The sequence below is a fragment of the Barbus barbus genome, assembly GCF_936440315.1.
Source record: "Barbus barbus genome assembly, chromosome: 5".
Lineage (NCBI taxonomy): Eukaryota > Metazoa > Chordata > Actinopteri > Cypriniformes > Cyprinidae > Barbus > Barbus barbus.
Genome location: NC_136733.1, coordinates 42016338 through 42088426, shown reverse-complemented (window position 1 = coordinate 42088426; position 72089 = coordinate 42016338). Strand labels below are relative to the sequence as shown.

General features: G+C 41.2%; 3 protein-coding genes across 4 annotated transcripts; 1 reads left to right on the top strand and 2 right to left on the bottom strand.

Annotated features, from left to right (window-relative positions):
• Nucleotides 1–21205: 21205 nt before the first annotated feature.
• Nucleotides 21206–24773, bottom strand: LOC306870439 (uncharacterized protein). The gene is made up of 2 exons (XM_079417714.1): nt 23543–24773; nt 21206–23179 (listed from the first exon to the last, which is right to left on the bottom strand). The coding sequence occupies exons 1-2, from the start codon at nt 23742–23744 to the stop codon at nt 21840–21842; spliced, it is 1542 nt and encodes a 513-aa protein (XP_079273840.1). The 5' UTR covers nt 23745–24773; the 3' UTR covers nt 21206–21839.
• Nucleotides 24774–24958: 185 nt separating this feature from the next.
• Nucleotides 24959–41483, top strand: LOC306870438 (PH and SEC7 domain-containing protein 3-like). Of its 2 annotated transcripts, none has more exons than XM_079417712.1 (14): nt 24959–25239; nt 25808–26312; nt 27598–27682; nt 28020–28968; nt 29052–29132; nt 29238–29409; nt 29506–29595; nt 29684–29727; nt 29799–29971; nt 30959–31029; nt 31193–31338; nt 37231–37375; nt 37658–37804; nt 40885–41483. In XM_079417712.1, exons 2-14 carry the CDS (start codon nt 25956–25958, stop codon nt 41167–41169), a joined length of 2745 nt encoding a protein of 914 aa, XP_079273838.1. In that variant the 5' UTR covers nt 24959–25239; nt 25808–25955; the 3' UTR covers nt 41170–41483. The 2 variants fall into 2 exon arrangements, with proteins under 2 accessions (XP_079273838.1, XP_079273839.1); XM_079417713.1 differs by having other exon boundaries at nt 25110–25239; nt 37658–37797; nt 40885–41040.
• Nucleotides 41484–48509: 7026 nt separating this feature from the next.
• On the bottom strand, nt 48510–56957 carry LOC306870065 (paired box protein Pax-8-like; the record flags this gene model as incomplete). Its single annotated transcript, XM_079417107.1, has 11 exons — nt 48510–48580; nt 49368–49454; nt 50986–51087; nt 51188–51403; nt 51689–51794; nt 51861–52030; nt 52337–52462; nt 52549–52625; nt 52754–52951; nt 53906–54071; nt 56936–56957. 11 exons carry the CDS (start codon nt 56955–56957, stop codon nt 48510–48512), a joined length of 1341 nt encoding a protein of 446 aa, XP_079273233.1.
• Between the last annotated feature and the right edge of the window lie 15132 nt (nt 56958–72089).

Below are 72089 nucleotides of genomic sequence, written 5' to 3'. Positions count from 1 at the left end.
GCCTGTCCTTTTTCCATTTTCGTTCTGCCTTTCTACAATTTAGTTTTAGGAGACGGGTGTCAGAGTTAAGCCACGGTTCAGATTTTGGTTTGTGCTTGTGAGGTTTAAGGGGAGCAGTTGCATTTGCTACCTTAAGCCAGGCAGAATTCATGAGGCTAAAATGTTGATCAGCATCCAAGTCAGATAATGATTGATCCAAGTGCAACTGTGAGCAGCATTCAGCAATGCACAAGTTGAAATTTGTGCTAAACTGGGGAGAGTAGAACCGAGACAGAATTACAGGTGTAGTAGAAAAATGAGAGAGATCTGGAAGAGTCAGTGAAAATAGTATGGGCTTATGGTCTGAGATCATAAAATCTGAGAACACAATATCAGTCACATCAAGCCCATATGACAGTACAAGATCCAACGTATGGCCCTGAATATGAGTAGAGTCACTGATCCACTGAGATAGATTAAAAGCGTCAATAAGATTAAGAAAGTCATGTGATGGGGGTTTGACGGACAGCAAACATGGATAATAAAATCGCCCACCAATAGAAAGCGATCGTAGTTAGTGGCAATATTGCCGACCAGTTCAGTGAAATGCTGTATAAAGTCCTTAGAAGAGTGCGGTGGACGGTAGATCACCCCTAAACATACAGGACCATTCCAGTCTAACTGAAGAAACTGAGCTTCAAAACTGGAAAAAGCCGTTACAGGGACCAATCGGCAGCGTGCAGAGAGAGAGTTCTTTAAAATTGTTACTATCCCACTCCCGCGTCCACTCAGACGAGGAGAGTTAAAAAATGTACTGTCAGAGGGGATCAGATCAGCAAAAGGAGTTAGATCACCTACCTTTATCCAGGATTCCGTGATGAACATAAAATCCAAGTTGTGAGATGAATAAAAGTCGTTTAATAAAAAGGTCTTATTCATCAAGGAGCGGGCATTTAATAATGCCATCTTCGGTGGAGAAATAATAACAGGAGATGAGGGCGCTCGTTTCAGTGAGCGCAGATTTCCGTGAGTTACTCCCCATCTTCGAGAGCCGAGGCCGATTCGGTGGAGACCGGCACGAGAAACAGGACTGGGGTACAGGGGGAGAACAGGATGAAGCCACCGGTAGATCAAGTACAGTGGGCACCAGGTAGCAGAGCCGCCGTAAAACGATTCATAGGTAGGATCCGAGAGAAAGCCAGCCCGCAGATGAGCTTTCAGCTTCACGAGGTGTCCTCCGCGGTTGCCTTGTTTCCTCCAACGCTTTCTCCGCGGGATGTTGAGGGGCCACCGGCGAATACAGTCTGGGATAACCATTTGGAACGACTCATTCGAATTGTCACAGGAGCAGTCCACATCCGAAGTATAAAAGTTTATGAGTGTGTCCGCAACAGAGTCGCGGATGTCCAAGAGTGTTCGGCGGTCGTAGATTAAAAGCGAGCAGCAGTTTAGAGACAGAGCAGACAACCAGACAAACAAACAGGAGAGCAGTAGACGGCATGCCAGATACACAGGTGCCATCTTGGATTCTTGTATATTAAAGAAAAAAACCTTCAATACATATGTAAAGTGTGTAATACCTTAAAAACAGGATATTACGAGGATGTGCTGTTTCTGGTTAGAGAAATAAATGCAAATCTGCCTCCTAGAGTGAGCCTCGGTTACGATCATGTCAAAAATAGGATATTTCTAAAAGCACCAACAAGCACATCTTTGATATTTTATGGAAAGTTGGCTATTATTTTAGGTTTAAAACCTGGCACGTCTCTAGGTTCTGTAAATCAACCTCGCAAAGATCATTCTAATGACGCACCTATAAGAGGTGGCTTTTATAGCATGTATATATACAGAGACATGATCGAATATCAATCAGTCGGTGATTCGTATGTACCGCTACTGAGAACTGTACATATAGAGGGTGCGGCTAACGAGATCATTAGTGTTAGATTCGATAAGCTGCATTACGCACCTGTGAATAAGTCTAATATTACAGACATTTGCATCGAAGTCAAAGACGATCAGAACAAATACGTCCGTTTCACTTACGGTAAAGTTGTGGCTAAACTCCACTTTAGACCTGTGAAATAGTTTTTGTTTTTAACGAAACTATACAACTATGGACCCCGAACGATATATCACTTACTACCGAAACCAAGCGGGTAACGGATTACCCGGCTATGCTGGCGGATCTGTTATGTACGGGGGCGGTATAGGTGGAATTTTCAAAGCACTTTTCAGAACCGCGCTACCTCGGTTGAAAAGAGGTTTTAGTATAGCAAAACCTCATCTAAAAGCCGCTTTGAGAAATATAGCTAGCGACGTAGTAACCACAGCTCTATCGAGATCGTATAATGATAATAACAACGACGTCCAAAACGGTAACGGATTAATGGTTATGTCACACGGATCTTTTAAACCGCCCGGAGTGCGAATGCGTAGGGAGAGTGGCCGCGTGAAGAAAGCTAAACCCACTAGTAAGAAACGCACGGTCGCAAAATGCTCACGATGTTCCCATGCGAAACGTGTAAAGAAAACTGTCTGGCGCAAAAGACCGCTCAATACTATTTTCTAAACATGTCTCTATTCCACAACATGTCGGAGGAGTGTATTAAATCAGAGTTAGATTTATTTACTGTGCCTATGACTCAGATGTCTATTGAAAAAAATACATACGTCGAAATACCACCTATATCTGCGATAACGGATTCAGCTCTTCATTTTTATTGCGGGGACAGGCGAAGATTACATCGATCTAAATAACACTGTTATATACACGGATCAAAATAACCAGGCCGGATATAGCGATATTGCAGACGGTGCACCCGTCGGATTAATAAATTACCCCGGTGCGTGTATATTCTTGCAGGTGGATGTTTCTCTAGGCGATCGTCTGATAACGCAGAGTTCTAGCACTTATCCTTACAGGTGTTTGATCGAAGCGTTGATAAATTTCGGAAAAGATATCCTTGAAAGCGTCTTTTCAGCAGGATTGTTTTACAGAGACACTTCGGGTCACATGGACGCTACCGACCCTGCTGGAGAAAATACGGGTTTAATGAAACGTGCAGTGTTTACCAACACTAGCAACGTTGTAGAATTACTAGCCCCAATTCATAGCGACATTTTCTTTCAAGAAAAATTAATGTTGAATGGAGTAGATATAAAAATACGGATGACGAGAGGTAAAGACGAGTTCTGTCTGATGTGAGATGACCTTGTCGCTTATAAACTCAATATTGTATCCACATCTCTTTTTGTGAAAAAAGTTTCGGTTTCGCCGGGTGTACGGCTAGGACACGCGCAGGCTCTTTTATCGACCACCACTAAATATCCTATAGAACGCGTGTGTCTGAAGAATTTCTCTATCCCTGTAGGGTCTCGTGTGTCTAATCAAGAAAATCTTTTTCATCGGAATGCTGCCAAAATCTATAATTTTAGCGATGATGGAAAATTCAGCTTTTTCAGGAATGTACAATAAAAACCCGTTTGATTTTAACCCTATAAAACCGACGGGAGCGCCCGTTTGCGTGTCCCGTTTAAAAGCCAGTAGAAAATTAAACTAAATGCGTAGCACAATAATTATTTTTGCATACAAAATCAAAGATTTTATCTTTGGCGACATCTGCTGGCTGTGTGTGAACGATATTCTTTTAAGGACCTCGACCACACATTTAACTTGCGGATTGCTTATAGTTTAAAACGGTATATTTAAAACGGCAAAGGCGTCCAGAAATTCGCTCCAACCACGAGGTCTTTATTCATCACGGATCGTATGAGGAGCTGTTATACTTTTAACCAAATCCAATATGTGCGATCCTGCGATTACACCACCTTTAATAACAAACTCTCCAGATTCTGTCCATGAAGACAACTGTTTAGCATTAGACATTTTATTCAAAATGAATTTGATGTTTTTTAAACTCCTTTGTGGTACGTTGTTTAAGATCTCGTTGACGATTTGATACTCTCCATCGTCGTTATTAGACGGCAAGACATGCGCGTTAGCAGGTGCACCAGCAGGTGTGTCAGCAGGTGCATCGGTATGTACGGTATTCTGTTTCGGGGCCGTAAGAGTTAAAGTCGCGCTCTCCAAATCACCCTGTTTTACTATAGTTAAATATCTCTGCAAGACATTGGAATGAAGTTTAGCTTTCCCGTGTGGATCTAAATCAGTCCTTTGTAATATATTTCTTATAGCGTCGTCCAAATCGTTCTCCACAACTTGTTGGATTGTCTCGCGAACATTCCCAGACCTTAATTTATCCAACTGGTTCTGAGGAATTACGTAATGCTTTTCAGCATATTCCATTCCTAATGTTGTCTGGATGATATTAGACTTGTGATAAACGGTATGGCCAAACCTACCAGAGAAAACTACCTCTTTGATTAATCAGTAATTTTTTTTCTTATGACACCGATCTTTTTACTCGCTGTGTATTTGATCTCCTCTTTTATCTTTTTTAATCTTCGGAACTGCGCAGTGTTTAGAGGTATGGTACCGCAGAGCACGTTAAGAGCTATCTCACATAAGGATAAAATCAGTTGATCTGATGCCGACTGTAAAATGACGCACCGTTGCTTCGGTGAAGCCTTATATAATAGTTTTAAAAGAGGTAGATTTTTACAAAGTCTGTCGCTCATTTTCTTTTCTTTTTTTTCACCAAAGTTTACCCTGTTCTTTTCTGCACGTACACCACCTGGTGATCTGAAAACAATCCTGATCTGAGACGAAAGCGCTCCGGTGTTTTAGCTTTAAAGTCGATCAAAATGAAACCAAAGGGTTGATTGGTCGCATCCTGATAACATTCCATAAAATATTTGGTATTCCCTGGAAAAATCTGACGACCTAAAATCATTATTTGCATTGAGTCTCTCGGGCTCTTGAACAAAATAATATAGTGTGTGTTCAGCGTAATAGTTCTGCTGGTTTTACCTTGAAAAAACAGATTCTGAGTTATCAATATAATGGAAAATGATTTATGATGAACATATTTTGTGAAGGCACATGAGAGTTCATCGTTCGAATATGCTAATTCCATTAAATCATCACAAAATAAAATAGATTTCTTATTAGGATGTAATAAATTTTCATCCGTTAAAGATTTGTGCGGCCGCCAAAAAGCGATTCCCTGGGGTTCAGGCGTTCAGAGGCTGTGTAATTACTCATAAAAGCCCTAACATCAGGATCGTTTTGTTTGGCTTTCTCCCACTGACATTCCCAAATAGTACGGACTTTGAGATTGTAAACCTTATGCAAAACCTCAATCTTATTATCAGACTGTCTTCTGAGCACACCAAAAGGTATTTTTGATACAGAATTCGCCAGGCTTAAAACGACAACAATGTCCATGCCAGAAGCATCCTAGGTATTCCAAAGCTATTCTATCCCCGTTAAACTCAAAATACCCATCCACAAAATAAGATCCAAATTTGACTTTGCTCCGATTTATTGCGTGATGAACATCGACATTTTCGCTTGCTTTAATGTATTCCAACCACTGAATGGAAGGGGTAGAATAAGCTTTGTGCTGATTTAGATTTTTTGTGTTTTTGTGGGTCAGGGCTATTGTGTCTTTGGATAAAAAAAGCGTTTTAAACACCTTCATAGCGCAGCCGGCAAGCGTTACACATCCAAAAGGGTCTACGTTTGTACATTCGATAAACTCGTTTCTGTATTTCATACAACAACATCGTTCTTGCAATAAATTCCAAGTTGTTTTTTGAAGTCAAACACCTGTCCTGCCACACTCTCGTACCAGCTGGTAAATTTTGTCTGATCAGAGTCAGATATCGTACGGTATCCATAATCTTCTTTAGATGGATAAGGACCTACATAATTAGCATTTTGCAAACGATTAAAATGATGGGGAAAGAAACCTTTTTCGCCGGTGTTTAGGTTTAGAGCGGAGGTCATTTTTGACAATTTCATAGGCAAAAAGCTGTAGGTGTCAATGTATCTCTGTTTAAAGGCATGATTGTACATATATACAAGTCTGCATCCTTGGAGTATGATTTTCAGCGCCAATCCCTGATTTGTAAAATACTCGAGCAGTACGTATATAAGAATCGAAACCTGATGCATAGTGTGCTATAAATGTAAAGTCTGCAAATTTTGGCCGTCTGAAATGTTTAACCAATTTGTCTACGCAATCAATACCTTCGGGTGTAAACTCCTCGCCGTCTTGCGAAATGGCACACACATAATTTGCTACATGCTTTCCATTTTCGTGCATCGTCTCAAAGTCAAAGTCATCGTTGCATTCGCCTGTCAAATTTAGCAGATACTCTATATGAGATCCTGGAACTTTTTAACGTGTTAAGAAAAAAAAAAAAAAAAAAAAAACGTCTGTATAACTCACCGTTAAGTCCAATGTCTTCACCGCCAACGATTAGTTGTGCTTCATCAACTGTATAAATGATAACGATTGTTATTATTATCATTGTTATTAAACTGTTCAACAGGAAAAAGTGTAAAGACTTACATATCTCTTCGAGTATCTGCTCTAATCCCTCGTCAAATTCGATATTCTCAAAAGTGTCTGGAGATAATAACAACGTAGCGTTAAACAAATTCGTATTAAAATATTTAAATATTGTCTGTGAACAAAACACTTACTGTCGTAATTGTCCGCCATTTGTCCGCCATTGTTCCGCCGATCGTTGAGGTATATCGTTGTCGTACGAGAAGCAGAGTTTACAGATAATGAAGATGTAAAAGCTCATGCTTTTTAACGTTTCAGAGAGTGGGCGTTTTCTGGAATTGTATCTTAAACCCTGCAGGGGGTGCCCTAATACCACAAATCTTTAATAATGTGTAACGTTAATTTGTGAAATAGTACAATCAAATATTACGAAATCCGTGTTTAAACATAATGAAATATATTCTATAAATAATACGTTCATTCGTTCATGATTACACAAAACGAACACTTTGATTATTTTACATTTAAATATCAGTTTCGCATCTGTTTACATAGTTTACCTGAGGGTACGATATAGATTTACATCGCATTTGTTAAAACAAAAACTCTGAATACATATAGTACTTTTTATCATTCGCGGCCATCGTATGTTTTTTTAGATTCTGACTTTTGTTATAAATCTCATCAAAACCTCCCGCGTATCACATGTCGATTTTCCTTTCACTTCTGTTATGCCCTTATTTGGAAATTCCTGTCCCAGTTTAGTTAATCATTCATCCTCATCACCTGTGTTTAATTAATTATCTCGTTTGCTCCTTCGTTCCCTGTTCTTTATAAGTCCTCAGTTCTCCCTCTGTCCTTTGTCTGAGATTATGGTTCATCTACGTTAATAGACGGTAATGTTGTGTTTAAAGCTTAATAAAGATACTCCTTGTTTCTACTCCTTGTCGTGCGCTCTCTGCTCAACCACAATACGTAACAGAATCTCAGACCCAACCGAATGATGGACTGCACCTACCTGTCTCCCGAAGAGGAACTGCTCCAGGTATCGCAGGACGCCCACTCCATTGAGGACTATGTGGATGATTTCCTCCGGCTCGCCAACTGCGTGCCGTGGAATGAGGGCACTTTGAAGATCGTCTTCTGGAGCACTCCTTGTTTCTACTCCTTGTCGTGCGCTCTCTGCTCAACCACATTACGTAACAGAATCTCAGACCCAACCGAATGATGGACTGCACCTACCTGTCTCCCGAAGAGGAACTGCTCCAGGTATCGCAGGACGCACACTCCATTGAGGACTATGTGGATGATTTCCTCCGGCTCGCCAACTGCGTGCCGTGGAATGAGGGCACTTTGAAGATCGTCTTCTGGAGCGGTCTGGATGACCACCTGTTCCTCCGGGCACTACCTGCCACTACCCCGGGCTCCCTGCAACAATACTTGGAGTGCGTGCTGGACCTCGCGGGTGCATCTTATATCATGGAGAGGGTTCATGCAGTCCAGCCACCGCCTGCGGCGAAGATGTTTCCGCCGTCCGAGGCGAAGATGATTCCGCCCGCGGTGAAGAGGTTTCCGCCTGTGGTGAAGATAATACCGCCGTCTAAGGCGACGAATGTTCCGCCCGCGGCGAAGAGGATGCCGTCGTTCGCGGCCAACCCTAGCCCGCCACCTGGGAATGTGGTGGGTCCATCGGCACATACTCCAGCGCTGCTGGACCTGGCAATACCCCCGGAGTTCTCAGCTCCTGTCCTCTCCCTAGAACCCGCTCTCCTACAGCGCCCTCCTTTGCCCGCTCCACGCCAGCGCTTCCCTGTGCACGCTCTAAGTAAACATTCCCCAGAGCTCAATTCTCCTGAGCCAGTCCCTCCAGTGCTCGATTCTCCAGAGCCAGTCCTTCCAGTGCCCGTTTCTCCAGGGCCAGAGTTCTCCGAGCCCGATTCTCCAGGGCCAGTCCCTCCAGTGCCTAGGTTTACGGAGCACCCCCAGGAAATAGCGCTGTCCAAGTTCCCTCAGGTGCCTGCTCCTCGCAAGTGCCCTCTAGTGCCTGTTCCTCGCAAGTGCCCTCCAGTGCCTGCTCCTCGCAAGTGCCCTCTAGTGCCTGTTCCTCGCAAGTGCCCTCCAGTGCCTGCTCCTCGCAAGTGCTCTCCTGCGTCTCCGCTGGTTCTGTCCAGCTCCGCGCCTCCCGTGCGCCCCCAAGAGTCCGCGCTGCAAGAGCGCCCCCAAGAGTCCGCTCCTCCAGAGCGCCCCCAAGTGTCCGCTCCTCCAGAGCGCCCCACTGAGCCCGCTCCTCCTGAGCTTCCCACAGAGCCCGCTCCTCCTGTGTGGCCCCTAGAGGGGAACATCCCAAATAAAATTTTTGTGGGGGGCCATATAGTCTCTGCCTGTGTGGGAGCTAAGCTCCCTGATCCGCCATGGCCGTCCAAGCTCCCTGATCCGCCATGGCCGTCCAAGCTCCCTGATCCGCCATGGCTTTCCAGGTTCCCTGATCCGCCATGGCATCCCGTGTCGCCGGATCCGCCATGGCCTCCCGAGTCTCCAGGTCCACCATGGAGGCTTCCCTTGTCTCCTCCCTGTCCTGGTCCAGCTCCAGGGCGCCCGCCCCCCCCCCCCCCCCCCCCCCCCCCCCCCCCCCCCCCACGATGTTACTGTTCCGGTGCGGGACGCACTTTCCGGGAGGGGGGCGATATCTGTCACATGTCGATTTTCCTTTCACTTCTGTTATGCCCTTATTTGGAAATTCCTGTCCCAGTTTAGTTAATCATTCATCCTCATCACCTTTGTTTAATTAATTATCTCATTTGCTCCTTTGTTCCCTGTTCTTTACAAGTCCTCAGTTCTCCCTCTGTCCTTTGTCTGAGATTATGGTTCATCTACGTTAATAGATGGTAATGTTGTGTTTAAAGCTTAATAAAGTCCTTGTTTCTACTCCTCGTCGTGCGCTCTCTGCTCAACCACATTACGTAACTCCGCGCAAATTCATCAGACGCAGTTACCCGCCGCGTCTTCATCAGTTTACTTAACGCTGCTGGAGATGTTTCACCGATCGGGATGAAACGGATTTTAGATCTTTCTTTTTTCTTTTACAAGTTAATTGGTTCAATGTTATCGTAGACCCTCTTGTGTGTAGACGCCGTTTTTCCCTTATCTTGCGTGTTTGAACTCAACGGGAGGTTTTAACCACCAAAATAAAATCTCAGAATACCTGTTTATTGATCTCGTATGATGTAAACCATCCGTTCAAATGTACGTTTGAAGTAGGTCTGATTGAATTCTTACGTTGGAAAGAAATGTGTTTTAAGCGATGTAAGAATCAAAGATTGGATAAAGAAATAAAGTAAAATGAAGTAAATTAAACAACGTTTTCCTACAGCATAGACCGTCTTATTAAAACCATCATCTTTGGGGCCTCTATTTATTTAAGTTTGTTGTTATCGGCTTCTTCATCTATCTCATCTCATCCTGAACATCAGTTTGAAACCACATTCGAATAGATTATAAATACATTATAAATACTCAATTCTCAACTTTACCTAACTTCACCAGATGTGTCATAAAAGGTTCAATAGGGCACACATCCTTTGACCAGTTAGTGAACTTCTTCCTAAACCTTTGACAGTGCACACGCACAGGTGCACGTCATAAAATGGTTAACACAGATGTGCTTTGATCGTTGAACATCTTAGAAAGATGATCTGTTTTGATCAATGAACTTTTTACCTCACGTTCTAACAAAGTTTAACGACGCCAGATCCACTCAAAAACTCATTAGATTGCAAATGAGTCGAATCCCAGAAACTTTATATATTTTACAACAGTCCTCTTGATCAGATAAGAGTGTTTCACTGGTCATAGGGCCAGACGCACAGCGATCTTTCTCATTTCGTCGCTCTGCGTGAGACAAAATATTTACATTTCGTAAAAAAAAAAGTTTACCCGTCTAATTACGACGTGTATTTTAACTGACATAGCACACTAGAAATTTTAAGATTGACAAAATCAATGAGTAAATAAAAGGTATTAAGCGGGAATAACTAAAATAAAATAAAACAACATTTTTGTCATGAGTTCGGCCCTGCAGTTCTGCCTTTCTCCACCAGAGGTCACCATCTCCCTTCCTCCCGGACTTCATTCCCCTAACTCCACTCAGCTGCCACATTACACACACCTGTCACATCATTACAGTCATTACACCTGCACCTGTTCCCCATTGCCACAGACTATATAGTCTCCCTTCTCTCACCACTCGGCCTGGTTGCATTATTTGTTAATTGTTTGGTAAATGTGTCAAAGTGATTTTGTTTCTAGTGTTTGCTCTGGTCTGGGATACATGCACTGTGCTGCCGTTTTGTATCCCAGTCCTTTTCTGTTTTGTTTTTTTGTGCCGTGTTGGCCTTTTTGTTTGTATTAAAAGCACCTTACCTGCACCTGGACCCTGACCTCGTCTTTTCGCGGCGCTTCCTTCGCCGTTGCGTGACAATTTTCCTGTGGGTTAGAGTTGAATATTTAAAAGAATACTTGTGTAACCTAATTTTTAAAGCGAAAAAAGTCTGGGGTATATAGCACTGCAGAAGTCTTAAGCTTGACAAAAATCAAAGGGTAAATAAAGGACTTATGACACTTAAATAAAATAAGACAAAACAAACAACATTTGTTTTGCCTGCGGGCGTTTGTTTAGAAGAAAACTTGTGTAACCTTTAAAGTGAAAAGCTTTAGGTTGAATACTGAATGGCTTCATTAATTAAGAAACGCTAAAGATTTATTAAAAATAACTTAAAAACGTTACTTTGTTTAATTCTTTTAACTTTTAAATGTCTGTGTCGGTCTCTCCTTACAGCGTTAGGGGTGGTGAGGTGTGGCCTGACAGCGCTCGTAAACTCATTCTGAGTTTGACACAGAAGTGAGAGTTTATCTGACGGACGGTTCGTAAAATAGTCTGCTCTTTTAATTTTATAACTTGTGACAAAAGCTATCTTTTAAATGATAATCTCACAAGATTTTTTTTTTTTTTTCGCATCACGGTAAGATAAAACAATTCTATATTATTTAACTTTGTATCTGTTATAAACTCAAACTTTTTAAAAAACGTACGACATAGATTTTGATAAATATATCTTATTGTTTTAACAAACGCGTCCGATTCATTTTTGTTATAGATAAACGAACACGCTCACCTCTTCTTCTTTTTTAACTTTGTCAAACTAACTAGTTTTAAATTCTAATGATCGAAAAACTAGCATATCTAATGCTTTTTTGTTTTAGTTTTGTTTTTCCTAAAACTGTTTTAACAGCACTAGCACGTCTTGACTTGTAGGGGAAAAAACAGACGTTGTACGTTTTACGTACGTTTGATCTTTTTTCTTGATATGTATGTGAAAACACTTTAATAAAAATCCCCCTTTATACCATTTAACACAATTTCACCGTTTAAAGTTTAAACCACATAACATTGGCCCCACACACACATTGTCATAAATTCCTTAAGATCACTGGGGTGGATAACCAGATGGCCACTTAGACAGTTGGGGGGTGTACAAAATAGGTGTCCAAACAGGTGTCCAGTTATGGGTGGGGGGTGGAATTTTTATGAGGGTAATAAATCAATTTTTTTCCTAGTTTTTCCTAGTCAAGACTTTAAGGTTTGACTGAGAAATATACATTTTTGAAATGAGTGTAAATGAATATTCTTCAAAAGATTAAATTCAGAAAGCCCGTTATTGCATTATGAAAGTGTATGAAGTGATGTCCATGTAAATGAAGTAGAGCTTCAGTAATTAAATCCCAGCCGTACTGAACAGACTTCGATCAGCAGAAGCAGTGAAATACCCTCATGATTGTTATCTTCAGGACTGAGGTGAAAGCTGGAGCAGGTGTTTGAGACAGTGATGTGACTCTGGATGAAGCACAAAGCAAGAGTTCGGTTGTATTTGATCTCTGTTTGTGTGTTTCAGCCGTTGAGAGGACGATGGCAATCCTACAGCTCTTCAGATTCATCAACTCGTCTCTGCTCCTCAGTCAGCGGCCTCTAAACGCCTCGGCCGAGCAGACGGTCTACAGCAGCTGCGCAGACATGCCCGCTGTGCTCATCTTCTACCTGGTGCTGCAGTTCATCAACATGTTCCTGGGCATTCTGGCCAACATCATGGTTCTGTGGCTCATTTATAAGAACAAGGGCGACTCGTCCAGCTCAGACATCTTCATCATCCATCTGGCCGTGCTGGATGCGTTCTTCTGCCTCATTCCTCCACTGGAGCTGGCCAACATCATCTACCTGAGCACCAGCAGCACCTGGTACGTCCTGCGCTTCTTCTATGGTGTCAAAGACTCGTCTCCGCTCTTTCTGTCCTGCATCTGTCTGGACAGATATATGGCCGTGCTGCATCCCATCACCTTCACCAAGCTCAAGCACAAGTGGCATCGCTCCGTCTGCGCTGCTGGCGTCTGGTTCCTCACTTTGGTCTACGCCGCAGCCAAGTGTGTGGGAAACATCCCCAACTTCAACAAGGTGTTCACCGTTATGATCCTGGTGACGTTTGCGTTCATGCTCTTCTGTAATGTCTCCATTCTCTGGGCTCTGAGGCAGTCGGCTCCAGGTCGAGCCGAGAGACACGCTGTCAAGAAGGCGGCCTTCAAGATGGTCCTCATCATCTTGGCCATCATTGTGTTTAACTACTTCCTGCCGGTGGCTCTCTTTCCCTTTCGAGAGTATTTCTCTCCGGATGTCTTCCTCTGTTATATTCACTACATCGCCTTTGGCTTCATGAACATCAGCAGCAGCATCCAGCCAGTTCTGTATCTGTCACGGGAGAAGCTGCTCAAAACCCTGTGCTGCTGCTCGAAAAACACCGAACAAAGCACCGATCCCGTTTACACCGTCAGTCGTGAGCAGTGGCTATCAGAGGATTTCACTTGATTAGAACTGACCACTGCATGTGCACAAACCTACATTATTATGTGCATCTATTAACACTTTTAAAGCTGGTGTTAAGAACTATCTTTTGTCATTAGTCTGGGCTAGATTGTGTGTATTTTAATTGATCCATTTTTGGGTTTTCTTGGTTTACGTTTTTATGTATTTGTATGTTGACCGTACAGCACTTTGGTCTGCATGTGCAGTTGTAAAGTGCTTTATAAATAAATAAACAAATGCTTATCCTAAACTGTGTGTAATGTAACTATATTAGAACCGATAGACCGACCTTAGAGAGCGGGTTGGATTGTAGCGTGGTAGAAGACAAGTTAGGTACGCAGGAGCTAAACCATTTAGGGCCTTGGCAAGTAGTAATATTTTGTAAATGATACGGAACTGAATAGGTAGCCAGTGCAGAGACTGTACAATTGGGGTAATATGATCATATTTTCTTGACCTGGTAAGAACTCTAGCCGCTGCATTTTGGACTATCTGTAGCTTGTTTATTGAAGATGCAGGACAACCAGCTAGCAGTGCATTACAATAGTCCAGTCTAGAGGTCATGAATGCATGAACTAGCTTTTCTGCATCAGAAACAGGGAGCATGCTTCGAAGCTTGGCAATGTTTCTAAGATGGAAGAATGCTGTTTTTGTAACATGGGAAATATGATTTTCAAAGGATAAGCTGCTGTCTAATATAACACCCAGATTTTTTACTTTAGAGGATGTGACAGTGCATCCGTCTAGTTGCAAATTATAATCCAAGAGATTCTGTGTACTGTTTTTTGGTCCAATAAGTAAAAAGACTGAAGCATGAGAAGATGGATTAATGTTCGACTAAGTATCGATACGGTAAGCTTGTCTTTTTTTCATTCACATTTCTACATTGTTTCCACGCATGGTTTGATTTTGGGAACGTTAAACTTAACTTAAATCCCGAGTTAGCAATTCACTTGGGTAAAATTGGTTTTATATTCGCACATTCACAACATTCACATATTTCCGCGTTCAATAACTTTCTAATTATTTGTGCAATAAAGTTATTTTGGCGGACTAAGCCAGAGCGCGCACACACACGTCACACACCGGATGCGTGCGCGCACTCAGATCACTTGGACATGGTTGTGTACAAGAGGTAAAAAACTGTATAAATACTGTTCATTTTCTCACACAAACCGCTCGTTTCGTGTCTTAGGCCATCAATGTGTAGTTACGATGGGGAATTGTTTAATTTGGATTTCTCTGTGCATGTTCTTTTTCCCTCTTATAGAGACAGTGACCTATACCTGCCATTATATGACTGACAAGCTAGAACGATTTGACCTAAACATATCAAAATTGGATCTACTAAAGAAAAAAAGACACCTACATCTTGGATGCCCTTGGGGTAAGCTGATAGATACCAAATTTTAATTTCAAAGTGAACTATCCCTTTTAAGATGTTTATGCACACCTTCCTTTAATCCAACAATCAAAAACAACTTAAATAGCAAATAAGACACACATTCACATGACCTGCTTCTGATTATTATTTTTTTATTATTATTATTTTTCAGGCTGAACAATCTGATGAAGATCCGGTGCTAATGTAAGTGCTTCCCATTTGTAGTCCATGTTAAAAAATGTCAGTTCTATGATCGTGCTTTTTAATGTGTTATAATTTTGCCAGCACATGAAAATCCATAGTCATGTTCCTAATGCTTATTTCAAAAGTAGTATTCCTGATTGCTTCCATGTCTTCCATGGTCCTACAGCTGCTCCCACACTTGCAGAAATTAGATGGCCTTACCCTTCAAGCAGATGTAAGTAGAGATTACTTAAAGCATGTTGCAAATAAATGTGATTTGTTATGTCTTGGTTCTGTTAGTGATGGTTGTGCTGTCTTCTTAAAAATTGTTTCAGGTATTCACCACTCAATCTGATGTCCAGCAGTGTCTACATTTGCCAGAGAACACAACCTATAATTCTTGGTAAGTAAACAGTAAAGGTTTAGTACCTAAAATGAACATCAAGTCATCATTAACGCTATGGAAGCATATGGGTAGCAAAATTCAGTTTGAAATAATTTCAAATTCAGTTAGTAATATGCAAAATGGCAATGCATTTCTGTATTTTAATTGACATTTTACCCTAAATGTGCAAAGTTTAGTGCAAAATGAAAATGGAAATTCAGTTATATAATTTACATATGATATTTTCTACAATTGTGCATCCTGTTGCCAAGCCCTGCCTTGATGTAGCCTAAAGATTGACAGGTCGGGGGGGTGTTGCATTTTCAAATACATTTCGAATGCATTTTCAAATCCACATTGACTTTATATTCATCATGGGGTATTAAATGAAAATGCAATTGAAACGTCTTATATATGAGTGTCAATGCATTTAAGAAAAATAAAAGATATTTTAAATTACAATTTTTCTACCTTTTTACTGCACCTTTGGATCAGAATGCATTCTGAAATTACAATTATCATGTGGTATTATGATGTAAAAACAGTTTTTGCTTGGACATGTTAAACATCTAATCAATTTGGGTAATACATTTTAATTTCCATTTTGCAACTTATAAAGCATTAAAATATGTTTTTAATTTGTGTATTAAAACTGGTGTAGGAAATGGCAAATGTAAATTTTATAATTTAAATAAAATTTATGTGATATACAATAAAATACATATGTGCACTAAATATTGCACATGTATAAGAAAATGTAAATTGAAATATATCACCATTTTACGTATTGCATTTCAATTGAATTTTGCTACCCATATGCTTCCATGCACCCTGGTGTTGTTCTAATGCCCTATGACCTTCTTTGTTTTTTGGACCACTAAAGGAGAATAATACAAAATAAATAAAAAAAAGCCTGCTCACGCTTGTCCATATAATGGCAGCGATAGTGACCAGCATCAAGATACAATAGTATCTCAGAATGTTCACATGCAACATGTCATGTATTCTAAGTGTTCTGAGGGAATGCAATATTGTTTAATGAAAATCCTGACACTGACATTGGTCTTTTGTGCTCGACTGTGCATTCATGAGATACTATTATTATGCAGTTCACAGCTATAGTTGTGAACCCTGTAAATGGGATTTCCCTGCACATATTTCAGATTTAGTTTAATAGTTATGTTGAGTTGAACTATGTATAGACAACTAAACAGAACTGCAATGGAACCCACAATAGTTTATTTGAAGTATTTTCTTTCTTTTTTTATTTTCAGGTCAATCTCTAAGCAACCAGCGGTAAATGTTGAGCAGCCCAACTTTGTCTCTGGCCTTGCAGTGCTGTTTGTATTATTGAACGATTTCAACCTCCAGTATCAGGAAGAGGTGGCATGCACCCTTGCGACTGAGGTTAGCATATTTGCCATTGATATATATATGATAGAGTGAATTGTCACTAACTTGTTTTGACAGTATTTGTAAAGTACTTAAGTATATTTTAACAAATATTTTATACAGTTGATTAAAGAGCTGAATGACATATTGCATATTTAACATTATCATGTAGTCATGTAATCACATCGTAAGTGTTGCAATTCTCTGTGCTGTCTCACAGAACTCACTTCTGTGAGATGCTGTGTGTGTGTGTGTGTGTATTAGATATATATATTAGACATATACATAATGTTCACTTTTTTTCTTTTCTGTCTTTTAGATGCTTTCTCAACATCAACCCTGAATGTGCATCAAAAACCAAGAAAGGAAAAGTGACTTACAAGAAGACTGGACATGTTGTGTAAAAAAAGAACAGTACTGTAAACCCACAGGTTTCCTCTCTTCTGAAAGACTTATAAAAAATATATTTCTGAAAAACCTTTCCATTCTTTAAAAGTAAATAAGATTACTGTATTTTGAATTACTTGCTAATTGTTAATTGCATTTTACATGTTTTATATTTAAAAGAAAAAGGAAAAAAAAAACTACAGCTGGCATTTCAGCCAGTAAATTCATATAAGGCAATTGCCTGGTCTTTTCTTCAAAATAAATAACATGTTTTAAAACTCAGAAAATATTATTTTCTCTATTTTTTTGGGAATACTGTTATGAAAAAGTATATTTTTAATTTTGTAAATCCAAGAGTACTGAAATAAAAGCAGGATTTACAGTATTCCCTGTAAAGAGCACAGTGTAATACTGTAAAAAAAAGTTATATAACAGTATAATACTGTATTTCGTAAATACAGTACAGAACTGTAAATGTTGTGTACAGTAGTAGTACTGTAAAAATACAGTATGTGGCTGGCAACCCAGCTGCCAGTATTATACTGTAAATTTACAACGAAAAGTTTTACAGTGTACCTTTTTGCTTAATATGCTTTATGATTATATTGTTATATATGATTATAAAACAGAAGGAAAGAAAGATAGAAAAAAGAAAAAGGAAGAAAGAAATACAACAGCTTGTCACTGGGACAGTATCCTTAAAAGCACATCTTTGTACCTTATTTTCCCCAAAAAGTTTCATAGTTGTACATTACGGTACATATTGGTACTCTAATGTACTAATATGCACCTTTTTGAGTATAAGTTACAAAGATGTCCTTATAAGGGTACTATTGTTTATATATTTCAGATTGTATTTTGTGAGTGTTGTATGTACAGTAATTAATACTTGCACATTCACATACTTCTTTATTCTGTTCTGTTCTATTATACATTAGTCTGATTAGTCTATGTTAAAATAAATATCTTATCATAGACAATGCTGTAAATAATCTTTACCTCTTGCCTCATTCACTCTCAACTCTGAATTCACTTCTGCCTCTGTCTACAGCAAATAAAGCAGTGTTTGAAACATCTACATACAGGGAATAGTGACATAGAGAAGAAAATAACACATTAAGTGCACTGCTGGACAATCATTTGTATCCTAAATTAATTTTTAACACTTTAGAATGATAAACACATTCACTATTAACTATGACTTTTTCCTCAATAAACTCTTAATTTACTGCTTATTAATAGCTTGTAAGGTAGTCGTTGTAGTTGTTAAGTTTAGGATTATGGGATGCAGAATATGGTCATGAAGAATTAATTACAGAATTAATATGTGCTTAAGTACTAATAAACAACCAATATGCAAGCTAATAATCACCTACTGTAGTTAAAAATGATAGCTGAGAAGTTGTTCATCATACTAATGTTATTTTTTATTTTTCTATATTTGACTAATTATGTGTTTTTTATGATTGGTCCATATATAATCCTACAAACGCTTGTGTATTATAGACGTTATACAATGTAAAAACAGCCAGGTGTTAAAAGCCATTCTTCTCACCTGTCACTGTGTGTCGTCCTAATTCTGCTAACAAACCTAGGCTGACTGTTTCTTGTTCATTCTTGACAACACATAAACACGTCAAATTAGTGCACTAATGACAGAGCAGCCCTAAATGAAGATCGATCCTGTATCAGATCAGTGCTTGCATACTTGATTGAAATACATCATGTAGAATTGAGTTAAACATGTCACAATGCTGCAAACGCTGTAAAATCTCAGTTCAACATGATCTTTATTCTTATTTGAAGGGTTCTGATAACATACATACGTGTTAAAATAAAAGACGTCACAAAAGAGTTACGGAAAAATACACTGAAAATAAATAAGTGCATGTTTGTCCAGGCAGCTTTTTTTTCTCCATATAATGAACATCAAAACTTGCTAATTATTCAACAAGAGCAATAGGCAGAGTCACTCAACATTGTGCAACACTATTCGGATCCCACATGCCAACTTACGCTGCTTGACTTCGTAAAAAAGGAGTGAAGAGTTTCTTGCCGCTTTGAACTCATCTCGACCTCTAATGAATGATAGATACAGCGCGGGACCGCGGGCGCGAGCCTGGGCATGTCGTGACGTCACAAACTGAGTGACTGATTGCCATGGAAACGTAAACGTCATGTATAAATTATCTTGTTTCTTTGAATTTTAAATCATTCTGCATTTATATACATTGCTCCATTAAAACCTCAACATGTCAAGAACACAACTGTCCAATGAAACAGTGCAGGGGACGAATTTACTTTTTATAAAAAGTGGGGGGGGCACGTCCCCCGCGTAATCTACGCCCCTGCTTAGATAGTTGAGAAGTTTCATCTGGTCTTGTTGAGATATATAGTTGAGTATCATCAGCATAACAATGAAAACTAATCCCGTATTTTCTAATAATATTACCAACTGGCAACATGTATATTGAAAATAGCAGAGGACCTAGGACAGATCCTTGTGGTACTCCATACTTTACTGGTGATAATTGAGATGACTCCCCATTTAAATGAACAAAGTAGTAGCGATCGGACAGGTAGGATCTAAACCATCTTAAAGCCTGCCCTTGAATATCAGTATAGTTTTAGAGGGAAGTCGTGGCCTAATGGTTAGAGAGTCGGACTCGTAATCCAAAGGTTGCGGGTTCGAGTCTCCGGCCTACAGGAATTGTAGGTGGGGGGAGTGAATGTCCAGCGCTCTCTCCACCCTCAATACCACGACTGAGGTGCCCTTGAGCAAGGCACCGAACCCCCAACTGCTCCCCGGGCGCCGCAGCATAAATGGCTGCCCACTGCTCCGGGTGTGTGTTCACGGTGTGTGTGTGTTCACTGCTGTGTGTGTGTGTGTTCACTGCTGTGTGTGTGTGTTCACTGCTGTGTGTGTGTGCACGTTGGATGGGTTAAATGCAGAGCACGAATTCCGAGTATGGGTCACCATACTTGGCTGAATGTCACTTCACGTAATGTTTTATAATCGATCTATGAGTATATCATGGTCTATAGTGTTGAACGCAGCACTAAGATCAAGTAATACTAGCAATGAGATGCAGTCTTGGTCTGAAGCAAGAAGCAAGTCATTTGTAATTTTAACAAGTGCAGTTTCTGTGCTATGGTGAGGCCTGAAACCTGACTGAAATTCTTCATAGAGATCTTTTTTTTTGCAAGAAGGAGCACAATTGAGCAGACACAACTTTTTCTAAAATTTTAGACATTAACGGAAGATTTGAAATGGGTCTGTAATTTGCCAGTTCACTAGGATCTAGTTGTGGTTTCTTAATAAGAGGCTTAATAACCGCCAGCTTGGTTTCGGGACGTGATCTAAAGATAACGATGAGTTAATAATATTGAGAAGCGGTTCTTCTTCTGCTTACTATGTATTAGTAAAATGAGATTGAAATTATCCAAACATATAATGCAATTCAATCCAGTGCTGATTGAGAGATGAAGAAATAAACGCTCCTCAGAAGATGTGAGATGAAGATCATGGACCTGTTTCATAAAACAGGTTTACCAAATAAGCCAGGTTTATTTCAGTTAGTCTAACTTATGGTCAATTGATGTGATTCAAAATAAGTCAGACTAACTGAATTAAGTCGGGCTTGTTTGGTAAACTTGTTTTATGAAACAGCCCCCAGGTGTAAGTAAAGCTTCTGGAAACAAACGCTCCTCAAAAGATCCTGATGATCAGATTTGAGACGCACTGATTTTTCTAAAACAATTATTGATGGAGAATCAAGTAAAGCTGAGCTGCTTCAGTCCAGTAAGTGTTCATCTGGAAATATTACTGCAGTTATTCTGACCTTTACTTGATCAAAATCAGTCAAGATTTAACACGAGAAGCAGCAGCTGAAGCTGGACGTCTGTACAATTACACTAAAAGAGCGTTTATTGGATTAAAAACTATCGATCAGATGACAGAAGACATGAGGAGATTGTGTGCGAAACAGGTTTAACAGCAAAGTTTGATCATATTTGATCATTACTTAGACACTCATGCTCAAATATGATACAGCAGCTTTATGGGGTTAATATGACTGAGATTATTAACAGTGACAGATCTTACGGTCTTAAGTAACGGTCACTGGAGCTCAAATTTATAAATATATAAGATTCAAACACACTGACCAACTTAAAATGCTTTATTCTGTCAGTAAAGCTTTGAGATGACATTCAAGAGGAGCTGAAATTATTAACATTAAATTCACAATACAATAGAGAAGATCTTATACAAGATTCTTAAGTTAAACTGCATTTTTATCTAAGATGTGCTCGCATCATGACTGACATCTAACAAACCAGATCATACAGGACGACAGCATTCATTTCTAATTAACGTATACATACATTCACAGACAGGAGACACGCTGTCTACAGGAATGAAGACTCATCTACATCAGTACAGTATGTGTGTGCAAAACTACCATGATAATACCACAGTATTCCTTCAACATGAATATGACAACCATTCAGATCTCAGGATCCTTTAACCCAGAGGTCTCAAACGCAATTCCTGGAGGGCCACAGCTCCAGCTCACACCTGCTCGGAAGTTTACAGTAATCCTGCAGACCTTGCTTCTCTGTATCCGGTATGTTTAATTAGGGATGGAGCTAAACTGTGCAGAGTCCAGGAATTGAGTTTCAGACCAATGCTTTAGCTATTTGATGTCAGTGCAAGTCAAAATGATATTTCAGTCATTAGCTCAGCGGATTGCACATGTTTAAGTGATGCTGAGGAACATAAAGAGGAATGCAGAGGTGTTACTGGCCTTCGCTCTCGGCCGCGGCGTGCAGCTTCTGGTGCTTCTTCAGAGATGATTGGTCGCTGTACCTGCGGTCACAGAGCGGGCAGCAGTGCAGCTTCTCTCTAGTGTGCACTAGCTCGTGTCTCTTCAGGTGTCCGGCGCGGCTGAAGCTCTTGCTGCACTGACCGCAGGTGTGCCGCTTCTCTCCGCTGTGGGTCAGCTGGTGCAGCTTCAGGCTGCTGGCCACCGTGAAGCGCTTGCCGCAGTCTGCGCAGCCATAGGGCCGCTCTCCGGTGTGCATGCGGCGGTGGATGCTCAGGTGCCCGGCCTGACTGAAGCTCTTGGTGCAGAGCTGGCAGCGGTAGGGCTTCTCTCCGGTGTGAATGCGGAGGTGCGTCTTCAGGTCGCCGGCGCCGCTGAAGCTCTTCCCGCACTGACCGCAGGCGTAGGGCTTCTCGCCACTGTGCACTCGGCTGTGGCTGCGCAGGTTGCCGGCATTGGTGAAGGTTTTAGCGCAGACGGCGCAGGCATACGGCCGCTCTCCGGTGTGTACGCGCAGGTGCACTTTGAGCTGGTTGTGTTCGTTGAAGCGCTTGCCGCAGACGCTGCAGCCATAGGGCCGTTCGCCCGTGTGTGTGCGCAGGTGTATGCGCAGCTGGCCCTGGTGACCGTAGCTCTTCCCGCACTGACCGCAGGCGAAGGGTCGCTCTCCGGTGTGCGTGCGCTGGTGGTTCCTCAGCAGATCGGCGCGGTCGAAGCCCTTCCCGCACTGACCGCAGACGTGCGTCTTCTCCGTGGCGTGAGACCTGACCTCGCGCTCGAAGCTCCTGTCGCACTGACCGCAGGAGTCGCTCGGTCTCGAGTCTGGAGACAGCATCGTGTGAAACGAGCCGGAGAACCCCTCGTCAGACACACCGTCTGGACTGGACTCTTCATCGGAGACGGTATCGGGTTTGTCTGTCACTACCGTTACTTTAACGTCACACTCGTTTGAGCTGATCTCCGGCTCTGAAGGACGTTTAAATACAGCGTGACGTTCAGAGTCAGAGTTCTCCTCGCTATCCTCTGTCTTGATTTCTTTACTGGTGTGTTTAGGAGAAGCGTGAGGCTTTGACAGGTCGACAGCACATCCATCCTCTGTGTCTGGGTCAGCCTTCACAAATAAATATGCAGTTGTTACACAATTCTTGTTTAAGTGGAGAGACGTGGCGTCTGTGGCTTGTGATTTTACGCGGCTGCTCAGTAAATCTTCAGCCGTCTTGGTCTGATCGCTGTATTCGCTCGTCTCAGCAGATAAAGTCTGGCTAAAAGTGTTTCTTGAAAAGTCAAGCTGAGCCACAACACGGTCTTCATCTTCTGCAAAAAACACAAAATCATCTCGTTACTGGCCACCGTATCTCCAAAAACAGACTGAGAGTTAAACTCTTGCAGAGGAATAAAGCAGTTTAGATAAATCCATACCCGGCTGAGATACATAACAGATGATAACAGACACGGATCTGAATTATGACAACTTTACATTAAGAAACTGATATTTCACCCCTCATCTCGCGTGGTGTTGGTTATATTTATTTGTCTAATGCCTTTATCAGAAGATAATCACAGCAGGAATAAATCAGAGGCACATCTCTTATGGGCAACACTATCATTTGCACATATTAACCAAAAAAGCAGCGTAGTTTATACTTCCTATGACATCATTTTACAAATTGCACGCACCTGTTTTGATATAATTTGTCTTTTTTTCTTTTGCAGAAAGTCGTTTTCTCAGATCTTCATTTTCTGACTCAATTCGCTGAATTTTACGCTGATATTGGCCGACAGTTTGCTCCACTGAATCCAGAATGTCACTGACAGTCGCACGGAAGATTTCATTTAATGAAGATTCAAGAAAGGTTTTTAAATCGCCAAACTTCGCCATTTCCACAAACACTCGGAGCCGCAGAGACACCGCGGAAGAGCCGCGAGCGCCGCCGGACTCAGCGCTGCCCCCCGCGGCCTGGAGGAGGACCGCAGCCGCTGCTCAAGAGAACCGTTTTACCTCAGATAATAACCATTAATATCCCTTTATTAGTCTCTGGATCAGTGACATGACGACACAGTTTACACAGTGATTAATTTCTGTGCTTAACATGTTAGTGAGTTACACGCTGCTGATATTCGGGATGATGTGTTGCTGATGATGAGACGGACTGGCCATCAGGGATGAACTCAGAGGACAGGTGTGTGTGTGTGTGTGAGACACATGAAGCTGAATCTCTTACGCGTGCGTGTGTGTGTGCGTGTGTGTGTGTGGACGGATGATTGATGGATGATGGACAGGGACCAGTTTTACCTGCTGTCTGAGGAATGTCCGTCAGGTGGGCGGGGCGCTCAGGTGTGTTTCCGCTTTTGCCATCAGCCAATCATTCACCTGTAGACGAGCATCGGTTTTAATTCGTAATATTTGACAGATGTCGTGCAGAAATGAGCCGGTGAGTGAAATTAATTGTGCTGTTGTGAATGACTGTCATTTGAACCGAAGCTGTAGCTGCAAAATGTGAAAAATGCTGTCGGACTTGTTTGCGAAGGGTTTTCTGAGAACGAGCGTCACATCAAGCACGCATTTAATTCAATCATTTAATAAAGATGACGCTGACAGAGACTCGGCGATTTAGTGTGATGTATTTGTTTTTTATTCATTCGCTCAGCTATTGTATGTAGACTCATAACAAACGCTTTTCAAATAATGTACAATTTCTTTCAGTTCGTAGACTCTCCATCTAACTAAATATTAATATCCTGCTTTTTGTTATATTCTCAGTCCCCTTTAACTTTTGAACTTCAGTACGAATGACATGAATAGTGTTTAAAGCGTTTTGTAGTTGTTTAAACGCAGGTGAAGATTAAACTGTTGTAATATCGTCTGAGGAGGTATTTTCATCTGTGCTCATGTTCTCTTCAGCACAGGAAGTGTGAGGTGATGAGATGAGCAGCAGGAAGTGATGTGCTGATCTGTGATCTGTGATCTGTGAGAGGGTCAGTGCTTGCTTCATCAGTGTCTGTGTGTCAGACTGTGTTTATCTGCTCTAACAGTGATGATTATAGTGATTCTGACTGAGTTTCTCAGTCTAACAGTGTCTTAATTTGGCCCAGCTCTCTCTCTCTCTCTCTCTTTCTCTCTCTCTCTCTCTCTCTCTCTCCTCTTTCTCTCTCTCTCTCTCTCTCTCTCTCTCTCTCTCTCTCTCTCTCTCTCTCTCTCTCTCTCTCTCTCTCTCTCTCTCTCTCTCTCTCTCTCTCTCTGTCAGTGGAGGTTGTTTGTGGTCAGGAAGTGTGAATGTGCCTCAGTGCTGCTTGAGCAAAAGTCATTGCAGAGCACATCCGGCCTGTGTGTCTTTAAAAGAGTGCAGAAGTCTTCACTGAAGGATACGGCTGAGGTGAGCTTCATTCTCTACATTTGTTTGAAAAACCATCACATTAGATATCATAAATCACATCATTGATCATGTGCTGCTTGTTAGGAGAATGTGAACTTGTAAACCATGCATGTGGCTTAAGGAGGGCTCCGTTACCTTATGAATGACACGTAAAGATGAATTCAATGCTCATTTCTGTGGGTGGTTTCAAATCTGCAAACACGGATGTATATATCATGAGAAATGTATAACTAGCATATAAACCTGACACTACTGATGCTCTATGCAGTGTTTCATGTCAACACGATGGTTTATATTGTCTCTATTTATATTGCCGTTGTTGTGTAAATGCTGAACACAAGCAGCTGTTCCACGGATCGTCTATTAAAACGACAGAAATGAATGTTTCGGCTGTCTCATGCACATGGCTGTAAACTCTCGTGGTTTTGTGGTGTCACAGTGGCGTAGATATGATGGCTAGTGAAAGGGTTTTTTCTCTACCGATGCACTTTTACATACTCAAAATGTTTGATCATATGCTGTGTTGAATGATCATGTTATAGATGTAGTTTGTTTTCTGAAATCTCAGGTTTTGGAGCTTGTTGGTCGGCGTGGGAGGAAACAGCGTTTCTGAACATCAGTCTCAAAATGGATGCCCTGCTCATTACGGAGGACCAGGCCTGAACATGAGCTCTTCTTCCTAAACTCTTCATGATGACTGTCTGAAAGAGAAGACTATGGAGGATATTGTAGATTATCAGGAGTCTGAGCCGTATCTGGAGGCCATGCAGTACATAGAGAGGATGAAGCAGGAGAAGGAGAGCGAGAGCGTCCCGATGAAGAGCTGCGAGGATCACGGGATGTCTCTGTACCCCGTCACCGTTCCTTGCGCTCCTCTCTCATACGCTACTGTGCAATGGGACACCCCAGAAACGCCTGCAGAGCCTCCCGGATCCTCTGAGGCCGAGTTGGACTCCATCGCCAGCCCAAGGTTCGGCTGGACGCTGGATCTTCCGTCCGCAGACCAGGACGCCGCTGTTGATTTCGTACCAGAAGCCGACTCACAAGCGGACGTCACGCTTGCATCTTCCCAGGTATGTCAGTGAAAGCGGAAGGGCCTTGTGGTTTTTCTGGTAGACATGTTCTTGTATCAGTAACCGGTGACCTGCTTTCTTAGTGCTGTATGTGTGCGCTTTATAATCTGCTTTATATATTGTTACAGTTTAGAGGAACAGCTTTTCACAGAGAGTTAGTTTAAAGGGGTCATATGTTGCGATTTCAAGTCTTGCTTTCTCGTTGGAGTGTTACAAGCTGATTGTGCATAGATAAGATCCCTGAAGTTACAAAGACTAAAGTCTCAAAACCAAAGAGATATTCTTTATCAAAGTTAAGACTCTGCCACGCCCCCCTAAAACGGCTCATTCAAACACACCCCACATATCTACGTCACGATGTGGAAATATTTGCTGCCCAAATGTTCACACAAAGAAAGAAGGCGTGGTTTCAGTAACCGCAGAAGTGTTGATGCAGCCGTGTCAGGGAGATGTTGTGTTTCTAGGCGAAAGCAAAAGCACTTTATTTGGCCTTCCGAAAGTAGATGCATTTAAGAATCATTAAGATTACTTACAACAGAACAGCAACGCATTGGACGACCATTTCGTGAACCTAGGAGAGGAGGTAATTCTGACTTTGCTATGACAATCTGGCGCTTCTGAATCAGCAACTGTTTGTTTTGTTATTAGTTTAAGTATTTGCTATTGACTTCTCAAATGCGGAGTTTTGCGCGTCGTGTGTGTGTGTGTGTGTGCTCGCGTGTGTGAGAGAGGGAGACATGGTCACACAACCGTACTGCAAACACATACAAGCATCATCACTGTGTCTGTCACACGACTCTATTCCCCTCTCGGGCTTGAACTGATGGTAAAACTAAGGACATTATTAACTGTCTTTAATTTTGAAAGCTGAAGCTCACGATTATGGAAAGGGGCGTTACATTTCCGACTAGTGCTTGTGGTGTTCGGCCAATCACAATGCACTGGGTCAGTTGGCCAATCAGAGCAGACTGCGCTTGTCAGAAGGAGGGTCTTTGTAGAAAATGAAACGTTTGAGAGAGGCGGGGCATAGAGGACCTACAATAATGTACAGTATTTAAAAAATAATGTGTTTTTTGAACATTAAAGCATGTCAACATATTCTGTTACACCAAATACACAAAATAATGATCCTTAAAAAAGCATCATATGACCCCTTTAGTAACTTTCAAAACGTACAGTATAGTTTACTTGAATGAAATCAAATATAATTTTGACCAGAAGAGAAAGATGTCAAATGTTTGTTTGAGTGAAATGAATGTATACTGATGGGTTTTTTCTCCAATAGACATGTGATGCTCAGAAGTCAGATATGCAAACACAGCTGGCGCTTTCACATGAAGAGCCCCTCGTATCATTTGCAGATGTCAACGGTAACATTTTAAGTCTTAATTATTAGATCATGTTTTTTGTAATGTGATGTGATTTAAATAATGGAAGTGCATTAAATCATATTGGCGTGTGGTTGTAATTGTGTGACAATTGTGAAATGGCCATGTGTTTGTCAGCTGTGAATGTGGAACTGTTTGCTGACTCAGTCGACTTAGCTTCCTCTTCATGAGTTTCATTGCATAACCTTTCAAATGTGGCCGCATGCACATCAGTTTCCATTCAGCCATTACATTCCTAGAGGTTTGAACTTGGTGTTGTTTTGTTTTTCTCAGAAGTCAGTATAGCGACAAAGTATTTATCTGTGCCTTTTTCCATCAGACTCCAGAGCAGATGTGACTGAAGAGCATTTTGAAGCTTCTGATGGCATTCAGATCTTTATGGACACACGAGACTCAGAGATTCAACCGAGTCCTGAGAGCTCACAGTCGCAGGAAGAGAAGGAACCCGACATGTTAGACTTTCCCGAAACGACTTTTGCCCATGAGGAAAGCACAGATTCAGGCAGTGAAGAGCAAACTAAAGAGTGGACTGAGACCGAGGCAAACGGAGAATCGTCAGACGCAAGAGCCGATATTCAGGATCAGATTCAAAGACCTGATGAATGTCTGGAAAAAGAAAAGACAAGTTCCCAAGAGATCCAGTCTGATCGGTCACAGGACGCCATCATTACAGGCCCGACAGAACCCCCAGCCCACACGGAAGATTCGGTGCAGCTCGAGGAACTTATACTGACACAAGAGCCAGAAAACATAAGTACATCTGTTACAGTGGCAGAGATGAACCAGAATAATGTCACTTTACAACATGCAGAAGAGATTCAGGGCGTGAACCTCTCGGAGCAATTCAACGCACAAGACCAAGAACATGTAGAAAGACCTGTAAGCTCTGAGCAAAGGTCTGACCCTGAAAATGAACCGCCAGAGCAAGCAGAGCAGAGCGAGCGCTTCAGATGTCCAGATGAGAAGGGATCCTCAGAGCAGATCCAGAGTTCAGATGAGGAGAAACCCAGCGATCAGACGCCACAACCTGAGTGTTCAGATGCGTCCAGTGACACAAAGCAGCCTACAGCGCCGACAGATGCAGAAGAGCATGTACAAGATGAGACAGCAGAGCGCTGTATGTCGGTTATAGACACGGAACCTGCTGGTCCCTGCATCAACGGCAGCGCTGAGCTCGTAAACAGAGCTGAGGCTCAACGGTTGGCTGAGAAGCTCTATAGACTGGACGGTTTTCAGCGTACAGATGTGGTCAGACATCTGGACAAAGAGTAAGTCTCTACATAGCATTGATTAAGTGTCATGCAACTTTGTTTTTCCACCAAATCTTCCCATTTGCTGTTTCTTTTGACAGCAACGAGTTCAGTCGTGCCGCCGGGGAAGAGTACCTCAAGTTCTTTGACTTCACCGACCAAAGTCTGGAGCAAGCGGTCCGGTAGGCTCCTCATTTCCAAACTCTGAGCACACACTGAGGAGATCTGTCAAGAGTCGCTTTTCAAACCAGGTGCTCTTCAAACCAGGTGCTCTTCCTGATTCTTAGGTCATTTCTGAAGGAGGTGGTTTTGATCGGTGAGACTCAGGAGCGCGAGAGAGTCCTGCAGCACTTCTCTGCTCGTTTCCAGAAGTGTAATCCTGACCTGTTCTCCTCCGCCGGATCCGTGCTCACGCTCACGTGTGCCGTGATGCTGCTTAACTCTGACCTGCATGGACAAGTGAGTCTCTTACAACCACAGAAAAATATGTTGTTAAGACCCCAAACTCGTGCATCATCTACCGTCTTTGTGAGAGTAACCCTTTTGTGTCATCAGAATGTCGGGAAGCCCATGTCCTCGGCTGAATTCGTGTCAAATCTGGATGGCATGAATGGAGGCGAGAACTTCAGCAAGGACTATCTGAAGGTGTGAGAGCCAAATCGTCTCGGTCCAGAAGTGTTTTCGTGTCATGTTATTAACTCAGTAGTAACTCTGTTTCTTCTGCCTCTTTCAGAGTCTCTACAGCTCCATCAAGAGCGATCCGCTGCAGTGGGCCATGTGAGTAAACTGACCTGCAGCGATGATCTGAGTTTGATCTGGTCTTTCATCATGTTTATCTCTGTTCCTAGAGAGGAGGGCGTTCTGGCTAAATCCATGATGCCGGAGCAGGATTCGGACCAGGACGGATTTATGCGCTCAAAGAGTAACCCATTCCAGGATCTCCCTCACGACACGAAGGCCACCGTGTTCCAGAGAGGCTTTTTAAAACGCAAAGCGCACGCAGACATCGATGGCAAACGCAGTGAGTCACAGTGTGGATAAAGAGAAGTGTGCTGTACAGTTAGGGATGCTCAGTAGCCAGTCGTTTAGATGCATTTCTGTGCGCGGCCCTTCAGTAGCGTAACTGATCGATATTCAGCAAATATAGCAGCAGAGAGTTTGCATACTAACGGCATTACTGCTCGCAGCAGGCGATTTGAAGTATGATGTTAGTTGAGGGTGATGCTTTTAGAGACGGTGTTCACTGTGCTGCTGACAGTCTAGTCACTCTAAGGCCTGTTAAGACACACATATTAATCCATTATTTTGATTTCAAATCCAAACAGTGATACTGAAAATGCTTCTTCAGCATTGAATATTGTAATTCAATCTTTCATAGACGTACTCACAATTAAACAATAAATAGAAACAACGTCTTATTCATTTTACTCCTATAAAGATTCATATAGTAGTAGTAGTAGTAGTAGTAGTAGTAGCCCTTTATTGTCACTAGTCACAAGTACCAGCGGAATTAGCCATCAACCTGTCCATACATACACAAACATACATACAATACAATATGACAAGGGGGTGGACAGGACAGGAAGACAGGGAATTGAGGAAGAAATACAGCTTAAACATGAGGAAGGATATACTGTATTAAGTTGCAAAACATTTAAACCACCTACTTTTCTTATATTAAAAGGTAGTAGGCTATCACAGACATTTAAAATAAAACTTACCACTGACAGAAACAGTCGACTCGTGACTTTTGCATTTAAATCTTGATTACAAGCAATCCTGCGGGTCATAAAGAACTTAGTTTTTCTACCTCCACGAGTGCCATCTGTTATTGCCTTGTTCATCTAAAAGTGTACTTTTCCTTGTTTTGTAAAAATCTAGAAGAGCTCCCAAATGAACTAAGTCATTATTGAGTTATTATTTACATGTCTAGTCAATGTCTTGATCCCTCGAGCACTGGACAGGCAATATTTGACACACACTGATAACCAACTGAACTGATTTGCAGCTCCGTGGGGAAAAAGAAGCTGGAAGACATTTTATGCCATGCTGAAGGGAATGGTGCTTTACCTGCAGAAGGTTTGTTATCAGATACTGATGCTGGATATTAGTGAGATGTAACTAAGAGCATATGGACAGCCAGAGTGTTTTACAGTGTCTACTTTTTATAGAACCCTGCCAAAGCATCAATACCAGTATCAGTAAAAACGGTTGTTAGTCATCCGTGTCTCTCTCTGTCCAGGATGATTACGTGAAGGACTGCCAGAGTTCAGAGGAGGTGGTCAGTGTTCATCACGCTCTGGCAGAGCAAGCTCTGAATTACACCAAACGGCCGCACGTTTTTCGCCTGCAGACGGCCGACTGGAGAGTCTTCCTCTTCGAGGCTGCGTGAGTTTGTGTGCAGATTCACCTTAAACCCAAATCATTCAAAGGGGTCATAAACTGAGAAATCAACATTCCCTTGATCTTCTGACATACAAGAGGTCATTGTGCTATAAACACATTCTTTAAGTTTCAGAACTCAAAACTTTCTTGTTAGTCTAAAAACAGCTTGTTTAGCCCCCGCCCACAGATTTTACATCGCTGCCTGTTTAGCCCCCCCACCTATTCTACATCGCTGCCTGTTTAGCCCCTCCCACAGAGTTGACAGCACTGCCTGTTAGGGTTGGGTACCGAAACCTGGTACCAATATAGCACCGGTACCTATGTAACCGGTATGTACTAGAACCGAATCAGAACGCAGATTTCGGTGCCTCATTTCGGTGCCATGCCTGAGCAATCAATTGAAATATTTGTCCTTTGTTTCTTCAAAACGAACGTAAGAAGCATCATCACCGGCACCGCACGTGAAAAATAATTTCCCGACTAAGAAAATGCACGTGAACTCAATTCGGAAAGCTCTAATAATACAAGTCTAACAAATCTTTGTAGTAACGCGAGTGTGCTGTTTTCACATTCCGACTTAAAAGCATAACTCGGGACATGAGAGCATCCGAGGAGCGTGTGAATGCAGACATTACACTTGCTCTGACGGCAGCAGGTAGCCTTCCATTAACTAGATAAGCTACTACTACTCCTTAAGCTACTAATACATCGATTAGCAATGGATTATAAATATACTTAATTATTATGAAAATACCAGAGATGGCTTGAATAACACAGATAAACTATACATTGTCGTAGTCGAGTGTTTATTGTATTTATTTTAACATGCAAAACATTTATATCTTCTGTTTACTTAGTTACAGCAATGCCTTTGTCCATATCCTTGGAGCTTCATGAGTTCCTCTACTTCTGTGACTGGATATGTGGATTTTCTCGTAATCACTTAAGTTGGTCCACGTCCACCAATTGCGCGAATACTCCGTTACCTCTCTCTCCTCTGATCATTTGATCAGTCACCACACTTTGTTCCAGGACCTCACAATTTACAAATTAAGCACTGCCTCCAAGAAGCCGAAATGCGTTGATTTTAACCATTTGATGCAGACGATCACCGGTGTATTTAGAACATTCACAAATTCAAACGTGCTTTCGTGCTTTGTCTGGTGCTGAGCCAGAAATAAATGCGCTCAGTGCTTTTAGCCTTATCACAATGATTCAGTTTTCAACCACATGAAATTTGGTTTCAGAGATTTAAATTAATTACTAGCAAAAAAGACTCTTGTTAAATAGTACACAATGTTTGTAAGTTTGTTAAATGTGGTGTGTAAGGAAAGCTGCAATAATAATCCATTCAATTAAAATCTGACGACATGTTTAATATAGATTCCACCCCACCCCCCCATCGCTGCCTGTTTAGCCCCGCCCACCAATTCGACATCACTGCCTGTTTAGCACCGCCCACAGATTTGACATCGCTACCTGTTTAGCCCCGCCCGCCAATTCTACTTTGTTACCTGTTTAGCTCCACCCACAGATTTTACATTGCTGCCTGTTTAGCCCCGCCCACAGATTGTACATCGTAGCCTGTTTAGCTCCACCCACAAATTTTACATCGCTGCCTGTTTAGCCCCGCCCACCGATTCTACATCGCTGCCTGTTTAGCACCTCCCACAGATTTCACATCACTGCCTGTTTTAAGGTTCAAAGTTTATTATAAGCCCAGATGGCCATTTTTGGTGCAGCATCAAGTTTGTTGACATCATACAGAACACACAAACAAAACAAACAGCAAACACAACATTCTGACATCCTACAAATTTAAAAGCCTTACAGCAGTGGGAATAAAATAATGTCTATACCGGTTACTTTTAAGTTTAGGCATACTATAACGTATACCAGAAGGAAGCATTTTAAATTCATGGAACAGTGGATGAGTACAATCTGCAATAGCTCTAGCTTTCTGTAAGACAAACCGATCAAAGCAATATGATAGCCCAGTCTGCTTAATTCCAATTATCTTACTATCTTGGTTAACAATGCCATTCAATGAATTTCGATGTTTAACATTTACATTACCATACCAACAGCACATAGAGAAGCAAAGCACCGATTCAGTATAAGATTTATAATGCATGGTCATAAGAGTTCTACTGATATTAAATGTAGAGAGCCTCCGAAGACAATGTAACCACTGTTGACCTTTTTTGCATACTGCTTCAAGTATCAAAATGTAATTTATTATTAATAAGCCCAAGGTACTTGTAACTACTGCCCCATTCCACCATTTGACCTTTTACACTAGTTGGTTGAGGAGACGAAGGACTGGATCTAAAATCAATTACCATATCTTTGGTCTTTTTTATGTTTACTTGCAAGAAGGCACTGTTGCACCATGTCATAAAATCTTTCACCACTGGACCATGACTATTCTCATCCCCAGTCAACAAACTAACAATGACAGTATCATCAGCAAATTTTAAAATGAACCTGTCTGTGTGTCTACTCACACAATCATTATTATATAAAATGTAGAGCAAATGGTGAGAGAACACATCCTTGGGGAGAACCTGTGGATGTAATAAGGGTATCTGAAAAGGTACTGTTTACTCTTGCTCTCTGCATTCTATCACTAAAAAATCTATTAACCACCCCACTATCTTACATTCTAATTTAAACTCTGAAAGTAATTTCTTTATTAAAACATGGGGCTGAATAGTATTAAAATCTGACGAAAAATCTACAAAGAGCAATCTAACATGGGTTTTCCCTCCCTCCAAATGTTTCATAATCATATTTAACAGGGTGGATGAGGCATCCTCAACTCCCCTCCTGGCCTGGTAAGCCAACTGCAATGGATCTAAAAGACTTTAAGTTTTCAATAAAAGTTCATCCCTGACAAATTTCTCAAAACATTTAATCACCAATGATGTCAGAGCAACAGGTCTAAAATCATTTAGAGTCTTAGGATAACTTGTCTTCCTTACAGGCACAACAATGGCTTCTTTCCACAACTTAGGAATTTTTTGAAGATAAAGCGACTTTTGGAATATATTATAAAAAACAGGACCTAGCTGATCCGCACATGTCTTTAGTAAACATCCCCCAATCTTATCTGGTCCAGAGGATTTTTCCTCCTTGCCCTTTTAAAAACGTTTAGAACATCCTGCTGATTAAAACATTTACACTCCATTTTACATATAGTCTTATTCATAAGCACATTCATTTCACTAGTAAAATCCTCCACATAAAATCTAGTTTAAAAAGTATTAAATTTTTGTGCCAACTGTATATCGGATTGATAACCAACCAATTTTATGGGGGCATTATTTTTACTCTTCGATCCAGTTATAGTACGCATACTCTCCCAGGCAGTGCCAAGTCTATTTCCTCTAAGATCCCACTCTACTTTCTCCTTGTACTTATTTTTAGCCCTCCTAATTTCACACTTTATTTGTTTTTGCAAATCATGCTTCCTTTCCAAGTCACCTGCATGAAATGCCTTGTTTCTTTCAATCATGAGTGACTTTATAGATTTAGTTATTCGTGGCTTTGTATTAGCAAAAGTTCTCACAGTTTTTTTAGGGATAAGCATATCCTCACAAAAATGTAATTACTTACAACATCTGTTAAATCATCAATATCAGAACATGAATTTTCAAAAACCTCCCAATTTGTGCAATCAAAATATCCTTGCAATGCTAAAGATGAATCCTCAGACCATTTCCTGATAGATTTGGTTTCAACCTTATAATTTTTTTAAACTGTTTTAGACACAGGAATTAAAAACACAGTGTTATGGTCAGATAGCCCCAATGGTGGATTACTAATGGACTTATATGCACCTCTGACAGTAGCATAACACAAGTCCAAAGTCTTGTTAAATCGTGTTGCACAGGTACTGTTGAAAATTTCGCAAAGTGTATTTCAAGGAGCAATGGTTAAAATCCCCCATGATAAACATAGGGGCATCAAAGGAAACATTTTGCAACTTAGAAACAGTACGTTCAACAGTCTCCTTCACTTTAGCCTCATTTGCTTTAGGGTGAATGTACACCGCCGTAACAAAAATTTGAGGGAATTCTCGAAGCAAATAAAATGGCCGTAATGAAACAGAAAGCAGTTCAATGTCTTGGGTGCACAATGTTTCTCTTACGATTACTGAATTGCACCACCTTTTATAAATGTATAGACAAACACCACCTCCTTGCCTTTTACCTGTAATCGTTGTATCTCGATCGAGTCGCTGTCTTGAGCTTTCAGCCAAGTCTCTGTAAAGGCCAAAAGGCAGGCCTCTCTGTATGAATGGTGAACATGTACAGTGGCTTGCAGTTCATCTATTTTATTTTTTAGAGACTGGACATTTGCCATTACGATAGTCAGCAAAGGAATCTTTCTGAGACACTGCTTCCTCAGTCTTTGACGCACGCTACCCTTCGTTCCTCTCTTCCGCGCTTTCTATATTTTTGATTCATCATTGTTCCTAGAGGCATTTTCCAGAAAGCCAGAAAATCGTTCAGAAAATGTTGCGATCTTCTAAAATCCACTGGGTATCGAACATAAGGCCGATGCCACTGAAGCAGAAATTCGCAGCTGTACTGGAGCTTCACAGTAGATCTCACAGGTGTTATGTGATTAAGGCATGAGATAAGCAGGGGAATCCACATAGTAGTTATAACCAGCAACTCCATCTTTGCTTTCCACAGGAATATAGCTCATCAATTTGCGTTTCGACTACAATTTTCCCAAAACAAACAAACGCACAATAAACACTGAACCATAAAACAAACCTGCGTTCACACGTGCTTATAAACTCTGCTGCCAGTCGCCGCATGCGCAGCGCCCACACACACAACACATACTTCACCATCTGCACCCCGCCCACAGATTCTACATCGCTGCCTGTTTAGCCCCGCCCACAGATTCTACATCGCTGCCTGTTTAGCCCCGCCCACAGATTCTACATCGCTGCCTGTTTAGCCCCGCCCACAGATTCTACATCGCTGCCTGTTTAGCCCCGCCCGCCAATTCACGCATATAAGTAAATAACGAGAGCGGCAAACGCAGGTCTATGCAGAAACCAAACGATATACCTTATTTGATGAACTTTATTTTGAATGAAGTTCCAGACCATGTCAGTAAGAACTTGGTGCCTTGTTTGTTTAATTTTACTGCTGATTTGTTTACAATCAAGGCACAATTCAATGCAGGATTTTCAGAGAAATTAAAACAAAAAAACGATGCAGTGCGACTATATTGGATCTGACAGTAATGTCGCAACACACAAGTGCGAGTAACTGTTTTTATTACATGATCGCTATTGTTTTATACAGATCGTTTGATATGTGCTGAGTATTTATGCTGAGTCAAATTATACACAACTGTTAGCCAATCACAGCAGTGGGCGTTTACTTCTGAGTCTACAATCCGCCACGTCTATTCAAACAGCATTCTGATGAGGGGGGTTAAAAACAGGACAGAAAAAACGATGCAGTGCGACTATATTGGATCTGACAGTAATGTCGCAACACACAAGTGCGAGTAACTGTTTTTATTACATGATCGCTATTGTTTTATACAGATCGTTTGATATGTGCTGAGTATTTATGCTGAGTCAAATTATACACAACTGTTAGCCAATCACAGCAGTGGGCGTTTACTTCTGAGTCTACAATCCGCCACGTCTATTCAAACAGCATTCTGATGAGGGGGGTTAAAAACAGGACAGAAAATAGCTTACTAAATTAACTGCAGCTTACTAAATTACTTCTAAATTAGGACGCTTTTTGATGTAAAATCTTGATAATATTATAAGTGGACCTCAGAGAACAGTACAAAATAAGGCAGTTCATGACCCCTTTAACTATTCCGTCTGAGTGATCGTTGAGTCTCCTTCAGCTCCATGGAGCAGATGAACTCCTGGATCGGCCGGATCAACCTGGTGTCTGCGCTGTACTCCTCGCCTCCGTTCCCTGCTGCTGTCGGCTCTCAGAGGAAGTTCTGTCGGCCGATCCTGCCCGCCACGCAGTCCAACCTCATGCTGGTAAGAGCTTTCGGTGTCCGAGAGTATCTAACCCATCGGTCATTATGTGGGTGGACATGATTTACAACAATTTAAACTTGTCTATATGTGTGGGTGGACAGTCTCACTGAATACACAAAAGCTATGATCCTAACTATATTAGCGTGCGTCCACACCAAAGGACAATAATGTCAGTGTGTAGTGAGACAGTAGCTTCATTTCTCTGCTCACTCAGCAGATCAAGCATCCGCGTCTCGTTAGGGTGTGGATCGGTGTATTTGCATCTGTTATTGTTTCCATCAGGACAAACAGCTGCAGTCGCACGCGGCCATGCTGCACAGTTTCCAGCAGGACCTGACCTCTCTCCAGCAGGAGGCGCCGGAGAGCAGGAGGAGCAAAGCCCGGGAGCTGGAGGAGCTCCGGCAGAGGGAGGAGTACTTACAGTACGAGGTGCATGTTTGTCAAAACCTTCTCATAACACATAAGTCATTTACAAACACCAGGGGCCGGATGTATAAATGACACACACACACAAGATTAGTGAGATAAAAGTATCGCTAATGGGCTGAGAATCACAAACGCTCTAAAACAAGTCTTCATATTCTAAAACATTCTGCATCTGGTGGATTTCTCTCCGTTTAATGGGATAGTTCGCCCAAAAATGTGAATTCTGTCATTTACTCACCCTCACGTTGTTCCATGATGACAGAGTTTTCTTATTTGGGTGAACTATCTTGAATATTTTAGATAGTGATCGTGGACATTTTTAGCAGTGTAATATTTACAGTCGGTATTATCTCTTGATTTGCTAGTTGTTAGTACTGTTGAAAGCAGAAGGAACACCTGTCTGGATATAATAAGCAGATGATAAAAACACCATTTCCTGATCATTTCTGGATAGAGCTATAGTATTCACCAACACTGGGGCCCCCCAAGGATGTGTGCTGAGCCTCCTCCTCTTCACTCTGCTGACCCACGACTGCACACCGTCACACAACTCCAACCTGTTCATTAAGTTTGCGGATGACACGACTGTGGTGGGTCTCATTAGCAACAGAGATGAGACAAACTACAGGAGCGAGGTGAGCCGCCTGGCCGGGTGGTGCAGTGACAACAATCTCTCTCTGAATGTGGAGAAGACGAAGGAGATTGTTGTTGACTTCAGGAGAGTACACACTCAGCATGCCCCTCTGACCATCAACGGTGGGACTGTGGAGAGAGTGAGCAGCACCAAGTTCCTGGGTGTGCACATCACAGAGGACCTCTCCTGGACTAACAACACTGTAGCACTGGCCAAGAAAGCACATCAGTGTCTCTACTTCCTCCGCAAACTCAGAAGAGCCAGAGCCCCGACCCCCATCATGTGCACCTTCTACAGAGGCACCATCGAGAGCATCACAGTGTGTGCATCACTGTGTGGTATGGCGCTTGCAACGCATCCTGCCGCAAGTCACTTCAACGCATAGTGAGAGCAGCTGAGAAGATTGTTGGTGTCTCTCCCCCCTCCCTCCAGGACATCTACAGCACCCGTCTCACCCGCAAAGCCCTCCGCATTGCAGGCGATCCCACCCACCCGACACACAGCTTCTTCAGTCTGCTGCCATCAGGGAGGAGACTGCGGAGTCTCCAGGCGAGGACCAGCAGACTGAAGGACAGCTTCATACATCAGGCTGTCAGGAAGCTGAACTCCCTCCCGTCCTTGCCCCCCCTCCCCTCTTTTACCCCATACAACACTGAACACTGATACTACGACCCCCACCCCACTTAAAAACTGTGACCAGCACCTGTCACTTGTGCAGCATTGGACTGATCACTACCTCATCCAGCATTGACTGCAAACTACCTCTTCTGATAGTCTGAGAAAAAGACTGTTCTCCTGTCAATTTAACAGACTGACAAGCTCTTCTTGCACTACACATATATCTGCACAGTTTAGTTTTATTTTTGTGCCTTATGCCACTTTATTTATCTCTTTTTTTAATTTTCTACAATGTCCTCAGACTGATAAGCTCCTCTTGCACTATATACAGATGCTGGTCATAAAATTAGAATATCATGAAAAGTTGATTTATTTCAGTAATACCATTCAAAAAGTGAAACTTGTATAATAATTCATTCATTACACACAGACTGATATATTTCAAATGTTTATTTCCTTTAATTTTGATGATTATAACTGACAACTAATGAAAGTCCCAAATTCAGTATCTCAGAAAATTACAATATTGTGAAAATGTTCAATATTGAAGACGCCTGGTGCCACACTCTAATCAGCTAATTAACTCAAAACACCTGCAAAAGCCTTTAAATGGTCTCTCAGTCTAGTTCTGTAGGCTACACAATCATGGAGAAGACTGCTGACTTGACAGTTGTCCAAAAGACGACCATTGACACCTTGCACAAGGAGCTTGAGGTTCAGTGTGAAGTTTCCACAGTCATTGATGGTTTGGGGTGCCATGTCATCTGCTGGTGTTGGTCCATTGTGTTTTCTGAGGTCCAAGGTCAACGCAGCCGTCTACCAGGAAGTTTTAGAGCACTCCATGCTTCCTGCTGCTGACCAACTTTATGGAGATGCAGATTTCATTTTCCAACAGGACTTGGCACCTGCACACACTGCCAAAGCTACCAGTACCTGGTTTAAGGACCATGGTATCCCTGTTCTTGATTGGCCAGCAAACTCGTCTGACCTTAACCCCATAGAAAACCTATGGGGTATTGTGAAGAGGAAGATGCAATACGCCAGACCCAACAATTCAGAAGAGCTGAAGGCCACTATCAGAGCAACATGGGCTCTCATAACACCTGAGCAGTGCCACAGACTGATCGACTCCATGCCACGCCGCATTGATGCAGTAATCCAGGCCAAAGGAGCCACAACTAAATATTGAGTGCTGTACATGCTCATACTTTTCATGTTCATACTTTTCAGTTGGCCAATATTTCTAAAAATCATTTTTTTTGCATTGGTCTTAATTGATATTCTAATTTTCTGAGATACTGAATTTGGGACTTTCATTAGTTGTCAGTTATAATCATCAAAATTAAAGGAAATAAACATTTGCAATATATCAGTCTGTGTGTAATGAATGAATTATTATACAAGTTTCACTTTTTGAATGGTATTACTGAAATAAATCAACTTTTCATGATATTCTAATTTTATGACCAGCACCTGTATATACACACTATACATATACACATATATCTGCACAGTTTTGTTTTATTTAACTGGTTTGCACTCTGTCTGCCATGTGCCTTATGCCACTTTATATCTTTATTTATCTACAATGTCCTCATTTGTATATCTGTATAGTTGTATGTACATATGTTTAAACTGTATTTATCTGTATTTGAACATCTACTGTCAGTGTTTAATGTTAACTGTATGCACCAAGGGTCTGAGAGTAACACAATTTCAATTCTCTGTATGTATGTGCCGTACATGTGGAAGAATTGACAATAAAGCAGACTTGACTAGACTTGAACTGTAAATGGGGTGAGTAACGAGTGTTTTCTGCTGGTTTTCACAGAAGTCTCGTTACGAAGTCTATCTGAAAGTTCTGGAGGCCTGGCAGGCGCTGGAGAAGTCAGATTCATCGGTCACTGACAGACTGAACGCACTCGATGAGGGATTGTGGACCGGATCGATGGATGAGCAGCAGGACGAGGCTGACGCAGGGATGAAGCGATCTCACTCCAGTCCGTCTCTGGAGTTAGAAACGCCTAATCAGCCCGTCGTCAAAGTCCGACGCAACATCTCCGAGAGACGGACCTACCGAAAGATTGTGATTCCCCGCCGGAACAAAGAGCTTTGAACAATCAGACTCTTACACACAAACTGTTGGAAATGCTCAAAGCACTTAAATCCTTTAAGGTTTTACATCATTTAATGTATTTTTAAAGTCAGTTCCATCCAAGGTAAAAACAACTGTAGTCTTTTTATATACAGAATTTTTGCACAATACTCTTATTAATTGACCCTGTTCATACTGTCCACAAGAGGGAGACGTTGCTCAAGATGTTTAAACGAAGGACAAGACCCAAGTCATTAGTTCTAAGCTCACATCTCAAAAGAGTTTCTGGATGAATGTGTGATCAGCAGAACCATAGTAAACAGAGTGAAGATTGTAGCGGTGTGTGTGTTTCTCTGTGGGAAAGTGTCACATTAGTGCTGTCATTCATATCATTTCCTCTGAAAGCACCACTGCTGAATGGCTCTTATGTATCAAGTGTTTGTGAATATCTGATATCCTTTCATTTGAACAACAGCCCATCATTAAGCTCAGATGCTGAGGATGTGTTTGATGGATTGTGCCTTCGGGCTCTGGATGCTCAGGATGTGTTGCTTGATAAAGATCTGAAAAGCCAATATCAGATAAAGCCGCCTGTTGACACGTAAACAGATTGTGAGGAAAAACAATCAAACTGTCAGTGAGTCAGAAAATGACTGAACGTCACTTATAGCCAGACTTCTGCTCTCACACCGCATTATTGAGCTCCTATGTAAGTATAAATGTGCTCATAAATATGGCGAGACGATTAATTTTATACTTGAGCGATTTGAAATCCTGCGGCTGCTGGATAGAATTATGTTTAAGAAACCTACATGAACACACATTCCTCACAGAGTGTCACGAAGTACTACAGAAATTGAGAAGGTGTGTTATTTTGAAGCATGCACAGTCGAGCTGTTTTCACCGTTGCGTCTGAAGCTCTTGTGTTTGCTCCGCCGGTGGCGTGAGGTCATGACCAAACTCAGAGCTGGAGCTGTGGAGCGTGACGTCTGCGCTGTTCCTGGACTGAGCTAAAGTTCCTCTGAGTTTTTGTTCCTGCACGTCTGTCTGGTTGAATGGTTTTGTGGCCGCTTGTCAGGCCTGGTTGAGTAATTAAAAAGGCAAGCGGAGGCTTTACTTCATTAAGGGTCCTAAGCAGCGCTCGTCGCTCTCGTTCTCGCTTCATCCGTCACAGAAATTCCTGACATCATTCCTCTGGATTCCTCTTTGTGCCGAGGCTCAGACGCGGTGGATGAAGCGTTAACTCTGGTTTGATGGTGGCTGCTCTTCTCGCTCATTCTCCATCTGCTCCGGCGCTCCCCTGTGTTCATCTCCTGATGTTTGCTGGAGCTCGGTTCTCTTCCCAGATGGAGAGATGGTAAAAGTAAAGACTGTTTTAAAGACCACTGTAATTTTGTCACTTTACCTGTGTGAGTCAGTTCTGTTGGCACAGGTATCGTTTCTATTCGTCCATCCATCTCCTCACACTTTACAGTGGGTTTGTTGCCTTTTGTGTGTCATCTTAAAGCATCCTTACTGATCAGACGTTCCCAGTTTAGATGAGGATTCGTATGTGGGTTAAATGCGAACTGTGTTTTGGTTCTTTCACATCTATGAGTATATCTTTCACTCAGACTCTGAACACACGCTGATGATTCTGTCCCTCTCAAGCATATTTTATTTGCGTTGGTTTCTGCTAAAGTGGCCCGGGGCGTCTCAGCCGGTGACCTGAGTTTGGCCTCAGCGCTGGGCCACGCTCACAACGGCCTGAAGACAATAAAGGGCTCCGTTCTTCATACTGGGCAGTGAAGCGAGCTAAATCTTCCACCCTCAATACCACGACTGAGGTGAGACCCCTGAGCAAGAATAATTCTGGGTCATTCTCAGATAATGGTGCCATTTGTGATTTGAAAATTTCTTATTTTTTCTGTTTTGTTTGTCTATATTTCAGTTACATTTACGGTGTGTGCCACTAGTTAATCACAAATATATTATACTGGGCATTAGTCTACACTAAAGTCCACAAAGGAACATCACACAAAAGCTGCTAGCACACTAAAGTTAGGATGATGGACTAAACAAACACAAGTGGCAGAACTTTTAACGCGCCTATATTAAATGCTCTCCTCTTACTCCCTACAAAAAAAAAAAAAAAAAAAAAAAGAAGTGAGCATGGTTGCGGATCCTAACATAATACAAAATACATGAGAAACACCCGGAAACCTGCCTAACATTTCCTAATCCCTATCTATCTTCTGAGGTGTACCGGGCACGAGGCGACTTTAAAAGCAAAAAACAACAATTGTAGACCATATAAACAATGATCAAACAGTTGTGAAATGCTTACCTTCAACAGAGAACAAGTCTCCACCCAGAATAATCTCGAAAATAAAAAAGGCAAAATAAAAGTGTGAACCGAAGGAAGGACTGAATGTTCAACCCAGCTGGGACATTCACCCCATCTAACCAGGGAAACTCATGCATAATCACAAAAACACTCAAACAATCATACTCACCAAAACAAATCAATCAAAAAGGGAATAAAGAGAAAAAACAGTCACAAAAAAGAAACGGATGAGTGCCCATTATGTTACAATTGGCTCTGGGGAAGCAACATCAAGGACACAAAACAAGTTTCCCAAATAAAATAAGGTTTATTAAATAACCAAAAGGGAAAAGAAGAAGGGACTGTGACAAAAACAAGCCAAGCTGGCTGCAGGATCAGAGAGAAAGAGTGAGAGCATGTGTCCTGGAGTTTTAAATGGGTCCTTTCAGGTGACATCAATAGCCTGTTGATTGCAGGTGAGCTACTGAAACTGCAACAAAACACAAGTTAGAACACTCCCACATAACAATTACACAGGAACGTTTACTTGCACAGCAAATTCAGTAAAGATCTCTATACTGCCTGCGACTGCGACGCAGGTCATCCCACCTCAAACTTCTAAACTTGCAAGCAATGCTTCATGCATTATGAAATCGATATTTGGTTTTGCAAACTGGAACAGTTTTCCTGCCCATATTTATGCAGAATGCTCCTGACAATAAAACATCAATACTGAATTACAGCTATTTTATAAATATTAATTTTAAAAAATCACATTTAAAAAATATATATTTTTAAATTGTTAAATAACAACAACTACAAAATGTACAATATTTTTATTAACTTTGTTGTCATTTAGAATTATCTTGTAATAACTCACAGCCCATATATATAAAAAAAACATACAACAGATTATTTGGACTGATTGTCTTATTTTGAGGCATTTAGTGTAACATTAAAGCATGATCCAATTTTTATTATTTTATTTTACCTTTTATTATTTTTCTGAAAATGTAAAAGGATAAATTCCTTACTTGCTCAAAATCAGACATCTGAATCAATATAAGATGTTTAATCCTTGTCCTGGTGGTGGTTTGAATGGTCGTGTTCCTCCAAGGCTCAGTTTGATGCCTCCTGATCAGTGTGTGGAAATGTTAGATGTACACGCTCAAAACAGCACTGGCGTTAATTTATTGTTCATAATAAACTATTCCTGTAATTTTATAAAGTTTAGAAAATAGAAAATGTTTTGGCTGCTTAGTTCATTATACAGATGATTCATCAGTGATTGTTCTATTTTGGTTATGTTAAATGTTTGTTTAGTGAACAGTGTGATTTCTGTGTGAAAATGAACAAATTTGGGCAAATCCAGTGAAAGATGCATGACATGGAAACTGAGGAAATCCCTGTGCTGCTTTTACACACGTTTGCTTGATGAACCTGTTGGCATTTATTAGGGTTGGATGTGTGCTCTTGAGGAATGCTGTCTGCTCCGCATGAAGCAAACACACTATCCAAGACAATATAAGCTCAACAGATATGATCACTAATTCATTGGTATTGAAAAGGCTGCAAATTTGAGTTTGCTTCTGAAATGGATTAATAAGGCTGGTGGGTCCATTCACCTGATCTGGGTTAAGTGCTCTGTCAAAGCTACAATGACCCGCTTGAGGAAGAACGGCCTCATGATGACAGCTGACACGGCTCTTGATTCATTCTGGCAGGCCGGCCGTTCTCGAGGGGACTTAGAGTTTGTTGTTGACCACAGGTTTCCAGGCGTAAGCGTTTAGTCTCTCTTTGAAACACACGTGAAGTGAATTAGCACACCAACAGCGAGCTGCCGTTTTGGCCGGAGCTCCTGAAGGGCCCCGTCTGCTTGTGCTTTGGCTCCTGTGATGATCGTCTTCCAGAGGCCTTGTCCTCTCTCAGCGGTTCCAGCCCGCTGACCGTATTGTGCTGCCGGACTCATTACTGGCAGACCCACAGCCGAGCGCCATGCTAATAGGCCTGGAGTCGCCCGGGGCGAGTGAAGGGAGGGCTAGCGGTGTGAATGAGGCACAAATACAGAAAGAGGCTGTTAAAAGAGACAGGGAGGAAGTATTATCATTGCCTTCATGGCCACACATTCTTGTTTTTCTCACTCTCTTTGGATTTTAGCAGCATCAAGGTTTGATAGTTGCAGTCATTACGCAGTGGGCAGGAGCCTAGTTGGCAGACATTTTTTGAGGTTGATGACGAGGGGATTTTGCGTAATTTTTGCCTCCATAAAAGGCACGCAAGCGCACACACAGACACACGTTTGTTTTTCTGAAAAGTGGGTTCATCCCATAGGCGTAATGGTTTTTATACTGAACAAACTGTGTGTGCTATTGCCCTACACCAACCCTACACCTAAACTTAGCCCTCACAGGAGACTTTGTGCATTTCTACTTTCCCCCAAAAACCTCACTCTGTGTGATTTATAAGCGTTTTGCAAAATGGGGACATGGGGCAATGTCCTCATAAATCACCTTCTCCTTGTAATACCTGTCATACCTGTGTCATTATACAAATGTATGTCCTAATTTTTCACAAAAACGCACACACACACACACATTTTTTGTTCCTGGTTGTTAGTTTCTGCTTGAACACAGAAGTTTAAATGTTTTCAAAGAGTGCATTTACATGCACAACAATACAACACCACTAAAAAGTAGCTCATTGTATAAAGTTGAGAAAGCGTTTAGGTGAGGTTTTAAATGACGGAGTTTTTCGTCCGGTTTTGACGTGAAAACATGCGCAGAAGATTCAGCGGTGAAGGTGCAGAGCGGAATCAGACCCTGTGTCCCAATGTGCATACTATCCACCATTTCTGCCCTAAATAGTATTGAAATTATCTACTATCACATAGAATTTAGGATGGATAGCAGCCTGTGCACATTGGGACGCAGGCAGATTTGCCCAAATGTGTGGCGATCGGTTTATACTTTAGTTATTAAAGTACGTTTAGTTTACATGTCGTCGGGTTATGGATTATTTATTTATGTGATGAACAAGGTAAAGAGTGCATTTGGCCGAAAACAACATTAGAAGAAATAGGTTACAGCTTATTTATGATTGAAAAATAAAACTTCCCTATTTCAGCGATTATAACGTGTAAAGTCGTCTTTTATTTTGAGTGTTGGGAAAAGGTTCAGATGAGCGCGTGAATATGTGTATTGGGGAGCTATAACATTTTCTTTCAACGCCCGTAATTGTGATTTTTTTGAACCTCCTGCGATTTGTCTTTCTCAAACTTTAATATTTGCATTTCTTTTATTTAACATTTCCATTATTTACAGTCATCCAAGTACGAGCGCGATCAGTGCTAGGCCTAATAAAATGTAGGCTACTTGTTCTACGTTTATTTTGCCATAAAGACCAGTTCTTCTGTGCACACAGTAATTACTCTCCCACTGCTGGTAAATTGTTGGTCTATCTTTGTGGTTCCAATTTTGGATGAAAACTTTGGCTGATCGCAAAATAAATGAAAAACCAGAAGCGACAGAGCGCTGTCAGGGAGGCAGGTGATGCTCGTGTGTGGTTTTACAGCTGTAGTTTCCCAAACTGATGTTATTAACACTCCCCGCTCTGCAGTATATTCAGAAATCACACGAAAGAAGTGAATGTCGCGGGTCTGCAGCGCTCAGGATTCTCGGTTTGCGCTCATTCATCACGGGATCCAGGTGGGCCGCGGCACCGGCGAACCGTGGCCTCGTTAAAGAGCCATTATAATGAGGCCACAAAGAGGCGAGAAATAATTGCAAATAAAAGTACGTGATGCAGAAAATAAAAAAGGAAATTAAACAGATGCGCATGTTTTCAGGATCATTGCTTTCGTCCCTTTCATGTGTTCAGTTAAACCGCTGACTGGCGAAAAATATGCAACATAATAAATGATGGTTTTCATCAGGAACAGTAGAAACACCATAATCATCACCACCAGATACCCTAGTCTAGCAGCAGCCTATGTAATTAGGCCTATATAAAAGTTGGATCAATTTAAGAATAATCATTCGAGCTGTTTGCTCTTGTATTCTGACAATTCAGAATAATTACGATTATTATTAGTGTACAAGACAGGAACAAATAGGAAAACACATGATTGTAGTTTGTCATGCTTTATTTAATTCAAAATAATTCTGTAGAAATTATTAATTTACATTTGAATAATATAATTAACAGTACAATAAAACGTAATCTCTGAAACTCAAAACTCGTTTAATCACAGAAATATAAGCAAGATAATAAGCTGGAAAAAACAGAAGCGAGAATATAAACATTTTAAAACGAATGAATCCCCACACGGTTCAATATAATGAATTTCATTTTAATAGGGCTTTGCCTTCTCTACATTATTTACACATTTCCTCAAAACATCAAACTTCTGTAATATGCTGTTTCTGAATGTTTTTGATAGTCCTTTATATTGATTAGTTGGACGATGGTGAAATGCGGCAAATTGAAGAGAGAAATGTCTGTTTGTTAGAGATAACATGTTATTTATATTTCCTTTAAATATCTGCTGTATGAATAGCAATGGATCCCATCCGAGATCAGTTCATTCAGCTCGGATGCAAACTCAATAATGTCACGTCTATCCTTTCCCCAAACAGTGAACCCGAGGAAGCTGCGATGCTTCTCATCCTTTACAGCCTTTGATTGCTATAGTTTATTTGTTCAGTTATGTGGATATAGTTGTGACTTTGGTAGTATTTGTGAACACTTCAGATGTTCCAGCTGCTAAAAACAACGTTTGTGTCCAGTCGAGTGTTTCTGGCCATGAATATATGCAAACAGTTTGCAGGAATGTCTTTGGCTACGGATAAATAAAAACACGGGCAAGAAATGCTCTGAAGAAATAAAGATGTAAACGTGTGGCTGTAAATGGCCTTTAATCGGGCCGTGAACAAAGGACATAAATAGATTTACAGGCAATAAAAGGTATCGTCCGTCAATGTTTTCGTTTTTCTTCACTCCTTGTGTCTTTCACTGGACGCTCCACAGTAGAAAGAGAAAGTTCTCCGGTTCTCCGGTACTAGAGATGATCGTAAGCGGCGGCGGAGGGCGGCGGCGCGCGTGCAGCGGAACTGTAGTAATACGGGGAACCTGCAGGGGCGACAGTGAGTGCATCAGTGAGTACAGTGAGCAGATATTTCTTATGTGTCCCTGGAGCACAAAAGCAGTCATCAGTAACACAGGTATATCTGTAGCAATAGACAACAATACATTGTATGGATCAAAATTATACATTTCTCTTTTATGACAAAAATCATCAGGATATTAAGATCATGTTCCATGAAGATATTTTGTAAATTTCCTACCATAAATATATCAAAACTTAATTTTTGATTGGTAATATGCATTGCTAAGAACTTCATTTGAACAACTTTAAAGGAGATTTTCTCAATATTTAGATTTTTTTGCTCCCTCAGATTCCAGATTTTCAAATAGTTGTATCTCAGACAAATATTGTCCTATCCTAACAAACCATACATGAAAATGGACCCTTATGACTGGTTTTGTGGTCCAGGGTCATATATTATTTTGTATTGTAGAAGCTTCAGTTAGCCTGCACTGTAGTTCTAATTAAATCAGGAGCTGGAGGGCTAACGGCCGTCTTGTGACTGTGGCATTATTTCTTTCCACAGAAACGCTCGATAGCCTGAAGACACAAAGAGTTACCAGCAGAAGGTAAACTCACCTCAGAGGACATGTGACTGAAACTTTGTGCAATAGTTGAAGGGCACGGCGCTCCTATTTGGGTGTATGCAGGTGGGTTTTTTCCTCACATGCATAGTGAAAACCCTCTACTAGACAACCATAATCACGTGTGGATGCCCACATTTGCCAAACGGAGAGAAGTGAAAGTGCTCAGAGACACTGCTGGACGTACCTAATATGCTGGAGTTGGTGAATCTCCAGGCGTCGCTGTAGGACGTGTAGGGCGCGTGGCTGTAGGTCTGGCCTGTGTATTCTGGACCTGCAGATCAACATGCATCTGTTACAAACACAAAAACAAGACAACAGCAACAACAAACACAGCATTGAACTCCTGACAGCAGATTCAGACTCAGACTGTCGTCCTGCATGAGGCGGCTCGAGCTCATCGTTCACTCGCGGTTAGAGGCGCTGGTAAAGCATTAATCCGGCGGGCCGGGCAGGTGGACTCACTGGTGCATACAGTCAGACTGCTTTAGCGTCTCTCCATCCCTCACTTCCTCCTTTAGCCTTTCATGCTCTCGCCTCCTCCCTCTGCCATTCTTTTTTTTAACATTCCAATATCTAATTGGTAATTATGGGAGCCGGATTGAATGCCCCCTTCAGTGAGTAATTGTGTATGAACGCTTCCTCTCAGCGAGCCCACCAGAAAAATAATAAATCAGACCCTCTCATTTCGCGCTTGGCAGGGCAGACTTCATATGAAAAAAGAAAAGTGCATCAGAGTCTGAGCAGCTTCATCGAGCTCTGCTGCGTCTACTCGTGCCGTTTGCTCCTTAATGGATATACTCTCTGTGTACGCTTTCCATATAGAGTTTGCATTCATTCACAGGGCTTGTCTTTCTCTCTGTCTCTGTGGGGCCGATGGTCACGATCCCTCTGTGGGGCCCCAGCGGTCGGGTGATAGAACTCCTGCTCCGTTCCCTCCATTCGCCCGGACCTGCTCTACCGCAGCTAACCAGCTACTGATTAACCCACCCGTCCCACTGTTAATCTCTAACCGGCCTCCCGGGGCTCTCACGTGCTCTGTGCACTCCTCACATCGGACTGCTTTCAGAGAAACTGCGCTGATGTGAACACTCAATCACAAAACTAGATTTTTACTTTGAGCTCCCAGAGCAGATGTTTTATCCAAATAAGGAACATCACAAGCCATTTGTCATCAGAGCCAGATTCACAGCGTACAGTGGCGAGTTGAAGTCTAAGCTCGAGTAGCCAAGCAATGCAGAAAGGAAGACAGATGATTCTTTTAATAACTAGGAATCACAGTCAGTGCCTTTATAGCTGTGGATTTGTTGTGCAGTTGCTAGGCTGTTCTGGCTGGTTGCTAGGAGGTCATTGGCCCGTGCCTCCATTAGACTGTAGGCCTGTGTTTTTGTGCATGAAATTCACTTCACAGACATACTTTGTAATTTGAATATTGTCTGAACTGAACACATTTCAATACAATTCACTGTGAATTTTGAACTCTAAGAATTAAATGGTTCAGATACATCCACCATGTGAAAAATAAAGAGATTACAAGTGCAACATTTTCTCTGAACAGCCAGTGTCACTTTAATTAACTCCTTCCCTAATTATATATTTAATGTAAGGATTATATTATTAGATGTCAATGTTGTTTTCAAGCACAGGACCTCCTGTTACACCTCATCCAGATCAGAGACTAAGGCCTGAGCTGTAACCCATCCGCATCTGAACAGAAATTGTTGCTTGAATAATTGTGTTGTTTAGAAAAAATACTGACCCTTGCCTTATCAAACAGCACATGGGAATTTGTAAAGTTGACTCACCTGCTACCATCCCAGTGATGGTGGACGAGGAGAAGCCGGTCTGCGTGGCCGAGGGGATGTGTGGAGGATAACCCGGCAGCATTGAGCTCGCCACATCTCTGCCTGAAACAAATCCACCCATCCGTTAGTCTCACAGTACCAAACACACCAGACGGCCGGGCCACTGCCATGATGGATGCATGAGCGTTGTGTGACGCTTTACCTGTGATGAACTGCCCGTGCACTGGGGCATGATGGGAAAATGAGTTGAAGCCATGAGATAAATGAGTGGCATTGCTGCAGCTGTTAGCGATGGATGCTGATGACGAAGTGAGCTCCAGGAAAGCTGCATTAGCGATGATGTTGGGGGAGGAGCTTGAGCTGTTCACCTCGGGTGACATTTCCTGTTTCAGACAGAGTGGGAGGGGCTGTAGAGCTTCTGGGGCGGAGCAACGGTTGACAGACAGATGGAAAAATTAACGTATGAATGTTAATTGACGTGCAGCGGAATGGATTACAATAATCACACAAATGCAAAACGATGACAGTAATGGTGAATACAACAATCAAATGAGTTATGAATTTGGAGAATACCGGACAGAGCAGTTTGCTAAATGTCGCTGGACACGGCACTCTGGAAGTGTCTCTCTTCTTGTAAATGTCATTCTGATGAGGAGAATAAACGAGGAACTAAAGGTCTTTACATGTGGATTATGGTTATTACCTGCAACCACTGTGTATCCCTGATGGGCCGCCAGGTTTCGACTGACAACCGAAGCTCCTTTCCCCTCGTCCAGACTGCCGTTGATGAGCGAGAGAGGATAAAGCGCCTGCAGGAGAGAGAGAGTCAGTATCTGAAGTCTGCGCAGTGTCCAGGACAGATGTTCCTCCAGTACCTGCTCTGTTTTCCTGGCCGCGGTTGGGCCGAAGGTATCGGAGCTGTAGTGGTGCCGCTCGAAGCCACAGTCCAGGTGCTGGGTTGAGAAGTGTTCGGCCCTCAGCTGTTTCCGGGGCCCGCCGCCGCTGCCCTGAGAATCCACGCTGTGCCGACAGCTCTCCTGATCGCCTGGCACAACGCAGGTCACCTTTACTTATATAGCGCTTCATACTATACTGATCGTGTCAAAGCAGCTTTACAGTGTCAACAGGAACATAGTTAGTCAATAATGCAAGAGGACAATAACAAAGAGTCCTTTTCCAGCTAAAGTGATTGAGTTCAGCTCTCTTCTGTCTGTGCAATCAGTCAAGCGTCCCCAAGCAACGGACACAAATTATTTCTATATTGACAACATTTGAGTCATATTTCTGCAAAACCTGAAAATGTGCCACAGCAGATCTGTGCATTACGCCACGCTAATAGAGAGAGACTCACTGTCGTCGTGGCTCCTCTTGCCCTCGGCGCTGGTCTGTGGGATTCCAAGCAGGCCGCTGATGGAGTAGGTGGAGCCCAGAGAGTCCGACTGAGGAGATTCTGGAGGAGTGACGGCTGAACTGGGAACTGTCAATAAAACAGACTGTTTATTACTTTATTACTTCACTGAACTTATTCAGATATTATCGGGAAGTGTTAGTGGATGTTCTTACTCAGCGTATGTCCAGGACTGAGGCTTTTGCTGTCCAGAGGAAGGTTGAATGGCTGTTGAACTTTTGTGCGAATAATCCTTTAAGAGAAGAAAACAGCGGGTTAGCAGAGTTACTCAAGAAGGAAGGTGCCCAAAGAAAACGAAGAACTGAATTTCAGGATTTTCCAGCACACTGGCGTTCTGTGGATGAGGTCAGGGGTCATTACCTGTTGATGGAGCTGACGCTGGGCACGGTGTCTCCGTCACAAACGCCCTCGGCCAGCAGCCGGTCTCGGATCTCCCACGCAAACATGGTGGGGTTCTGCCGCTTGTAGTCCGCTATCTTATCCACCACTTTAGGAGTCGCCACTTTCGGCTTGGAGCCCCCGATGACTCCTGGTTTAATGCTGCCCGTCTCATAGTACCTAAAAGAGAAACGACCATTAAAACAAAACTCCCATGAGTTTCTCTGACTGTTTTCACCTCTTCCTTCGGTCACCCGTCTGCTCACTTAGTCCTCCTTCATTTCTGCTAGATTCAATCTGCATGTGTTTATCATGTGCTGTGCTGTCTATTATCTTATAGATTGTATACTGTGTGTAACGTTATATCAGGAGAACTTGGTATGGCATGGTTACTTTAGAGCAGACCAGCACCAACTTGCAAGTGCAACTTGGTAAATAAATGTACATCCTGATTATCGTTAAATGTTAAACATGCTGAACCTACTTGTGTCCGATAACATGGCATCCAGAGGGAAAAAAAACAACGACTGAAAAGATATAGCTCAAATGGTAGAGCATGGCGCTAGCAACGCCAAGGTCATGGGTTCGATTCCCAGGGAAAGCAAGAGCTGATAAAATGTAAAACTGTAACTTGAATGCAATGTAAGTCGTCTGCTAAATGCATAAATGTAAATGTTTCTGTTGTTGTTAGACCGTGTGCGTGTGTGTGTGTGTGTGTGTGTGTACGGGTTTAGCTATACTTGTGAGAACCAGATGTCCCCACAAGGATAGTAAAGCCTGAGATTTTTGACTTTGTGAGGACATTTGGCCGGTCCTCACAAGGGAAATAAATTATTAAAAATACTAAATGAACTTTATCTTAAAATGTAAAAATGCAAAAAGTCTCCTGTGAGGGCTAGGTTTAGGTGTAGGGCAATAGCATATACCGTTTGTTCAGTATAAAAACCATTACGCCTATGAGAGTCCTCTCAAGTATAGCAAAACCAACATGAGTGAGTGTGTGTGTGTGTGTGTTATGTGTGTGTGTGTGTGTGAGTGTGTGTGTGTGTGTGTGTGTGTGTGTGTGTGTGTGTGTGCGTGAGTGTGTGTGTGTGTGTGTTATGTGTTCCAGCAAGGCCGCTCTGGACTCGTTACCTGCCCAGGATCTTGCTGACGCAGCCGTGGCTGACCCTCAGCTGGCGGGAGATGTCGCAGGGTCTCACTCCCTGGTGTGCCATGTCCACAATCCTCTGCCGGATTACCTCCGGGAGCGGGCGTCCATTCACAAACATGCCACCTAGTTGATTAAGACCCCCATGACCTGGGGGAGAAAGGACATGAACACACATAAACATCACGCCAACTTTGTGAGACAAACAAACCCCTCTGTCAGCACAGGTGAGTTTAATTTCCATCCTTACAGAAATCCAGGTTTCTTTGTGTAATCACCGAATCACATGAACACTCTTTTGAAAGGTTCATTCTCAACAGTGTAGAGAATAAAGCCTTTCCAGATTCAACAAACTCAACAGAAAAGGAATCACATCACCTGCTACACAATGAGGTCTTCAGCATTTCCTATGTTTTCTCAGTTTCTCTAAACCCAACAAACACTGTCACATAACAGTTCACTAGTACTGCATATCCACAACTTCTGCTCTAGACCGCTCTGTGCCAGTTTTCTGGAAAAGCTTCCAGATCTGTATCTCATGATCCTGTGGGATGTGCTGCAGAATATTTGGGTTTTACTGCATTAAACTCTGCTAAATGTATAAGAAATTGTAATAATAGGAACTGATCATAACTTCAGTTTTTATCAGTTTTAGCCAGGTACAATGTTGTTTCTTTGAGTATAAATAACTCTTACTCTACTAAGGTAATTAAAACTATGAAACATGTAAAAGTTTATCAAAGAAAAAGAATGATGTTTATATGAAACTTATCCTTTGCACTGAAATAATGGAGAGGGGGCCTTACATGTAAAAATGTAAATACGGTGAAGGAAACTAGGCCCATTGCTCAGTAATAAGTAATCATTGTTACTACTGCCATTGTTTTTGTTTTTAGTGTCTGGATCATGTATTTGATGATAAACTGCAGATTGTAATGCTCTTTCTTCGTGTTTTCGCTCTGCACCCTTTTGTGACGAAATTTGTCGGCGCTGTGTTTCGTGCTGCTCCGCACCAGCGACTCTCACAAGAGCCTCACTTTTAATTTAACCCATTCAGCCTCGTCTTCCCCTTTTGCTCTTTTGCAGCTTTCATTTCCACATCAAACGGCGCTATTAACGGTGTTAGCGGAGTGTGTCAAACCCTCCTCGCCAAGAGTCAGCAAGCGACAGGATATTAAAGCAGAGAAACCCCAGGAGAATACACACTCACACACACACTCACACACACATACACACACACTCACACACACACACACACACACTCACACATACAGAGAGAGAGAGAGAGAGAGAGAGAGAGAGAGATCTAAATAGTTACCTTTCATAGATTTAATTTTTTTCTTCTTCTTCTTTTTTAAATAAACAGTTAGTTATATAGCCGAAATACTAATCCAAACCCTAACCTAACAGAAAACTTTCACACATGAGGACACATGACATTAACTCACTTCTGGGTACAAATTTGTTTTCAAAATGCTTGTTGTATAATGCGATGGCAGTATTTTATGAAAACACAACCATGCCAATTTAAAAATAGGCCTATTGAAAAATAGGATTAACACTCACAGGTTCTAAAATGCTTTGCTAAATTAAATTAGTTTTACATTTACTTTCCCGCGGCAAAATCGTATAGCCTAGTATTGTTGATTGATTTTAATCGTATATTCAGATTATTAATAGCGTTTTAAAGAGACAAAAATCTATAGCGCATTGCTTTTTAAGTTAACTTTTTAAGTAATTATTTACAGAGATCTTCACTTGTTATTGCAAATGTTAGATAATCTATTTTGCTCTGACATTATAGACTCTTGATCCGTTTCATACAATTATTTCAGCACGCAATGAGGGTAAAGAAAACGAGACAAAATTCCAACAAATTTGGACGATAATAATCGTTTCAATGATCAGCTGAATATAAAAATTTTAAATTGTAAATTAGTTAAAAAAAAAAAAACATGGAAAATTAAACGTTGAGCTTAAAAAATAATTAAACCGAAATCGTTGGGGAAAATGTTTATCCACAGAAGTGCTATAGGCTATTGTATACAATAAAAGCAATTATACAATTATACAAAGCAGGATACAATTATAAGCAAACTTATAAAACGCACATTTAATAATATGAATGATATGAATACATTAATTTACATGTAAAAAAACAAACAAACGAAAAACAGGGAAAAGCTGGAAAGCAGATTTCGGGGCCAAACACAAAAACTGAATGATGTGTTTCTCCATCGCCGCTCGCAGCTATATGGCCGTGAATTGGGAAAGAAATAAACACACACACACACACATATATATAGATATATATATTGGTGCTTGATATCGGCATTTTCAATATATTCTCAGTGTCCAAATGTCGATAGGCTATGTCTATCAGTAAAATACCGTCAGAAATCCCTAGATTAGTGTTCGAGTGCGGTTTCTGGAGCAGGTTTACTCTTCTGGTGCTATTGGCTCTTAACTGATCTAAACCATTAACCTCTAAACGAAAAGTCCATATCTGTGCGAGTAAAGACTTCATGTCCAACTGTTCCTCTGCAGTGCAATCGGTATAAACTAATTAAACAACAACAATCCGATTCATAAGAATTACATTTCAGATTCCACACAATCGGATTTGTTATGAATGTGAGAGGATCTTATTTTGTCAAGTTATATATCAGCAAGTATTCCTTCGCTTACACTGGAAATAAATGTTTCTGCAATAGCTTCCTATAATAAATCTATTATTAAAATAATAATAATAATTTCTATATTTCTCTTACAATTGATAGTAAATTAACAGTAGCTATTTGTAAAATAAACTAATAAAATAAAATGAAAGGTTTGTCTGATATTCGCTGAATAGTTTCTTGAACTGAAAGCACAATGCTGAGCATTACGTGACCTGTAGTGAAATATTAGGCCTAAATTAATGTATGTCGTTATTGCGGCATTTGCTTTTCATTTCTTAGACATTTCTACAGATTCCGTTATAGATTTCAAAATAACTCGTTTATTGTTTTTACCTCGCCCAGTTGTGTTGGACATTTCTTGGTCTCTTGATGTCCTGGTTATATGTCCAAGTGTCCACTCTCACTTAATTTGCTGTGTTTTAGTCCATATGAGGTCTTGCGTGAAAATATTCCTGCGTGGATAGTTTTATTCCCTGCAAAAGGACATTTTATGGTGAACCTGACAATTACGGCTATTGTTGTATTTATTCTTTAATATTTCTTAATGACTATTTGCATCAAACAGCCTCGAAACTTAAGCACTCTGTTTAGTCGATGAGTTATTAACGACAATCTCCTCGTTTTTAAAGAATTACTGAGAGATCTAGCTTGTTATACTGCGTGTTACAGGCCTGCTGTAGAGCTCAGAAGTTGTTGGCTGAACAGTCTGCAGTTATCAATAAGTTATCAGCTGCCGACCCCATCAAATCCATGCGGAAAAATGATATTCAATGCATATTTGGCATGTTTTACCTTTTGGAGAAGAAACGCAATATCCGACGGCTTTTATCCAACGCCACAGAGTCAGTTATGACGGCACATATTCTGTATGTCTGCTCGCTGGGATGGGTTAGAGTTTCTCCGTTATAACGGAGCGGTAAGAGCGGCTGGCGGCCGGCGGGGGTTTTATCGGGACGCGCGTCGATCATTGGACGCGGCGGATCGGGGGGCGGGGCGTGCAGCGTGACGAGTGTATCGGGGTGTGGCCCAGATCAAAGAGCACGGATGGATGATTCTGGGGGACCGAGCGCTTCCAGAACACAACAAAACACCGAGCGATACGTCAACGTTTGCGGAAATATTTGTCAAGGATCGGGCTTGTTTTCGTTCACCCCCTCAGTGATTAGATGCGACGCGCCTCCTGGGGCATCGTTCACACACAATTGGACTCATGATTTGCTGTAATCTGTTATTATGTCGTGACAAATACCTGATCCTTCACTTGATGGATACCAGCACTTTACAGTGGTTTACCTCAGCTCTCTGCTCACAGAGCCGGCGACAAATAATAATAATTACTGGACTCTATCCATTTATTTTAGGCTATTTGTTGTTGCTGTTTTTATTATTGTACATTATTATTATTATTATTATTAATATTATTGTTTATTATTATTATTATGAATATTATTGTTTATTATTATTATTATTATTATTAATAGTAATAATAATGTTATAGTAGTCCTCTCTAATCGCTTGCAGTTAAATCTTTAGTCCTGCATGAAATTGGTCTTTTATTGGGCTGTTTTGACACTTGAGAGCGGCTCCCCGCGAATAAACTAACTCTCAGCAGGGAACTGCATCTTCACACGGTTTATGTTCTTCTCACAACTTTAAAACAAACAGAACAACCCGAATTACTCATTTATGACACCCGATGTTTGGCCTTTGCCATATGGCGCGTGGCAGTGCAGAATACTTTATTAGCACATTTTGACACCAAACATTAATGAAGAAGAGCTAAAGGTGAACGAGTGTTAATACAATGTTTTGTGCTTTCGTTGGATTCTTTACATGGCTGTGGTACGATTTTGCTAGCAGGTAATCAAACCACATTAAACGGCTGAAAAGAAACATGAGACGGGTCAAACGCACTCCATATTATCTTGTTATTCCTCTGAAGCTTCTTTCATTTCATTCGCATGCATGCCTTCGCCCGGTGCCTCGTGTAAATACAGAGAATCACAGTAAATGGAAGCAGAAAATTCCTTTCTTAAGTGCAAAAAGAGCGAATGAAGAACAAACGCCTGAGGAGAGGGCAGAGAACAGGAGAAAGAGACAGAAACAGAGGTTACCGAAAGTTTAACAAGGGATTTAGCCCACGAGCGATATTATCTGCCTTTTAATAAAGTAAAAGATGTACTGAATTAATGATGCATTAAACGCCTAAAAGTAGTTAGTTATTTCTTTGATAGACTAACCACTTATGAGAAATGATTTGAAGCCAAACAAAGAAAAGCAGGATACTCTGAAGTGATTTATGTGTCCTGTTGTGTGTGTTTGCAGTGTTAATGTAGGGCTTTATGTTGGGTGGCACATTCCATATAAGCCTATATCAAATAAATGCATTTGAAAGAGGTAACAATTTTCGACCAAAACAACCCTTACACCGATCAGTGCTGTTCAGATATCAAGAGTAAAGCTGGCCTGTTCAACAAAGAGCAGTTATGGTTAAACAATTCACGGGAATTCTTAGACAGAGACAAGATATATTGCATTACAGTGTAAAAATATTTCACTTTCATCCTCGAACTGTTGTGTCATTATATCACAGTTAGTATGTAATTAAATATTTTAAAAGGCTGAGTTTCACTCACATTCTGCACTGATTTATCTCTCGACGGCTGATTTATTGCATTTATTTTAATGGACAGATATCGGTGCGATTACGGTTAAAGAAATATCAGCAAGGTCAGTTTATGGTTTACTGGGAGAAAGTTTCTGTGAAACATACATCGATCAATGATAACACTGGAAATATCGACACTCAAAGAAAACCTGATGAACGCATACAAATTCTTAAAATAACCCTCGTGTTTACCTTTAAACTATTTGCATATCCTGCAGGAAGGCCTATAATAAAACCTCAAGCCTACAAACGTGTAGCATTTTATTTTTAAAGATTAATTGTTTGATAGAACTTTGTGTGACATAATTATTATTATTATTATTTAGTTTTCATAGATGTTCACCTTATGAAATAGCCTAACTGAAAACCTTGTAAAGCTGCTAAATCCGTTTCCTCTCGCCCTTTTTTCTCCTTCCCACGGCGATCAAGATAAAGTGCATGGCTCGGGTGTGTCCGTATGGAAATCAGAGGGCGAAGGTTCATGTTGTTGCATCTTTCAAGTCCAAACCGATCAGAAGATCCGAAACAATGCGACTGTTGTCATGCTGTCATCCACTTTACCTCATTACATCAGTAATGCAAGGGACCGCGGGTTTAGGGCCATTTCATTTCATTTCATTTCATTTTATTTTATTTTTAAACAAATCCTTCCTGTGGTGTTTTACGAATGTTTGAAAAATATGCAGCCTAAACCTAATTCGAAGAATACGCCTGGTTTCTGGTTGATGCTGAAACTCAAACTAAACAATGTTCACATGTCATTTAAATAATTATTCGTTTCATTATCTGCTCTGTAACGTGCTTTCTCATCCGCAAGAAAGACTGCCAACAATCATCTGCAAATTCTGTAGTTTACAATGGTTTAAAATATGGTTTTAAAAAGAGCAACAAAAAGCTATGCAATTTAGGAGTAAATTGTTGAGTGATCGTGTTTAGCTTCGTACATTTGAGTTTGCGTTTACCTGAACCTTTATTTAGGCTATAAGATCATAATAATTCGATTTTAAAGCTTATATAGTAAACGCCCCAATCCCATTCGTTTTTCGTAAATATGTGTTATTCTTCATCATCTGAGAGATACGTCCTGCTTTAAGCATTTGCTCCAGTGAACAGCTCATGTTTCAAAACCGTTTCATCCACACATGACCCACAACACTGATTTCTTCATTTATTTTATTTTTTTTTATGTTCTACAAACTGGTAATACTTGATATGTAATTATGAGTCTATTCCACTGTTTGTGAGACTTGTCTTTACAGTGGAGCATATGCATTTCTGGCAGACAGATTCTCTCCTGATTGTGGCTTTTCTTCTTTTCTCTTTCTCTTCTTTAACCATCTGTTTTCAGCTCTCTCTGTTCTCTGCTCATCCCTGTCTTCCTGGTGTTTTGTGCGCCATTGCCCCCCTCCATCTCTGTCTGCTGGTCCAGCCCTCAGCATTGTTTGGTCTCTGTCTCCCATTTCCGCTTCGGCCTGCGACCTCTGACCCCAAACCCTGTTCCGATCGCCCCCCGTTTCCAAGACCTGCTCCTTCCTTTATTGGTCGCTCGCCCCTAAAGTTTGGGGGTCTAATAACTGTTTTAGAGGAGCCGTGACAAAACCTCAGCAGGCCGGCCATTGTACGTGCCACAGTAATGCAAAGGCGTTTAAAGCCCATTAGCAGGAGGCCTGAGCGGCGCAGGGCAGAGCATGTGGGGTGTTTAAGAGCTTCATCAGGGTTCGAGGAGTCCAGGTGAGTTTACAGAGGTCATGATAGAAGTACAGAAACGGCAGCACAGAAGAATTAGTCTTAGACTGTCATCGCTAAAGAAACGTCACTGTCCACATGCAGAGTTCAGCAGAGAAGGACAGCAGAGGAAATCATTCTGACATATACGTTAGTTTGTGCAGTAAAGAGTTTTGGTGCATTGACAAGTTCAGTATCAAAGGAATGTAAAGCGATTCAGTTTTATATTGTGACTGATAAAACTGAGAAGATCTAGATCTGTTTCTGCTCTGCTGATTGACTTTTCACTAGCAAATCATCTTTACAGAAACAAGAAACTATTCAGTGTCATTTTGCATTTGGATGTCAGCTTGATTCAAACATAATTGTGCATCACACTTCGATGTTCACTTCTTGATCTGTGCTTCGAATGCTCCTAACATGAGCAGATCTTATAATGTGGAATTTTTGTATGAACATGGAAAGAGCTCTGAAAGGTGCAATAAGAGCATCTAAAATGGAGATTAGAGCTCAAAACCTGTTCTTAGGGAATATTACAAACTTGTGAGGTCGAGCTGTTAAATGTGTGAAGCATTGAAGAGATGTGGGTCAGTGTAACTGCTGGCCGTCTGTAAAATACAGAGCATAAACATACCATCGCTGTAGAAACTGAAGGAGAGCAAATCTGTTTGCAGCTTAACTGACAGGAAAATAAACACAGATGAAGACTCCTGCAGTAAGATAGGCTTCCATCTCCATAAAAATTAAAAGTAACACAACCCTGAACTTTAGTTCAGAGAGTTTAAACAAGCACTTCATGCTTGAAGATTCTGGCTGATAAAATCCCCGTCACATGAGTTTACAGTGAGAAACATCTCATTCTCTCTCTGCTTCAGTCAAATATATTTATCACCTCTACGCAGTAAAACTGAGCTGTGCTTTATATTCCAATTAGCGGTCGATGCATTTCAGAGTCGTTAAGTTATAACAAGGGAGTTTTTCCCCGTCACACGAGCGTCTGCAGGAGATTTACTGCCAGGAAACCCTGTGGAGAAATCCACTGAGCTTTACAAACACTCTCGTGTAAATTCAGCGCAATTAGGCCTTTATAGTCCCGTAACTCTCCATCAAATGCTTGTCAGTGTGTTGTTTGTTGAGGGCAAAAGAGAAAATTGGATTCGCTGACCTTGGTCGAGCCCTGTGATTATGTAAACCCTCATTCGCAGCTCCTCAAGAATGTCAGGTCAATGTGTGACGAGGGTTTTAGAGAGAGTTTTACGAGCAGATCGCTCACACTCTTTGGGGTTGGCTTATCACTTCAGCAAGGGTTTGGGCTAAAACTGATCAAACATCAGATGATGAAGCTCAGACTTTATTCTCGACTTCAGAAACACAGCAAATGAGACTGAAACAAATTGAATTAGAGACAAGTTTGCATGCAGAACATCAGTGAAATGCAACACATTTGACACGACTACAGTCAGTGAAAAGCGTTAAATCATTAAATCACCAGTTCTTCCATAGTCTCACGGGGATCATAGTGGACCGTTGTGGACTAGACTGAGAGTGTGTGTGTGTGTGTGTGAGTGTGTGTGTGTGTGTGTGTGTGTGAGTGTGTGTTCATTGTACACACATAGACACAGCAAGAGAGAGCGAGACATCTCTTCAGTGCATATCGAGTGTGTCGGAGTGAAGGCTGAATCTTTTCCTTCAGTGACTCTATTAATTTACCTCATTTATCTTAAACTCCACATACATACTCACAGTATCCAAGTGTGTGTGTGTGTGTGTGTGTGTGTGTGTGAGAGAGAGAGAGATGCTCAAAGTGCCTCATATGCTCACGTTTGTGTGTGTGTGTGTGTGTGTGTGTGTGTGTGAAAGAGAATACAAACACAACTGCTTCCCTTTTCATTCCCAGAGGACAAATCCGTAGCGGAAAAACTCATTTTCCTGCAAATAGTTTGTCAGTTGAGCTAGAAGAAGTGATAAATTATCACAGACATTTGGAGAGAGAGACAGAAAGCTAGAGAGAGAGACATCAGCACTGGAGCAGTTCTCTCTCCTCTCTGTCCTCGTCTTCCTCTTTTCTTTATTTAAGAGCAATGCTGAGTCCACCTCACACCTGTCCATCTGTCCATCTGTCCGGCTGAGGTACAGTGAAGGGCTATGCTGTGACTCTCTGTCCCAGATGATGAATTGATGGCCAGTAAAATGGATTTGTTTTCAGCACATCAAAGCAACAATAATTCCAGAGTGGGATTGTGGCGTATGATGGATGGAGCTGTAGAGACACATTGTGCTGTTACTATAAACGCTGTGGAAATAATCAACAGTTGTTTGCTAGTTCAGTAACTCACACCAGTCCTGATGGAGAGATGAGGATTCACAGGTTTATCAGTAATGAAGAGTCCACACACTCCTCGTTCAGATGGCAGGACTTTATCAAATTAACTCTAGACTTTATCTAAAGGTATTTATCTTATTTCTGCAGTTGCGTTAGCAGGTCAAATCTGTGATTTTCATGAAAATGCACACAAACCGTCACATTGCATGAACCTGCTGAAAACTGTGATGTTTGGCTCTAAAGTTTGATCAGACATGTTGTAAAAACTCATATACTGACCAGGGCTGTGATTCCCAAACATCAGTATAACTCGCTGCTGAACTACCACGCATTGTTGGAGAAACTAGCTCGTCATGTCTGTTTCCTGAAATTGATGGAACTGTTGTTAATGACGTCAAGCGGGTGGTGGAGTGATAATTTATGCTAATTAATCAGAGATTAAATGAATGTCAGATTATTGTTATATATAAGGCACATGGCATCTGAGGACTGCTTTGATCTTTTTGTTCTCTGATATTTTGCTTCATTATGTGGGTTCCCCGTGGTATACAAATGCAAAGTCTTCAAAAACAGTGCTTAAATACTCTTAACGAACTCAAAAACGTTGAATGAAATTTGAAAGATGAAAGAAACTGCACTACATGTTCGCTTGCTGTTGGCAATGTTTGTTGCAGTTGTGGATTCGGAAAACACCAAACTGTTGAATTATGTTGTTAAAAACGGAACATGCGACCATTGGCTGAAGATGCGTTTAGCTGTGTGATAATCTGCCTTTCAGACTTCTGCTGGATTTCAGAAGTTATCAGGATTTCAGCTAGTTCATCTGATCGTGCTAATCACAATGCTAAACAGCTGCAGTAATGACCAGCAGGAGCTAAATGACCCATGCTAAACAGACAAAAGCGCTTTTGCACCACAGGATCATTACTAGAGAACCAGGTATTCACCGATAGTTCCTATAGAACTGTTTTAGACCCGGCTCTGAAGTATTGGAGCTGAGTTTCCCAAACTGAGCTCCTAGAACCAAACACGTTCCTAGCTCCTGAGGTGCGAACACGCCATAGACATTCGCCAATACTTCTAAGAACAACGAAAAGCCCCTAAACCTTCAGCCCTGATATAGACTAACAATTAAAACAAGCACTCTTTGAAGGTTGCGATTCTTTTTCCCCCATCAGCATCTGTCTGTCTGTAACTGTGATGTCTGTTCAGTTTTGTTATGACCGTTTGTCCTGCAACAATGAACAGTTTTCACTGCAAACGCGCATTAGCACAGAGGATATGACATCATCATCATCATCATCATAAACGGGATGATAATCGCCATCATCACAATAAGTGTTATAATCGCGCATGTTTGCTGAAGGCAATCCGGCGGTTTTAGTGGCTCGTGTTCGTCGGAGACCATATTGCGCGTAAATACCGCGCCTTTCTATGTGTTTTTGTGTCTGTTTGTTGTGTGGAGCTCTGGGCCTGCTTTTAACAATATCTCTTTTACTCTCATAGCCCTCTCTCCCCGGTGATTGATGGAGTGAAGCAGGAGCGTGGAGCGGCGTGTGGCCAGCGGTCCGAGACACACAGAGAGAGCAGGAGCGGGAGGAGCTCAGCTGAAAGCTGCAGACTTAATTCTATGCATCATTAAACAGTCTCACTCAATGCAACATCCCCTATACATCATCCACGCTCAGTAAACACAACGATGACATTACATTAGCAAGCGCAAATGAATTTTCTTTTTAGAGGGAAATTGAGAATACTCTCTCTCTCTTTCTTTCGACTCCTGCTTTCCCTCGCTCCACGTCACACATGCTCGCAGAAACGCACAGCACAAACCATTAGAAGAGAGAGATATTTACCCGAACACACACGCTGTGCTCGTCTCCAGGGGCGGACTGGGACCAGAAAGTTGCCCTGGACTTTTTGGCACAGAGTGGCCCACCAAACCCAGTCCGCAACACCATACATGAGTGGCATGCTTCTTTACATTAGAATTAGTCTTTTCTGGTGTATATGGCAAAAAAAAATAATTTTTACGAGGGACAATTTAATATAACTAAAGTTAAATACCTGTATTATCAGTCCATATGACAGAATGCTCTGGTATCGTCTAAGACTTGAATAGACTGTTTCTATGGTGCTTTCTCTCGGTCATATACAGTATTTGTCCTTTTGCAGGAGCTGGACATCTATCATTTTAAGGAATAGAGCTCCAATTGTGGAAAAGAGTATACAAATTATTTTGAAAATGAAAAATACAGTAAACAGTACTGTGAAATATATGTTACTATTTAAAATATCTGCTTTCTATGTGAATATGTGTTAAACTGTAATGTATTTCTGTGATCTGCAGCTGTATTTTCAGCATCATTACTGCAGTCTTCAGTGTCACATGATCTTCAGAAATCATAATAATATACTGATTTACTGATCAACAAACATTATTATTATTATCAATGTTGAACACAGATGTGCTGCTCAATATTTTTGTGGAAACTGTGATATCATTCAGTCTTGAGTAAGATTAAAAAATATATATTAATATTTTTCTTCAACAAGGTGCATTAAATCAAAGATTACAAAAAGGGACTTTGATTAAATTGATTTGACAGAGATATTTACACTTATTACAAAGTAGGCCCTACTCATATTTCAAATAAATGCTGTTCTTTAAATGAGATTATACCAATAATAAAACCATTATTAATTATTGATTACAAATAATAATTGATAATAATTAAGCAGCAAATTAAGCAGCATTAGAATCATTTCTGAATAATGATGCTGAAAATTCAGCATTGATCACAGAAATAAATTAAATAGAAAAGCACTATTTTAAGTGTAGGCTAATATTTCATAATATTGTTGTTTTTACTGTGTTTGATCAAATAAATTCAATGTTCTTTCAAACAAATAAATAAATAAAAGCCTTATTTCAAACTTTTAACCACCAGTTTGTATATAAAATAGGCTAATGCTTGTGAATGAATAAGCAAATGATATTTTTATTAGGCGTATAATAATCCCTTTCCTGTGCACAGCACTTGAAAGCAAGAGTCTTCAGATTTACATTGTTCTAGAGTAAGATTGAGAATGATTTTTAAACATTTTCTTAGACACGTGAAGTCACGGAAGGAAGCCTATATAGAGATATGCATGTACTCTTTTCTCATGTTCTGCTATGTTATAGAGGATACATTGTGACGAATAACGTAAATGGCATTAAATCTGAGAAATTTGAAAAGGTCAATAGTAGTTTGCATTCCTGAAAATGAATGTCTGTCGTTTAACTTCTTTTTTTCTCTCGCCACTCTGCTGATGAGATTCAGGTCTGGCTCTTACGGTCTCAATCCTGAAGACACGTTTCTGCCGCTGGACACACGAGCTCATCATCAAAATCATCCAGATCCTGTAACACAGCTAGCCCTTCCTTCAAAACTTCTTTCATTAGGACTTCTTTCGTTGCTTTTAAGCGCAATATACTTTGAACATTTGCTTTCATCACCAAAACGCAAGAACATGAAGCTTCTTTTAGTTTAGCAAGTTTTTTAAAGATTAATTTGGGTGTTTTGCCTTTAGTGGAGAGCAGAGAGGAAGATCCTCGAGCTGGGATTCGAACTTGAGACGCCCGGAACACAACAGCGTTATATGTCACAGCACTTGCTATCGGCGCAGACTAGTTTAGCTAGTTAAGTGATCAGGTAATTCAGTAGTGAACAACAGCACTTTGGAGCGAGAAACCTAGACTGTCCAAACTGCAGATCAGATTTAATCTGTTCAGATTGCAGTTGTTTTTGCCAGTATTGATTATGATTATGTTGATTATGATCCTCACGAGGACATCCTCTACATCTGAGCACATTCATATCCTGCATGAGACAGGAACGGATGGCATAGCTGTGAGGAAGAGCAGTGACCGGTGCGAGACAGTCGGCTTGCTGAGCTCAAGCTGTTTTTGAAAGAAACGCATTACATTTCCTAACCAAACTGACATGAAATCCATAATATCTACCCAAAGGTTCTTATGAATGAAGTCACATGAGTTTTGTCAGAACTGGATATGACCTGTGCAGTGTTTTTCCAGCAAATTGTTCTTTAATGGAGATGACAGCTGATCTTTTTAGGTCTGGAAGCTTCTGTCATGATCAGGCCTCCTTCACTGGCATTGATTGAGAAAAAATGTAATCAACGTGAGCCCTAGTGAAAAAATGTGATTGTGTTATATACATTTATATTGTGTTATATGTACTACAAATACATTTACATATTTGTGTGCGTAATAAAAATACTCTACTATTGTACTTTTGCTATAGTAAAATACTTAAAGTCTTCTAAAGTTTGTGTGGAAGTAGTGCTGAAGTCCAACTAAAGAACTATATTTGATGCTAAAGTGGAACTATTGCAAGTATATTTCAGGTACACTTTATATATCTTGCATTTATAGACTGACATTATACAGAAATCATGCAATCGTTATTAATAGTGACATTAAACACATTTTAAGCATAAAATTAAGAAATATGTGTGCAATAAAGAAATACGCCAAATAAAGTTGAATTATAATTTTATAACAGTAAGTCTTACGTGAGATGTCAATAAATATGTTAATGGATTTGAAGTATACTTAGTATGAAATGTATTTAAAAACAATATGGCATTTTTAATAGTGAATGATGTGATCTGTGATTGAATTGTGCATCAAAGCAAAGCAAACTTTTAGTGAAGAGCCTCTGGTGTCTGAATGTGAGCTGAAGCTCTTTCTTTAGCTGCCGGTGACCGATGTGCTCTCTATCAGACGTGTTTGAGCTGATTGTTCATCTGATCTGATGACTGTGTGTTTATGTGATGACGTGATTCTCTGGCCGCAGGACTCATGCGTGGCGCTATTTTGTCAAAGTGCCTCTTTTGTGTCGCTTCATTTCCTACTTAGGCCATGTTTGACGCTCCCGTCTTATTCAGACAGCGACAAATGTGAATGGCATAAATTACAGGCCTAATCAATTGAATAATTATGTTTTTATTGCACACATTATGTCTTTTTCTCCCTAAAAGTGGAAGGCCTGTCTTTTCTCTAAAGTTGACAGAATCCATTAAGAGCGAGCTATAGATCATCACATCTGTCTCGGCGTGTTCGTATATATATCGCCCAGCTCGTTTGGAGAATATCGAATCGGTTACACTAAAGTAACCCCCCGGATTTGGCCAAATGTAAAAATCTATTTCTTTCATGCATGCGTGAGGAGCTGTCATCGCGTGCCGTAATGACGGATGGCGGCGGTTCTCTCTCGCGGCGGAGGTGATAAAGAGTCAAAGCGCAGACAGACAGACCGACACACGGCCACAGAAATGGAAAAAGATCCTTTCAAAAATGAGGGCGATCAGTCAGAGAACAGGACTCCGTGAGCGATGGCTGCTGTCTCTCGGCTGGCGGGAGTGAAATCTGGAGTCAAGACAAGAGGTCAGAGAGGAGTCAAGATCGTGACCTTTGACCTGCGGCAGGCCCATTGATTCTTCATCTGTCCTCAAGCAGGTTCCTGGGAGTTTGGAAGTCGTAATTATGATGTGAAAAATGTGTTTGAGTGGAAAACTAAATTAATTTACTGACAAACTTGAGAAGCATTTTAACATTACTGCAACAACGACTGCTCTTTTCACTCATCAAACAGCTAAATGTGAGGAATTTTGATCTACACTGATCAGTTTTTATTGACACACACTCCACTCAGAAACTCTCAAAGACAAAACCGTTTAAGACAAAGGGTGAAGAAAACATCCCATTGAATCACAAGTTTCCCAGAAAGACTCTCTTTAAACATGTCTCATGGTTTTGTTGTGTTCTCTGTGTTAAATGCTCTTCTCACTCCCCCGTCTGAATCCTCTCCATCCAGCCGCTATCTCCTCATCTGTCTGTATCTCAGGCCTTCAAACAGAGCGCTGGGGCCCCGCTGGGCTCGCCGGACCGTCCCCTGACCCACGCTGAGGTGTGATCTCTGGCCTCCCACGCAGCGTTTACGGTCCGGGCAGCACTCTGCTTTTATCAGCGGCGTAATCAGTGGACAATTATGGGGATTGTGTGATTGCCTCTCAGCGGGACTGTTATGACACTATAAACGGAGCAGAGTTTGATTGAACACACTTTACAGCTCTGGATGGTGTGAAGGAGTTTGGGAGCAGTTACTGACTTTACTTGATGTTGAAGGAAATCTGCTTGTTTACTGAGAAATAAATTCAGTTGCCATTGGAGGATTTCTCAAAGCACTAAGCAGAACTTCAGCAGCACATAAAGTGAACATGATATTTATGGCACATGTCCTAACAGTAATCTGAGTACCGCATAAAAACAGTATGTACATAAAAGAGAGCTTGGGCCCGTTGTTATGCTGTTGTGTGCAACTTACCCAACACTGTCTTTATTATTCACAGACAAAGGGACAAAAAAAGAAGTACAGGGTAATGTAAGCGAGCCAGTCATTCTCTCAGTGTAAACCTTGATGATATTGTGTCAGAGTAACTGAACATTATTCCACTTACTACAGCTTCTTTACAAATGATTCCACAGATGAACTACTGATTTGAGCTGAAATCACATTATCATCTGAGCACAGCTATGAAGGAATAATACTGCAGCGCCTCATGACTAATTAGACTCAGGTATGCAGAGTAGTCTAACGAACAATATTACTGAATTTACATTTTAGCTAAGTATAATATTGTGGATGTACAATAAATCTGAGAATAGTGTGATTTAATGAGAGAGACGGATGAACCCACACTGTCCTCTTGTGTTCATTACACACCTGTCTTCTCACACACACGCACACACACACACACACACACACACTCTCTTTCTCATGCACACACACAGAAACACACACACGCGCGCACACGCACACAAACACACACACACACTCTCTCTCTCTTTCTCATTCACACACACACACACACACACACACACACACTATCTCTCTCTCAATTAAATTAAATTAAATTCAAATGAGCTTTATTGGCATGACTGTGTAACATATCACAATGTTAACATACAAACATACAGATTAATAAAAATAAAAAAGGGGAAAAATAAACATATACGGAAGCGTATTGCATTCACTTGAGGAAAAAAAATCTACTCTGTTTTTCTGAATTAACAAGTTAATTATCTCAGAATTACGAGATAATTTTTCATGAAAAAAAGTTTTTGCTCTGTTTTTCTGAATTAACGAGTTAATTATCTCAGAATTACGAGATTTTTTTTTTTCATTAAAAATTATCTCGTAATTCTGAGATAATTAACTCGTTAATTCAGAAAAACAGAGTAGATTTTTTTTCCTCAAGTGAATGCAATACGCTTCCGTACACATGTCCAACTTATCACAATTAAAAGAGAAGAAAAAAAAAAAGAAATAACAGATTAAAAGAATACAGAGAGTAATTGTAAATGGTAAAGAGGGTTCAGCCTTTGTCTCTGATTTGATGGCAGGAGGACACACACTGCGCTGCCAGGTGGATGCACTTTTCCTTCTCTCCCAATATATACCAGAGTTTCTCTATTGCTCGTTTGCTGGAATTCAGGTGACACTAGCGCTATTTGTTTGAAATAGGCATCTCTGATGTGTTTATATTTGCTGCACTCCGTAAGGAAGTGCAGCTCGTCCTCTATGAGTCCCTCTGTGCAGTGAGAACACAGTCGGAGCTCTCTGGCTCTCCAGCTCTGCCCGTGTCGGCTCGTCTCCACACTCAGACTGTGCTCACTCAGACGATACTTCGTCAGCAGCTTTCTCTGACCATTTCTCTCTCTCACACACACACACACACACACACACACAGCACTGATGGACACCTGTGAGTGGCCTGATCTGATCAGCTCATGTCATGTGATCTAGTCATGTGACTGACACATCCTGTACACCTGGCATTAACGTGTTTTGTGCTCAGTGGTAAATACAGGTGTAAACAGGGTCTGAAAGGTTTGGTGATCGGATCACTGAAAGCACATATGAAGATGGTCAGAAACACATGAACACAGTGTGTGTGTAAAGCCCAAGTATGCTTCGGCCCATGCTTCATTTCCCACATTCTGTTCCGTTTAGCACACAATTGAGAACGCAAGCCTGTCAAAGTACACTTTACTGACTGTGAGCACGGACAGAAAAACCTGCCGACATGTTCCTGGATCAACATAATTGTCCAAAAACAAAGACCTAACCGTATAACCCTAAAATCAGAAGGAAATGATAGTTGAATAACATGGGCATAGAAGCACCTAAATCTGGTTGTAAAGCTAAAACTGACATTTCCTGTAAACTTATCCCTCTATTCTGATTGGTTGCTTAGAATGTTGATCCAGGATCAACAAGGATGTTGATGCAGGAACATTTTGCACTTGCTGAAATCACGTTCACTGAAGTATAGTCTCTGTTTGATAGAGTTTGAACACAGGCACTTGACACATGGGCACTAGAAAGTTTTGTCCTTGTCTAGTGGGTATGAAAACGTATACTTAAACTGTGCATCACCTCTCAAACAAGCGCTCATCAGTGCTATTGTTGTCTTCAGTAGCAGCACTTACTAATTAGTGAAAAAATGCAAAGTGCAAATGTGAGCTGTGCCTCCGGGGTTCATGTGCTTCAGCGTGAACAGCGTGCACATACTACTGTGATGATGATGAACTTTGCATGATGCACACTGTACGCAAACCCTAGCGTAATGTAAAAACTGGAGTATACTTTGGGTTAAACGCACATCTGTCCTGAATGAATCCCAGACTTCAGCGAAGC

Coding starts and splice junctions, on each gene's coding strand:
- LOC306870439 (XM_079417714.1), bottom strand. CDS start 23,744: ATGGCGAAGTTTGGCGATTTAAAAACCTTTCTTGAATCTTCATTAAAT. Junction 23,180..23,542: donor GACAAATTATATCAAAACAG/GTGCGTGCAATT, acceptor TGTTTTTTGCAG/AAGATGAAGACCGTGTTGTG.
- LOC306870438 (XM_079417712.1), top strand. CDS start 25,956: ATGGAGGATATTGTAGATTATCAGGAGTCTGAGCCGTATCTGGAGGCC. Junction 37,376..37,657: donor CGCAGTCCAACCTCATGCTG/GTAAGAGCTTTC, acceptor TGTTTCCATCAG/GACAAACAGCTGCAGTCGCA. Junction 37,805..40,884: donor AGGAGTACTTACAGTACGAG/GTGCATGTTTGT, acceptor TGGTTTTCACAG/AAGTCTCGTTACGAAGTCTA.